This window comes from Dipodomys merriami, unplaced genomic scaffold, assembly GCF_024711535.1.
Source record: "Dipodomys merriami isolate MVZ:Mamm:240054 unplaced genomic scaffold, mDipMer1.0.p SCAF_44, whole genome shotgun sequence".
In the NCBI taxonomy this organism is placed as follows: Eukaryota; Metazoa; Chordata; class Mammalia; order Rodentia; family Heteromyidae; genus Dipodomys; species Dipodomys merriami.
The window spans coordinates 810,689-871,132 of NW_027206002.1; the positions used below are offsets into that span (position 1 = coordinate 810,689).

The 60,444-nt window shown below is 46.1% G+C and overlaps 1 protein-coding gene across 4 annotated transcripts; it reads right to left on the bottom strand.

The window, feature by feature from the left end:
- Positions 1-207: 207 nt before the first annotated feature.
- P4ha2 (prolyl 4-hydroxylase subunit alpha 2) lies at positions 208-35,488 on the bottom strand. 4 transcript variants are annotated; one of them, XM_069993693.1, is made up of 17 exons: positions 35,421-35,488; positions 34,732-34,855; positions 25,535-25,634; positions 24,831-24,927; positions 24,334-24,485; positions 20,066-20,203; positions 15,607-15,846; positions 14,276-14,469; positions 13,323-13,499; positions 8,367-8,437; positions 8,075-8,174; positions 5,116-5,169; positions 4,650-4,709; positions 4,536-4,601; positions 1,817-1,885; positions 1,342-1,438; positions 208-679 (listed from the first exon to the last, which is right to left on the bottom strand). In XM_069993693.1, exons 2-17 carry the CDS (start codon positions 34,732-34,734, stop codon positions 609-611), a joined length of 1,689 nt encoding a protein of 562 aa, XP_069849794.1. In that variant the 5' UTR covers positions 34,735-34,855; positions 35,421-35,488; the 3' UTR covers positions 208-608. The 4 variants fall into 4 exon arrangements, with proteins under 4 accessions (XP_069849794.1, XP_069849793.1, XP_069849791.1 ...); XM_069993692.1 differs by lacking the exon at positions 4,650-4,709 and adding an exon at positions 32,889-33,047; XM_069993690.1 differs by lacking the exon at positions 4,650-4,709.
- Between the last annotated feature and the right edge of the window lie 24,956 nt (positions 35,489-60,444).

Sequence of the window (60,444 nt, forward strand, 5' to 3'; positions counted from 1 at the left end):
AGCGTTGAAACCAGGCCTAGAACCCAATGCTACTGTGGCACTGCTAAAGAAATCACTATCCAGACTCTACCTGTACAGAGGGGATGCATATGAAATGGTGAATGTGGTTAAAAAAAAAAAAAAAAAAAAAAAGCAAACAAAAAGCCTCCTGGTCTTTAAAAAAAAAAAAAAAAAAACGCAAAAAAAAAAAACCCCAACAACTCCAAATAAGGCTTCTGACAGGGATATTTTATTTTTTTGGTTAAAGCCACAACTGATAGAAATTCCATAAAAACAAACATGTAAACAAGGTATCAAAACTTTGGTTCACTGAAACGTCTCACACCTAAAACATCTGAGGTACAAAGGCACCTATTAGTGCTAGATAGTCTGGCTCTGCTGCAATCGCTCTGATGTTATCCTTGGAATCAGAGACAGCATAGTATGATGGCAGAGACTGGGACCTAGGTCACCCAGGACCTGTCCCAGTACACTCTCCACTTCAGTCAAACATTGACTCCTCCAAAGACCTGCCTGATAGGAGCTGGAACATATAAAGGTGTCTGTCATGCTGAACTTGACAATGACTTGGGCTGTAGGGCCAGGAAGGGAAATGGCAGAAAAGGACATCAGTCAACTTCTGTTGATCCACAAGGCCTCAAGAATTCCTGTCCTCGTTCATGGAACCACTTATTGGAGACTGTGAAAAGAAAGAAAATATGTTACAATTCTATTGATTCACCAGCCAAAATCAATGCCTTCCCCATGTTTCCTATACTGTGCTCTGGAATGAGACCCAAATAAGCACTCTCCTGGGCTTTAAGTTGCTCATGAGCTCTTGAGAAAGCCAGATGAGCACACCAATAACTATGAAATTCTACCAGTTTCATAATGTATGTGGGCATGTTGTCATGGGAACAGAGCCCAAAGGTATCTGACAATGTAAGAGAAAAAAAGAGAGCTGGAATGTGAAGTAGAACAGCTGTTACCTTGGGAAGAAGACAAGCACAATTAATGATTCCCACATCAAGGGAGGTACAAGAAGTAGGAACCCTTCGTTGCTATAACCCACTCTTCTGGAAGAACATCTTGGACCTACCGTGTTTATACAGCTCAGGGCTTTCTCAGCTCTCTAGGCATTTGAGTGTTGCCAAGTAGCAATTTTGGAACTTAACCAGTTTAAGTAGACTGGTACATGACTGAATGGTACTACCGGTGAGCAGGAGAAAAAAACAACTTCAGATGGAAACATCTTTGACTGTGTCAAAATTTGGCAACAGTCGTCTCCCAGCTCTGAGTATAAAGCCAAGTATCAAATCCCAGGCTGAGCCTACCATAAGCACCGTCCCTCAAGCCACTCACCCCATTTGCAGCCCACAAGCACAGGGCAGGCTGCATGTCTTGTTCGGTAGTCACCTTCCCCACTCCGTAGAAGGTTATACCAGAATACAGCTGTGCCCTGGGAAAAAGGTGGCCTGTTAGAACACATTTTGAAAGAGATAAGGCATAGGGACCTGACTCTAAACACCACAGAACCCTTGTGCTGAGCAGAAACACCCTATTTTCTATGTATGGGGGTCAGGGCTCTGGGACTCCAACAATAGTTAAGTTTCCCAGAAAGCACCTTCCCTATATCATGGGGTCAAAGTTTAGAAACCTACTTGTCCCTGAAGGGACTTCCCTTCCTAAGTAGAAACTGGGACCACAAGTCTACAATATGGGTAGGAAGAGGCTAAGACATAATTACAGACATATTCAAATGGGCCAAGCAACAAGACTAGCAGTCATGAATATGCCTGAGCTCTGTTTCAACTTCTCACCCACAAAAAAGACTTACCTTCTTAGGCCAAATCGCAGCTCCCAGATCCGGGAAGACAGTGGCACCACCAGCTTCTACATCACTCATCTGGGAATATAAGGTACAGAGCTTGGCTCCTCTCTCCAAGAAGGGCAACTAAGCCACAAAGAGCATGCGGAGGTGTTCTGATCACCCTGCCCTGAGCATGTATGGGCCTACTTGGAGACTCTACTTCATGCCCAGTTTCCTACACCTGCTGAATCTGTGTGGACAATCTCCATATTCAAGAGCTGAGGACCTCAGGAGACCCACATCCAGGCTGTCCTTGAAAGTCAAAAAGTGCCCATCCTAGCACCGCACCCATGCCTTGAATCCTCATCTAGCCTGGACCTTGTCTCAGCTGCTGTGCGACCCTGAGCTCCCTACAGGCTCCAATCCCAAGTGTGTCCTCTTTGCCTGGTGGGGGCTCTAGCCACTTGTGGCTCTCTAGTTCAACCCACATGTTCCCAGAAGTTATGTTCTGGGTGAACAATTGGGATTCTATGTCTTAGAGGCTCTACAGAGGTACAGAGCTTGACTTCCCTACCTAAGTTGCTTAGAGCAACTATGCCACAAAGAACACGTACAGATGTACTGTACAGATCACCCTGCTCTGACCGTGTGTGGAGGCTCTCTCTGCTGCATGTCAGGTCTTTCAGTCCTCTCTCCCAGAGAGGCATGAAACTAAACTGAACACAAGATATGTAGCAGCCAGCCTGCACTCATGCCCTCAGGACACCTCCACAAATACCAAAGCACCACTTTTTTTTCCTTTGGCTTTTCTCTCAAGATTTTGGCCTATACTATAATGAAAATTGGAGCTAAAAAATATTTCCACAGGACACATAGCAGACTAACTAAAGGGTATTCGACAGACACAAGATAAATGAATAAGAGGAAAAACCCCTACAGCTTCCCCAGCCCTGGGAATCAAACCCAGGGAAACCCCCACTCCTGCCAGTCTCACCAGCCTCTCCCTCTGGAGACACTAGTCTTTTTCTCCTTTTCCAACATCTCAAGTCCCTTCTCTCTTCCAGGCTTACACATACTCTTTTCTCTGCCAGAAACACATCCCACCAGCTAATTTCCACTCAACCTCAAGTCTCAAACATGTTTCTTCTAAGGGAGGCCTTCTCTGAACCCATGCTTGGGCTACTTTTTCACAGTGTTTGTCTCCCTGGTAACTAAATAATAGTCTCCCCTGTGTTTATTAAAAAGTCTCTCATGTTAGACCTCAAGTATCCTGAAAGAGACAATGTATGTTCTGTTAACCAGCATATTGACAGCAATAACCACACAATTAAAACTGTAAAGGAAAAAATGAACTTCTGTCTTTAAGTTCCTTGACAGACTTTATGACTTTTTTTTTTTTTTTTGCCAGTCCTGGGGCTTGAACTCAGGGACTCAGCATTGTCCCTGAGCTTATTTTGTTCAAGGATAGCACTCTACCACTTGGGCCACAGCGCCTCTTCCAGCTTTTTCTGTGTATGTGGCACTGAGGAATGGAGCCCAGGGCTTCATGCATGCTAGGCAAGCACTCTATCACTGAACCACATTCCCAGTACCACTTTACAACTCTAGAGCAGGCCCTCACCTTTCAGAAAAGGCAAACTGTTTCTCTGTGAAGGAAAAGTTCTATGGACAGAGCAAAGGCAGCAAGTGGGAAGCAGGCTATCTAGTCTCTTGGGAAACAAAGGCAGCTCCCATCTAAGAGCATCTCATAACTTCCCCCTCACTCTGCTGCTAGAAGAGAACCCCCGGGGCATTCTTCCCAAAAGCCCAAGTAGTACTGTGCCCACCAACAAGCAGGCAGAGTAAGCTTACAACAGAAAATCTTGAAGACATTGCATTAGGTGAAATAAGCCAGCCAACAAAAGGAAAATACTCAGTGATTCCATTTACATGTGGTTACGTGATCAAACTCATAGTGACAAAAAGTAGGATGGTGGCTGCCACAGACCAGCAAAGGGGAATCTGGGATTTTTTTGTTGTTGTTGTTGGTCATGGAGCTTAAACTCTAGGCCTGGGCGCTGTCCCTCAGCTCTTCAGCTCAAGGCGAGCGCTCTACCACTTGAGCTACAGCACCACTTCCAGTTTTCTGGTGGTTTATTGGAGATAGGAATCTCATGGTCTTTCCTGCCCAGGCTGTCTTTGAACCATGATCCTCAGATCTCAGCCTCCTGAGTAGCTAGGATTACAGGCGTGAGCCACCAGTGCCCGGCTTGATCTGAGATTTTTTTTAAACAGGGTTTAATTTTACAAGAAGAGTTATGGTAATGGACAGTGGTGATACCACATTAGGAATGTAATTAATATCACTGAAGTACAGTTAAAAATGGTTAAGGTTGTAAATTTAATTATGTATATTTTACTACATTAAAAAAAGAAAACTTTGAGGGTGCTGAGAAGTATGCAGCTCAAGTGGTAAATCATCAACTTCATAAACATGAAGCCCTGGGTTTAAACTCCAGACACACACACATACACACACACAAATGTTTGGGGGGGGGGGAAGGAGCCAGGGATAATAATATCTCTAGCAGAGGGAGAGACTAGATAAGAACAAAAGTAAGCCCTCTCTAGTCTAGCCAAGAAAGGCACTTATGAACAGAAGGATCATTATTCAACTGGTAGTACCAGCCTTGATGGGAATGGGATAGGAGAGCCCTCTGGACCCACAGCCCCCTTAGGGCCCATAAACTGCATACATCATACTCACGTAGTTTAAGAATGTGGCCACACGATTCCCAGTCCCTAACTGCTTGAAAACATCTTGCTCATCGCTCTACAAAATTAATGAGAGTAAAGGAGTGGGCCTGGACCCAATACTTACATAGTTAAGAAACGTCGCTAACCTATTTCCCTCCGTTTTGAGGCCGCTGTCAAAAGGTCGCTGCAATAGACAACAACTTTCACCCAAGTTTGCAACCAACTTACCCACCACCCAAAGGACTGGGGTCAAAATGGTCAAGGGAAGGCAATAAACATTCCATTAAATAGCCTGGAAAATGGGCCATAGCCACAGAGGAAACACTGGTCCCAGCATGGCATAGGGGAAAAGAAATATGAACAAGACCTAGTGAAGTTTAGGGCTAGGGTAACACTCCCTATATCTACAGGGAACAGCTAGGCTCCATTAGACTCAGCAAATCCTGTGATTCCAGATACAGGCTTCATTAGTAACAGAGTTTTCCTGGTGAGGTGGGAGATGGGAACAAGGTAATGCAGAGGCTGAAGTGCTCCTTCTCAAATCAGCCAAAGTGGGACCCATTGGAAGTTATCTGTGATTTAGGCCTTACCCGAGAGAAGTCAAAGTGTGGTTCATATTGTCCTCCCATTCCGTAATTTGCAACCTGGTGAAAAAATAAAAGCACTGGGTCTTGTAAGCAGTACCAATAGCCCTAGAGTAGCCTATCTTTCCAGGAATGTCATCTCTCTAGGCCTAAAAACTACCAGAAACTCCAAAAGCAGCCTCCCTAACATGTCCTGCCAGCACAGGTAGAACAAGTATGAATATGCTCATCGTTGGGTCTAGGACTAACACAATCATGGTTTCCCAAAAAGAGGATACCCAGATGGTCACTGTAGAGGAGCTCTGGCCCTGTAAGGAAAGGCATACGGCAGCAGAGAAGACCCTTCCTGAAGCAGGCCCTGGCCTTGGCCTTGTGTGGGAGACAATGAGAATGTATGTGATCCAGAAGAAAGCCAACAACCAACTCAGGACAGATTTGTTCTTGGTTTTTTGATGGTCTGTTTGGTTAGTTTTTATGTGTTTTCGTTTTGTCAGTCGGGGTTTTAACTCAGGGTCTGAGCACTGTCCCTGGGCTTCTTTTTGCTCAAGGCTAGCACTCTGCCACTTGAGCCACAGTGCCACTTCTGGCATTTTCTCTTTATTTGGTACTGAGGAATGGAACCAAGGGCTTCTGCATGCTAGGCAAATACTCTACCATTAAGCCACATGCCCATCCCCTTGTTCTTGTTTTTTTGTTTGTTTTTTTAAAGAGACAGCATTGTTATGTCCCTAGCCTACAATTCCTAAATTCAAGCAATCCTAGTAGTAGTGGAACTACAGTTCATGCCACCATACCTGGCTTGAGGTTTCTCCTCTTTAACACTAGATTTAGACCTGCAAAGCAGCAGGCACTGCTCTTGTTCTTTCCCAGTGGCTATTCTAAGTCAGACTGAGTAAGGCAAACATTCCATAATAGTCTGTTGCATGGAATACTTTAGTAGCCACATGAGGCAGGAACACAGGGGACAGGTTGTAGGTAGCTAAGAACTGGAACGTCAGCCCAGAGTAAACCGGGTCATGCAGTAAGACTTGAGCCACAGCAAATACTAAGTATCATTAACTCAACTGAAAACTGAATGTATGGGTGTATGGATGTAAATGTCACAGTGAAATGCTCCCCTTGTATGACCAATACATGCTAATAATAAAACCTTTAAAAATGTAAATGCCAGGTGGGGCACCGGTTGACTCATGTCTATAATCCTAGCTACTCAGGAGGCTGTTATCTGAAGATATCAGTTCAAAGCCAGCGTAGGCAAGAAAGTCCTCGAGACTCTTACCTCCAATTAACCACCTGAAAACTGGAGGTTGTACTGTGGATCAAGTGGTAGAGCCCTAGTCTTGAGCAAAAAGGAGCCCAGGGGCAGCATCCAGGCCTAGTTCAAGCCCCATGACCAGCAAAGAAAAAGTAAATGCCTACACAATGTATCATCCTAAAACGACACATCTGATAAGCAGATACAATTTGAGATAGAGTTTAAGACAAAATACAAAATCTGACATGGAAGCTGATAGACCAAGTGGCACCATCAGTGTCTATCCAGAAAGAACTGGCTTCTGTGTTTTACTAGAACCCTGAAAACTTTTTGGATTCAGTACTGGTTCTCAGAAAGCTATATTCATATATTCTTTTTCATAACTCAAACAGGTACAAAAAGACATTGCAAAACTGCCAAAAGTGGAGACTTTTAAACATGGCAGTAAAAGAGACAGTGGACTTCAGAGGAGAGGAAAGTCTCTTGTTAGAACTCAAACAGTATTGGCTGAATACAACAAAATGCAAAATTTAGACAGTATACTTTTCAGTGTCTACAAATAAATATTTTGATATGAAGAATTAGTGAATAAAAATATGCTATTATCTGCAGCTTTAGTCTTCCTGCACCAGAAACATCTGAAATCCAGTCAACAGCCCAAGGAGGACTGGTATAGCAGGTGATCCTGAGGTCTGAGATGCAGCTAAGGAGAGAATGGCCAGATCAAGTAGCTGATCAAGTGCTGTCACAAATGCTTTCATGGATATTTCTTTGGATATTTCATGGATATTTCTTTGGTTCTAGACTAGTCAAGAACTTGAAGTAAAATTCTAGACATGAATGTGTCTACTGTGTCAAGGTACTCCAGAAAGTCTAATCACTGTGGCTTGTGTCCAGACTGGCACTCTCCAACACTTCCATTCTTTGGACGGAGTCAAAGAAGGTGCACCATTATAGCTGGCTCATCGTTTAATAGCTTGGAGAATTAGTCATATATGATCTTAACTTCTACATTCTTTCGCTGTCTCAAATAAACACAAAAATCATGGAAGCTTTTGCAGCGATCAGATCTACCACCCTAGCATAATCAAGTCATAAACTTAATAACAAGCAATTGTACCTAAAACTGTCCTAAAAAGAGATATTCATTAGAATCTTCAGGCTTGTTGCTGTTAAAAAAAAAAAAAAAAAAAAAGAAGACAGGAGTATATATGATGCTGAGGCCAGAGTGAAGGTAAAACAAAAACAAACGACTAGGAAACACTCTTCTATTTTTTTTTTAACCAGTCCTGGGGCTTGCACTCAAGGCCTGGGCACTGTCCTTGAGATTCTTTTTGCTCAGGGATAGCACTCTATACCACTTGAGCCATAGCATCACTTCTGGCTTTTTCTGTGTATGTGATACTGAGGAATCGAACTGGGCTTCACACATGCTAGGCAAGCACTCTACCACTAAGCCACATTGCCAGTCCTGGAAATCACTATTCTAGAAGGCTGAAGTTCAAGCCAGAAGTCTTGAATCTTAGAGGATTTGGGGAGGTACAGCATCTCCTCTTCTATCAAAAAGGCCCTTATTCAATTCGTAACTGCCTTTTTTCTTCCCAAAGGTCTATAGAAAACATAACAGGAGTTCGAAGAGTAAACCCAGTCTGAGCACCATGGGAAGACAGACTCTTTCCTAGTTCCTATGTTCCCAAGGATCAGTTGTACCTGCAGTAGTTCTGCAGTCTTTACTGTTAGCCCTGTGATGTGCTGCATCCGACGATTTAATCGAGCCACAACAGGATCATCGTCCTCCTCCAGCCAGGAGCTGGGGAATAAAAAAAGAGCAAAGATAATGGGAGCAGGGGCAGGTTTAGGTCACAGCTGTGCTCCCTGGGAGCCAATACTAGCATTCATAGGAGGTGCTAGCAGGCAGGAGAAGCCATGCCACCCTACTTTACCAGAGGAGCTCTAGAGTTGGGAGTTGGGCGGCTAGTCTACCTCCACTATCTCTGCTTACCTTTTGGAAACTCTGTAGCTGGCGACAGTGAGGACACCTGTCTTGGGATCACGAACAGTGGCTCGTGCAAGCTGGAAATCAGAAAGAAGGGAAGATTTATTCTTTGGGGCCTTTTGTGTTTTCCCAGAAAGCACTTGAGCAAGACATGCTGTTGCATTAGTAGAGGAAGCAGTTTTGTGGGCAGTGGCTCTAGTCAAGGGTCCATGATTCTGAAGGCAAAGCCAAAAGAAGAGTCCAAGGCTCCCAACATTACCTCTGTGATTTCAGAACCTGGCCATTTCTCTGCTTGAACACTATCATTCTGCTTGGTCTGTCCCTGAATCTGTCTGAACTGCCTGCTTCCTTACCAGACCCATACCCCACTCCTGTCTAAGCACAACATGACTTCCTACCACATTCAAACCGTGATACCATCTCTGAGCTATAACTTGTAGAGTTCTCTTGACTTGGTCAAATTCTGCTATTATAAATGGTCTCTTTTGCCAAGTAACCCATTCAAACACTGATTTGCTGAACTGTCTCACACTGGGCTCCCAGGGCTTTTTGAGAGCAGGAAAGATAGATGGTATAGTTTCTCCCTTGGGAGTCTCACAAAGTCAGATGATAAAACCAGAACTCTACCTGAAAACCAACCATGCCCCCCATGTACACACTTACACATAATACATGCCCCCTCCTCTGCTTCATCTCACCTACTACTTGGGGCCAGCTACCATAACCAAAGTGCATTGTGCTACAGCTATGAGTAGAGTCACAGGCCTGGATACCCTTACTTCAATGGCACTTCCCCTTAATTTTAATAAGTAATTGGTAAGTGCTTAGAACTATGTTGGGTGGCTAAGGTATGTCTCATACCCTCATACAACTCAGTCCAATGGAGAAGGCATAAAACCAGCCAGGGGACTACAACAGAACATGAATAAGTTTAATGTTCTGTGGGAGCTCAGCCAAAAGGTCAAAAATGGTTTCCTAAAGACTACCTAGCTGAAATCTCAATATCACAGGAATAGGCAAGGAATCACAATAGAGAGGCCCAGGAAGGAAGAAGAGTACAGCCCTGACTGTGGATTATGGGTTTATGTGAAGCAGTTAGGTGAGACTAGGCTGTAGAGGCCAGTAAGGGTTACATACTGACCAAAAGCATGGAAGGCATTGTGCAGGGCAGAGACACAATTAGATGTGGAAAACATCTCTGTGAGGAGCTAAGTAAGAAAGAAGATTAGCAAGAATGCCACAATAGAAGTCAGGGCAAGAGAAAAGATAGTGACCTGGGCCAGAAGATGGCAGAAGAGATGGAGAGAAACAGACAAACCAGAAATCTGACCAGGTGGTAAAATAGACTGTCTAGACTCTGAACAGCGCTAACATGTTCTAAAGTGGTCAGCATGCCCGGGGCAGGTGTCTTCCTATCTGTGGCCTTTCCTGAGCTCAGCTGAAGTCAGTCCCTCCTGATGACAACTGCGGCCACAACCAGACTGTCAAATATCTGAGACACAGAGCTGGCTTGGTGCCCCTAAGAAACTCCATGCAGCTGAGCTTTGCTCCTGAGTCAGACAGGACTAGTTTGAAAACAGGTTTCAGGCTGAGGACCTACAGGCAGCTGCCAGGCATTCCCCAGAGGCCAAGTTAAGCTCATTGGCCCCACTTCAAAGCCAAAATAGCATCTGTCTCTCAGAGCCTCCGGAAAGGAGAGGTCAGCTTCTGATGGTGAACATGTTTGGCTTGTCACATGGCTCCTGTTCAAAGATAAGTTTTCTCAAAGCTCGCCTCCCCACCCCAGCTACACATGTGCACGCATGCGTACACACACATATAGAGGAAGAGAGATGGGGGAGGGAGACGGAGACACAGAGATGATGTTCTCAGTGTCTAGGACTGAAGGACAGGTGTGGAATCTCTCAGGAAATTTGTTTTTCCTGGAAGACTCTGGAGTTGACCCAGGAGTTGAAAGGTGGGTTCTAGTTGCAATTCGCTACACCCATTGTCTAGACTCATACAAGTACTTCTGTGATACCAACATGCTAGATATTCTGGGGCCTGAAGCCAACATCTTAGCTTCTAAGATGAGGTCCAGTGACCAGGCTAGAAACCTGTTTCAGGTTCCTCCATGAGATGGTTAATCTTGATTGTCAATTTCACTGAGAGATTTTTTTTTTTTTTGATAGGTCATGGGACTTAAACTCAAGGCCTGAGTGAGCTCTTTTGCTCAAGGCTAGAACTCTACCACTTTGAGCCACAGCTCTACTTTCAGTGATTTGGGGGTGATTAATTGGAAAGTCTCATAGACTTTCCTTCCTGGTCTGGCTTTGAACCATGATGCTCAGGTCGCAGATTCCTGAATAGCTAGGGTTATAGACATGAACCACCAGTGCCCAGCTTCACTGGGAGATTAAGAAATCATTTCTCAGCCAGGTGCCGGTAGCTCAAACCTGCTATCCTATCTACTCAGAAGGCTGAGAGCTGAGGATACTGGTTCAAAACCAGTCCAGGGAAGGAAAGTCCATGAGAGTCTTATCTCCAATTAACTACCAAGAAAGCCAGAATACTGGCCTTGAGCACAAAGGCTCAGATCTTGAGTTCAAGCCTCAAGACAGGAAATTTTTTTTCTCTCAGTGTGTCTATGAGGACATTTCCAAAGAGGATTAACCAAGGGAGGAAAGTTGGCCCTGAATCTGGGCAGTACTATCCCATAGTCTGGGAGCCTGAATGGAAATAAAAAGGGAAAAAGAATAAAGCCCATAATATAGGCTCAAGGGTCCTCTCTCCCCTCCTCCTTCCTTCCCTTTCCCTCTCCTTTTCTCCCTCTCCTTTCCTCCCCAGCTTTCCCTCTCCTCCTTTCTCCCTTTCCTTTTCTCCTCCTCTTGCTCTCCCTCTCTCCTTCTCCCTCTCCTTTTTATCCACTCTCTGTCTCCCTTTCTCCCCCTCTCTTCCACTTCCTCTCTCCCTTTCTGTACCTTGGCTGCCATGAGTTGCTCTGCTGCCTCCCTGCCATGATGGACTGAACTCTCTGAAACTATGAGCCAAAATAAACCTTTCCTCCTTTCTGCCAGGCATTTTGTCACAGCAATGAAAAGTCTGACTAACACTCTCCAGCGTCAGCCTCCTCACCACCTCAGCTGCTACAATTCTATGAGGAACAAAGCAATAACCAATCCAACTAAATCCTCCTCGTAATTATCAGTGTTGGAGAAAGCTGGGTTAATGGAGGCAAGCAGTTCTCTTTGAAAGAAGTGAAGTGGACTCAAACCTTTCATGAACTAGAAATAAAAGAATAAATTTAGAACATGACATAATTAAAACTAATAGCCAAGTATACTTAGTAGCAAAATACCAGAAGAATTTCCAGGAAATTCAGAAGACGAAGGTAACCATTGTATTGATGCTCTAGACGTTCCATACAATCCAATAAGACAATAAAAACAAAAGAACTCTTAAGTACTAGGAAGGATATTCTCCTTATTTGCAGGTGGTAGTACTATCTGGACAACCCAAGAAAATCAGCTAACAGTCAAAAAGGAGGGCTGGAAAAATGGTTCCAGCATATGCCTACCAAATGTAAGGCCCTGAGTTCAAACCCTGTGCTGCCAAAAAGAAAACAGAAGTAGTAAGTAACTTCAACCACTATCTGTGACCGCACAAGTCAATATTTTTCAAAGGAAAAGCAAAAACAGAGACACAGTCTGCTTAATAAACACACGCATTAATATTTGTTTAAACTACAGGACAGAACCTGTCACATTTAACTCAATAAACACTAGCTATTATTGTATGATATTTTCTTTTTCTTGTTTGTTTGTGCCTATAAAGGGGTTTGAATTCAGAGCCTTGCATTTGCGTGGCTTTTTCCATTCATAACCTGGTACTGTACAACTTGAGCCATGTCTCCACTTCTAGTTTTTTGCTATGTAATTAGAAATAAGCATCTTGAAGGTTTGCCAGAACTGACTCTAAGCCACAATTCTCTCTTAGCTACTGAGTAGCTAAGATTATAGGCATAAGATATGTTTTTTTAAATCATGTTCAGCATGTAAACAAATACTATAGAATGTTAAGTTACATAATAATGGAACCAGTTCAAATATAGTGAAAAGGACTGGACCTCATGATTCATGTCTGTAATCCAATCCTCAGGAGATAGAGAAGATCACACTGGAAAGATCACAATACAAAACCAGACCAGAAAAAAAAGGTTAGTAGACTCCATCTCAACCAGCTGTTATCTCAGATGCCTGGAAGGCAAAAATAGAAAAGTGGTGGTCCAGGCCAGCCTGAACAAAAACATGAAGACTCACGAAATAAGTAATGCCTGGGTGCCAGTGACTTACATCTGTAATCCTAGCTACTCAGGAGGCTAAGATCTGAGGATTGTGGTTCAAAGCCAGCCCAGGCAGGAAAGTCCATGAGACTCTTATCTCCAATGAACCACTAGAAAACAGGAAGTGGCGTTGTGGCTCAAGTGGTAGAGCGCTAGCCTTGAGCTGAAGAGCTAAGGGACAGTGCCCAGGTCCAGAATTCAAGCCCCATGACTGTATGAGAAAACTCAATGTCATACAAATGTACACCTGCCTCAAGCTGACAATTTCCAAGTCAACTCTATCACTGGAGTCCTACTCAGGAGCACCCCCAAGACCCCTCTTCCCAGCACTCTATGGCACATTTCCTCAGGTCCACCCACACCCACACATCCACCCCCAAGCAGGTGATCTGACACATCTTGCTGTGAGCGGCACACTGCCCAGTACTACCTTCTATCACAGCACTTGACCATCCATACCCATTCCATCAGTTTTCTTCTCTGGATCATGAATCCACAAATTCAGGCTGAGTTGTCTGTGTATCAGTAGACTCATGCTACAAACTGCTAAGACAAACTAGGTAAGCAAACTGCCCCACCATGCCAGAGATGGGAGAATATGCCCCCTTCAGTGCCCAAGAAGGACCTACAGAGACACGTACTTTAGGTTTTGCGAGCTCCTTGATTCTCTCAATTTCCTCGTCAGACATCACATCGTAGTACCTGACGATGTGTGGGCTGTCCCACTCGTCTTCCTCTTTGAAAGGAGCGATGAGCAGCTGTGGCACCCTGTTGCCATGATGGTACCTACAGAAGAGCCTCTTCTGCCTCCTGGGTGTCTGGGAAGCACAGAGCAAGAGGCCTTGAGCTGAGTGAGTTGTAACCCTTAGTCCCAGTCCAGCTGTCTGCGGACACAGCTCTTACACTCCAGAGCCAGCAGCTGCCCCCTCCCTCCCTGCCACAGAACAAAACAAAGCCCCTGAGCTTGACTAGCATAAAGTGACACCCTACATGTCAGACAACTTTTCCTTCTCTTCCGAGGTCATCTCATATGCACAAATCCTATGGCAGATGGCAACTTCTGACCTCTTTGATGGAGATTTAAACAGGTCTGAAGGGGACAAGAGAGAAGCCTTTCTAGAGGTAGAACATGTGGGCGTGAAAAAGACAATTACATCCCTCACAAGGGAGTCCTCAAGAGCAGGTGATAGGATTTCAGAGCTTTCAAAATCCAGGGACACCAACACCAAGCTCCAAGCTTCACAGAGACTTACTCTCCCCATACATTGTACTTTCCCTTGGGACCTGAGGCATCCACACCCATCTTCTTGCTCATACCAGTGAGTCAAACCAAAGCTCAGTACATGGGGGTAAGGAGGGGAGAACACTAATAACTTGGAGGATAGAAATGCTACCTGGCCATTAGGGGAAAGAGTGTTCCACCCTACACCTCCAAGAATACCTATGTCAGCCTCAGGGATGTCACCAAGAATTAAGAAGATGCCAAGAAAAAAAAAAAGAATCCACAGAGGGAGGAACTTCCTCCCTGCACTGCCTGTCCAGAGCCAGTGTCCAGATCCACAGCCTAAGTGGGCTGCTCCTTCCCAGGTCTCACCAATTTGACACCTTCCCCACGACAGAGGCTCTCATACACGTCCCTCTCAGGCAGGTAGTCCACAGGCCTCTCATAGACACCTTCCTGAGTTGCTAGAGAAGATGCTGTCTGATTTGATGGTGGTTTTTGTCTTTCTTCCTCTAGCAGCCGCTCAAAGTACCGCAAATTCCCTCCAGCACGCTCATGGCTCGGATCTAGAAAAAGCAAAGAACAAGAAGGAAAAGGAAACCACAAACATCTGTAAAGTCATTTAGGGAAATTATTCTGTAAGCAGTTTCTCTCCTAGTAGCTCATTTGTATGTTGCATTCTGTATTCCACAGCACCTAACCTTGAATGTGGAGGCCAAAGTCAAAAAAAGACACCATCTTGGTTAGAGATAAGAAAGGAGCATCAAAGCAAGAGAAACTTGGCCTCTGAGAAGGCTTCCAACTCAGGCCTCTTTTCAAGTTCTAAGGTTCCAGTCCAAAGAAGCAGTCATGAATCTTGCTTCCACTTTGCTACTTAAAACCATTCCCCATGGGCTGAGAAGGTGGCTTAGTAGTAGAGTGCTTGCCTCACATGCATGAGGCCCTGGGTTCAATTCCTCAGCACCACATAAACAAAGAAAGCTGGAAGTGGCACTGTGGCTCAAGTGGTAGAGTGCTTGCCTTGAGCTGAAGAGCTGAGGGACAGCGCCCAGGCCCAGAGTTCAAGCCCCTCAACCAACAACAACAACAACAACAACAACAAAAACAATTCCCAGAGTGTAGCCATTACTTGTGACCATATCACAAATGGCCACATACCTAGAAGATTAGATGAATGCTAGGAGAAATAACCATAGCATGCAAAGAGGCAGGCATGGTGAGATTTTTGTGCTACTCCTCAGATAAGGAAACTGAGGCCCAAATGTTAAGTGACTTAAGTTGAGGTATATAGCCACTGCTTCCCATGGGGCCCTGCATCTGAAGTCAGCTAGCATATGATGTGTCCTGCAAGTTTAGTAAACCTTGGAGATTTTGCCAAGTGAGCCAATAAGAACCTTGGACAGGGATTCATGGGAAGCAGTAGCAAAATAAAATCTGCCAGTTTGTGAAACTCCAGATGATAACAGCATCTGTAGAAGGTAGAACAGACAGGTTGTAAAAGCTTGGTACTTTTGGCCTCCTTCAGTCCTATATCACAAGACAGACAAAGCACCAATGCCATGGGCAAATCATGCTGTTAGATGCCAGGACACTAACACCTGGGGTCACTGTTTGTCACTGATGCAACCCTGAAATTCAGATATCCTCTGGAACTGTTCCTGACACAGGTTTCCAGCCCTACTAACCTTCCCTAACCTCCTTACCAAGGGAGAGCAGGCGGCGCGTGAGCTCCAAGGCACGGTGCAGGTCACCCAACTGGAAGACAGCATAGCTAAGGTAGTCCAGCACCTGGGACTTGGCTATGGTAGCCTCCTCTCCAGCATCAAGTTGCTTTAGCACCTGTTCCATCCACAATACTGTATGATAATAGTCCCCTTCATTGTAGGCTGAGCGGCCCATCCCAAAGCAGTCATCCACACTGAGTACTGCCTGGTATTTAGTTCCTGCAGAAGGAGAAGCAAATCATCAAGCTCCAAAGAGCCTCTGGGTTATTGAGGGGGGGAAAAATCACACTTTAAGAAAAAGCCAGCCGGGTGCCGGTGGCTCATGCCTGTAATCCTAGCTACTCAGGAGGCTGAGATCTGAGGATCACAGTTCAAAGCCAGCCCAGGAAGGAAACTCCATGAGACTTTTATCTCCAATAAAGCACTAGAAAACTGGAAGTGGCACTGTGGCTCAAGCAGTACAGTGCTCGCCTTTAGCTGAAGAGCGCAAGGACAGCGCCCAAGCCCAGAATTCAAGCCCCATGACCAACAAAAGAGAGAGAGAGGGGGGGGGGGGAAGAAAAAGCCAAAGCTATTTCAAGGAAAGCATAACCCAATAAGAACCCTTCAAGGGCTTATATACAACACATCATGAAGTGTCATTAATACAGTAAACACAGATAAATAGGTCAGTCTTGCCCAGGGACAGGGTTAGAGCTTATCTCCTAATAGCAGATTCCCCTTCTTCCAAGTGGTAAAGGGGTTTGGGATGAGGAAGCCCAGAAAGACCACCAATCATTATTTAGGATACCACCAACTATTATTTGGGCTCATAGGACCACACAGAAGATGCTTAATGGGTTGCTGCTCATATGAGCCTAAAGGGCAGAAACATTTAGTGAATTTAAGAATTAAGGTGGCAGTAAAGGCTATGGATGAGGATAGTCACTTGCAGGAAACATCTGACGAAAGAATGAAGAACATGCTTGAGACTGGAGCCATAGGAAACATATACCTAGGACAGAGAGGAACACTGAAAAGGAACTAAAAGGGAGAAGCAGAGAGAGCAGGCACAGTGTGACAGACACCAAGGGAGGTCACGAGCCAAGGCTGCAGTGCCAACTTTGGCCGCTAGGTAGCAGGGCCCTTGGTGAGACCCAGCTCAGCAGGCCTTGTGAACATGGGTCATTTGTGAGAGCTGAGTGAGCACTACAAAGTGACTATGAGGACAATTTCAGGCCTAGAGGCAGCAGCAGCTACAGAGCCACAGGGATTAGGAGGGACTCAAGATGGGAAGGATTGCGTGTTCCTCAGAGAATAATGAGATCCCATGAAAAGCAAGGAAGGTTGAGACCCTGACTGGAAAGCACTGGTATCTCCCAGACCCCACTAATAGCCGTGGGCATGGCTAGCACATGAGCAATGCCTGAGATCATCTGTCCAGGAGGAAAACCCTACTTCAGGAGGGTAGCTGCTGCACACTTCAGGGTCTTCTTCCCTGTACATGGATGTATACCTTGAGACAGTATCTCAAGGTGGTCCAGGAATCAACATGGGATAGAAAGTTGAACAGCAAACACAAGATGGAATCCTAAGTAGGCCAAGAACTAAGGGGTTCATGGAGTTCCTTTCTCCACTCACATGAATCTCCACAGATCTCTTCTGACTCTGTAGGCATTTGAACCTGCCCTGATGGAGGCAGTGAGCCCTTAGGCTCTGCAGCAGGACAAAGCTGGATCTGTGTGGGCCTCAATATAACTCTAAATGCCACCTAAGTCTCAGTCCCTAGCCTACCTAGAGGTTATTCATTATCTATCTAAATAGAAATAAAACCTTCAGTTTTAAAGGGCTGGGGGCAAGAATTCTAAGAGATGAAACGTAAAGATATCTCCTTGGAATGCTAATAAATGGTAGCTATTAATCAACATATCTCACAGATGCCAAGAATGTTAAGAATGGCTTTCAGACACTCAGCATGCATCCTCCCCAGAAGCCAACTCAAAATGTCTCCTCCCCAGAGGATAACAGCTGAGCTTCCTGCTGAAGGGTAATCAGACATGGATCAGCCCAGCTGACATGGATAAAGCCATTCCTGCAGAACGAGTAGGATGAACAAAGGAGCTAAGCAATTCAGAAGGTGAGAACAATGGGCAAGAAAGCCAGGGAGGCAACAGGACCTCAAAGATTACATATAGGAGGAGTTTAGGGCTATCCCTGAAAGTTAAACATTGCAATCAAGAAGGGGATAGAAGGCTGGGAATGTGGCTTAGTGGCAGAGTGCTTGCCTAGCATGCATGAAGCCTGGGTTCAATTCCTCAGAACCACATAACCAGAACAGAGGCAGGGAGTAGTGCTGTAGCTCAAGTGGTAGAGTCTAACCTTGAGCAAAAGAAGCTCAGGGACAGTGTCCATGCCCTGAGGACTGGCAAAAAAAAGGAAGGAAGGAAGGAAGGAAGGAAGGGAAGAAGGAAGGAAGGAAGGGAGGAAGGGAGGGAGGGAGGGAGGGAGGGAGGGAGGGAGGGAGGGAGGGAGGGAGGGAGGGAGGGGACAGACGTGTGTTCAAGATCACGTGGAAAAGGAGGGTCTTACTAAGTGAGCTAGAGATATGAGACAAGTCAGAACGGTATTCTAATAATCAAGAAGTGGGAGGGGGAAGTGTATAGCAGAGAAGTGCAAAAGACACCAAGGAGGTAGCCTTGGTGTCTTAAAATGCTGGCTGATGGGGCTGGGAAGGTGGCTCAGTGGTAGAGCTCTTGCCTTGCATGCCTGAGGCCCTGGGTTCGATTCCTCAGCACCACATAAGCAAAAAAGAAAAAAGCCAGAAGTGGTGCTGTGGCTCAAGTGGTAGAATGCTAGCCTTGAGTGAAGAGCTGAGGGACAGTGCCTAGGCCCAGAGTTCAGGCCCCACAACTGGACCCAAAAAAAAAAAAAGATGCTGGCTGACACTGCCAATAGATAGAAGTGCTTTTGGCTGGTGGGGGCAAGTGAGGAAGGTAAAGAGTTCAAATGAAGGGTGAGAATTTCAATTTGGAATGCATGAAATTTGAGACGTCCATGGAAAGATGCAAGTAGAGATGTCCCACAGGCATTTGCCTACACTGGAGGAACTTGGGAGGTATGCTCTGACAAGACAGCCACAAGAGTTCATCCGTGTACAGGCAATGCTCTGGGAGATTAAAATGATTCGGTCTACCTGGAAAAGGTGTTCAGATGGAGTCCAAAAGAGAATCTCCCTTCTGCCCTTTTGTCCCCATTCAAGACAATCAAGGAACTGTTAATCAGTGTGAAAGATCAATGTCAAGATTAGCTCCTCCCTCCTCCCAACCAAAGGTACAGGTTGAATAGATAGATGTTGCAGGTACCCTGACTTCATGGTCAGACTTGGTGCAAGACCTGACTTAGGCAAGAACAAGGGTAAGTCCACCTCCCTTCCTATTGGCTCATCAGACTCTTCCATGCCAAGGTCTAAGGCCTTGACAAGCCAGTAACAGAATACCTAAACATGAAGAAAGCATTCATGCACTATAGATCCCTCTAGACTCCCCAGAGATGAGATGACATTGAAAGTTTAATGGGGTACAACTGAGTCCCTGGTTTATTAGTCCTGAATAGCCTTTGGAAAGCACCAGTTTCCCCTAAACTCCACTAACAGCTATTGGGCTAATACTGGAACTATTAGTGGTAAAGGAGGGAGAAAAAGAAAAAAAATGAAGGAGCAGAGAAGTCAAAAAGTAGCAGAGAATGACAGCGCAGAACTCAAAGGAGAGGAGGATATTAGGCAAAACGGAGAGATCGATGTGTGAACATTATGTCTGAAATCTACCCACTGGTGACCTTGTCAGAATAGAATTGGTAGATAGTAGAGACAAAGGCACTGTGGTTTCAGGAGTATATGGGAACCAGGAAAGTAGAGTGTCAATCACTCTACCCAGTGGCCTAACTAGGACAGAAAGAAGAGATTGACTTCAGCAGCAGAGTTGCAGAAGAACCTTGGATCTGGGGGAGTAGCTTGAGAAATGAGCAAGAACAGAGCCTACACATGACTCAAAGAGAAAGCTCAGAGAAGTGGGCATCAAGTGAAAAGGGGTGTAAACTGATAGAGACTGAATGAAGGACAAGAAATAGTGAGTTTGCACATCATCCTTAGATAGAAACAGAAGGGTGGGCTGCAGAAGCCTTTGTCTGGCCACGGATCTCTGATGTTCTAGGAGTAGCAACAAGGGGGCTCCACAGTAGCAGCCTTGGCTTTCCCTGACACACAAGAAGATAGGACCTTGGCTAATACCTGGGTAAGGAAGCAGGACAGGAGATAAGAGGGGGTGGCCTTTATGGTAATGAGACTGGCACCAAAGGGGGATCTAAGCAAGGATTACCATAGAAGTAATAGTGCAACAGAAACGGTGGCACGCTGGTACAGCTAATGGAAAAGACACCTACAAAGCCTGGAGTGGGGAGTTACCTGGAAATTCCCCTCTGGAAATCATGGCTGGGTCTAGCTTGTATGTGTCTTGAAGTCTCATCAGGGCTTTGGCGGCTCCCGACTCATCCTCATCAGTGGGGAAGAACTGCCGCTGCACCGACAGGTTGGCAATGAAACCTTCCAAACAACAGTGAGAATAAAGGTCACCCTCAATCTAGAGACGGAATTCTACCTGAGACCAGAGAGGCAGTCACTAAAGGACCATTGGCTTCTGGAATCTTCCTGCCTCTTCCTTCAAATGCTGGGAAGAGGGTCTGTCCCTAATCATGGGTCAGGGATGTAGCTCAGTGGTAGAGCACTTGTCTGGCATGCATGTGAGGTCCTGGGTTCAATCCTCAGCACTGGGGTGATAGGGGAAAGCTGTTTTTCCCTTCCATTAAGAAATCCTCCCTGAGGAATTGTTGGAAGAACTTCTCCTTTCTTATTCCTTCCTGTATTCCTGCCTATGTTACTCATTTGGAACTGAACAAAGCCTGCACATTGGTTAATACATGTGAGTCTAACAGTCAGGGCATGAGCTTCCTTATTATAGTGTCTAAGACCACAATTTGGAACCCCAGTTAGCTTCCAACCACCGAGTGTTTGCTGGGATACCAAGCACCGGTCATAAAGTAAAAGATACATCTCTCCCTCTACCAAGGCTCTAGGAGGAAGCCAGACCCTCTTGTGCCGATTTAGGCCTTCCACTGCACCTGTGAGTTGAGAACTGGGAGAACATGAAGGCATTCCTTCCTTGGCTCCTTTCCAAGAGCAGCAGCACCTGCTGGCACCTACTCTCACCACATCAAGCCTAAACATCCATTTCCAGCCAAGCTTGGGGCCCCAGGAACCAAGATGCTGCTTTCTTGTTTTCCTCATGATTGTAGGGGCAGAGAGACACTAAAGAAATTAGCATCTGATGCTGGAGGGGATGTGGACAGAAGGGAACCTTACTGCATTGTTGGTGGGAGTGTAAACTTGTTCAACCACTTTGGAAAGTAGTATGGAGGTTCCTCAGAAGACTCCACATAGAGCTCCCCTATGACCCAGCAATCCCACTTTTGGGCATTTACCCAAATGTTCACAAACGAGACCACACTAAAGCTACCAGCACAACTATGTTTACTGCAGCACTATTTACTATAGCTAAGATATGCAACCAACCCAGATGCCCCTCAGTAGATGAATGGACCAAGAAAATGTGGTATATATACACAATGGAATTCTATGCCTCCATCAGAAAGAATGACATTGCCTCATTTGTTAGGAAATGGAAAGGCTTGGAAAAAATTATATTAAGTGAAGTAAGCCAGGCCCAAAGAAACATAGGTCCCATGGTTTCTCTTATTAGAAATATCTAGTATATGTCTGAGTCAAGCGGAAAAGGTCAGATAAGGTGATGTTGAACCCTAAGATATGTATTCAAATTTATTTTTCTTTCATGCAATTATTTCTATCTCATTTACAAGATTATTTCTTTGTTGCTTTGTATGGCCCTCACCCACAGTATACCCCTGCTTTCACTGTATTTGATGTTGGTATAATTTGTGGAGGGGAAGGGGAAAAACAAATCATTTAAATAGGGATACAGGTGGACCCATTGCAACAATGAGATGTACAAGTCGTTATGTTGAAAATGAACTTTACAACTTTGGTGCGGGGGACGGGGGGAGAGCAGGGAGGATTGAGGGGTCAGTGGGGGGAGGATGGGAAGGGATGGGAAGGGGAAACAAAGGAGGAGGCTACAATGCTTGATAAGAAATGTACTCATAAAAAAAAAAAGAAATGTACTCATTATTATGTTGCCCATGTAATTGTAACTCCTCTGTACAGTATTTTCACAATAAAAAAAATTTTTTTAATTAAAAAAAAGAATTTAGCATGTGAGAAAAAGAAAAGGTGTCCCTCCAATAGAAGCTGTCAGTGTGCCCCCTCATTTCAGACACAAGCACAAAGCCAGAAATGAATACAGCCCAGTGCTTTCTGGTCCTGCCCAATCTCCTTCCAGGTGATTATAAGGTTTTCCAGATGTTAATATGAAAGGGAGAAAGCAGAGAACAAGATCAAAAAGCGGAGATCATGTGTGCAGGCTTAGTCTCCTGCAGGGCAGGCAGAACAGCCTGTGCTGAGATACAGGCCCAGCCCAGGGAAGGGAAGGGGGGAAGGGCGGGAGGGTCTGGGAAAGGCAGCCCTGGTTCTAGAGGCAATGAGCTCACAGGGCACAGCTCCAGCTCCGCTGAGCTCACCAATCCCTCCCAGGAGGCCACCCTGCCTCTAGCCAAGCCCAACCCTGTCTGGTCACATGGGCTGAAACATGTCTCAGCCAGAAAGACTGCTTAGTCTGAAGTTAATCAGCAATCTCAACTCAAAAAAGAGACAGGGGCCGAGCCCAAGGCTGAGAGTCCATGGGGGCCACCTCCAGGTCTGCTTACCATCACTTCTTGTTGACAGGAAAAGTAGTAAATCACGGAAAGCACTACCACAGAAAAAGGTTAAAAAAAAATCAAATCATACTTTGACCTGTAAATGCCATTTCTAGGAATTTACCCTAGAAAAATAACCAGAGATAGACAAGAGATACATAAAAGATCGCTGAAATTTTGGAAATAACCCCATGTGTAGTGACTTGACCAATATAGCAGATTACAATCTAACCATTAAAATCACATTGAAGAACATCTAAGAGCATACAGAGAAATGGGAAAATCAGGAAAACAGTACATATTTACATCACAAATCCCTCCAACATGTATGTTTTGTTTGTAAAAGACAAAAAAGAATTCAGATGAGGCCTATGTTACCCTGCCTGCCTTGGCCCTAACACCCTGACTCCTTCTCAATTTGCTTGTTCCTCAAAGCAAATGAGTTTTCATTCCTGATATAAGTAGGGTTCTATTTTCTAATGCATATCTCTGGTAAAGAAGATCATAATTTTAGCAGTGCTTATCACTAGGCAATTGGATTAAGAATTATAATTATTGAATATACAGGTACCAAGGTTTGAAATCAGGGCCTTGCACTTTCACTTGGTTTTCTTGTTAACAGACAGCAATCTATCATTTGAGTTAGGTGTCCAAGTCCAAAATTTTGCTGGTTAACTGGAGACAAAGTCTTGCAGACTTTTATGCCCTGGCTGGTTCCAAACTGCCATCTTCTAGGTTTCAGTCTCCTTAGTAGCTAGGATTACAGGTATGAGCCACCAGTTCCCAGCTATAATTTTATGTGGTCATGTTTGTGTTTCCAAACTTTACTGCTAAAACATGTATTACTACAGTATAATACGAAAACAAATGTCATTACCAAAACTAGGGGAGATAGATAGCTAGGCACTGGTGGCTCATGCCTTTAATCTTAGCTACTTGGGAAGCTGGGAATGGGAGGACAGAAATTTAAGGCCAGCTGGGCAGAAATGCTCATGAGACCCCCTTCTCAACCAACAGCTGGGCAGTGACACACCTGTGTCAGGTTGTGGGAGGCTGAGGTTGAAAGATACTAATTCCAGATTAGTCCTGGCAGAAAAAGTCCAAGGGATTTCAACTCCATGGAAGGAAGGCTGACATGGTAACACACACTGTGATTCCAGTTATGACAGGAAGACTAAAGTAGGTAGACTGAAACTCAGGCCTCCACCTGGGCATGAATCAAGACCCTATCCTAAAGATTACCAGTGCAAAACAGGACTAGAGGCTTGGCTCAACAGTATGGCAGCAGTCCAGTAACATGTAAGGTCTTGAGTTCAAACCAAAAAGAGAGAGAAAGGGGCTGGGAAGGTGGCTCAGTGGTAGAGCGCTTGTCTTGCATGCATGAGGCCCTGGGTTCGATTCCTCAGCCCCACATAAGCAAAAAGGAAAAAAAAGCCGGAAGTAGCCCACTACCGGACCAAAAAAATAAAATAAAATAAAAAAACAAAACACTAATTAAAAAAAAAAGAAGAGAGAGAAAGATAGGTGATAAAAGCACTACAAAAGTCAACAGTTGTTTATTACATGTTAAAACATACATACACACACACACACAGAAATAACCAACCCTTGGGTTAGAGGCCTGGTACTGTTGACAGAGCACCACCCAATGAGTGAAAGGGTTAAGTACTCAATTTGAGTCCTAGTCTCAGGCAAAAAATAAAAAGACAACTCATTTCCAGCATTCACAGAGATGAGATTCATGATATTGACAGAACCATGTTTACATATTACATTTGTCTATCAGACCTAAGATGGCCTCAGACAGACACTAAGACCCCTAAGTACCTACTCACTGTCCCTTACCTGCGGCAGAGTCTTGCAAGACGAGGTCTTCCAGTGCAAGCCAGTCTGTGTTTAGCCGCTTCACTAGTTTATAGGCATTCACAGGGTGAGCCAGGTAGCCCTCAGGGTCAGCAGCTGACTTGCTTGTCAAGGCATCCATTTTGCTGGCCCAGCTATAAATCCAAAGAAAAAGACTATCACACCCACCCACATAGGCCTTGACCTGTAATAACTTCCCTGTAAGATCCAGGACCCCTTCTGTCAAGAGATAACAAAAATGAATATAGTAACTCCTACAGAGACATCTAGCCCTTTAATCTAGGTAAAAGCTGGGAATCCCGATGTAAATTAAAAGGTAGAAAGAAAAAAACTGTAATTTTTAATTTGCCCATGTACTTAGCTACTCCAAAGGATTAGCATGAAGCAACCTCCAGGCCTGTCCCACATCATATCTCAAAGACTTGAGGGAAGATGATCTGACTCCAGTTGAGTGTGGGGTTTAGGACACTGGTACACACCTCTTAATCTTGGAGAGCTTGGCTTCCTCCACAAGGATATACTCCTTCAGAGACTGCACCAGGTCTTTCTCTGCATAAATCAGGTCTGTCATGTGCCCTACAGGAGAGAAGTAAGGGCAAGTGAGAAATGAGTAAGGGAATATACAGATCCCTTCCTAGAAGTCAAAACATTTAACACAGCAGTGAGTCCCCTAGGATAAAGGCATTTCAGCTCTCTGATAATGACAAGGACAACTTGGAGTTACGCAGGGGGGGGGGGGGGGCGTGGAGCGCTAGATATCCACATGGCCCCACCCCCATTTCAGGAAGAAAAGAGGTAGAGGTGCCAAGTGGATGTGTAGGATAAGTGCACTGGGGGCTATTCAAGGAAGAAACCCCAAATTTCATCCTGCCCCTGGGGCATGTATATCCATCCTAAGGGCTCAACAGGTGAAAACAAGTTCTGAAACTTCAGGTGAGAAAGAGAGGAGGGAACTGGATCTTCAGAGCACAGAGTGCTTACTGCTCAGAAGTACTCTCTGGACCAGGATCAAAAAGAGCACATGTAGCCTATAATTTTCAGAGATGAGGACCTAATCCTAAACTGGTCAAAACCAGTGGGTGAGGCCATCCCACTCTGAATGAGAATGAGCCTCAGGAAGTGGCATTCCCTAGCATTTGAGCCAAGAGCTGCTTGGGCAGACAATAATCCTGTTAACACATACCAATAGAAGTGAAGAATTCAGCTTGCACATAGCTCAAGACTCCAAGCCAGGCCATCAGCAATACAGACACTTGAAGTTTCATGGTCGGAAAGGGCAGTGTCTGCAAAGCATTCAGAAATATTCATTAGATGATCATAGTAAAAACAGTCACCTGGGTGAGAAGACACACACACATGCACACATATACACACTCAATGCATATACATATACAAGTACATATACATATTTAAATATGTCCAAAACTAAGAAAGATATTTAGGATCACCCAGGGGGAAAAAGCACAGGGTATGGAGCCAGTGATATACATTCAATCCTGGCCCCTGCCCTGGGAAGCCACATGCCCTTGAGAGAGGCCTCATCCTCTCAATTCCTGGCAACCACTAACAATATGAGAAGGCTGAATCACAATAGGGTATATTCACCTCTGGTTCTAACATCTGGTATCCAAGATTCTGGCCCATCCCTTCACATTTCACAGACTGTTTATCTGTTATTATCTTATCTTTCCATACATGTGGCTAGGATAGTGCCAGATGCTGGGACCTTCCCCCGACCCATAAGAAAAGGCAGGGGAAAGAAAAGGCAGTGACAGAAAGAAAACTCATATAGAATGCTCTGAGGGGCCCATACAAACTGAGGTGTACAGCAGATGGTTAGGCAGAAGAGAAATGAAGCTGACCTCTGCCAGTCTGCACCTGCCAAAAAAGAAAGCAGTCAAGAGAGTTGTACTTCTGGGCAGACATTGTCCTATTCTCACTGGCAAGTCACCATTCATTCACAAATATTTACTGACAACTCAGCCAGGCACTAAGCTAGGCACTCAGGATACAAAAGTGAATCCAGCCACCCATAGCCAAAACCTTGGGCTGAGTTTGCTGACATGGGAAAGAAGCCAGCCACTGCCTTCTCATCAATCTAGAAATAGTCAGACACAGCTCTGAGGGAGGCTGGTGCAACCAGGGGCAAGCCTCGCTGGCAGTGGACCTAAGTATACAATGGAAGCTTCAGACATTGTCTGCCCACTCAGCAGGCAGCCTGCAACGTGCGGGAGGACCAGTACCCGTCTGAGCCCCTGTTCTCCCCATCCTTCCTCTTGCTCCACTTTAGCCGAGTCACACTAGGGTGCTTGAGTGGAAATTTCCAAGGAGAAAATAAAGGAAATAGAAATGCTGTTCCCCAGAATGTAAGCCTTATCTAACAGAATTCCAGGTCTCAGCTGACTCATGCCAGCTTGTCAGTTTTTGCCTTCCATAGTCAATGACTCACCATTCTTCACTCACCCTTTCAGGAAAAGTCCCTCTTGGCTGTGGCTCCAGCTTAAGCTCAAAGAAGACAGGCCCTCCCAAGACCCCCTCCCAAACAGGCTCTTCTACCAGAAGAGGAAAGTGTAAGTGGCTAGTTCCATATGTTCATGTTAAGCCTAATATCTACAGAGGTAACAGCTTGTCTGTCACAGTCCAGGTGTGCAATACAGGACAATTATCTTCTAAGCTAGTACCTGCTGCAAGGCAGGGACTATTGGCCTAAGGGAGTGAGGTCAGCAAAAGAAAGCAAGTCACGCTGGGCACTGGTGGCTCACATCTGTAATCCTAGCTACTCAGGAGGCTGAGATTTGAGGATCGTGGTTCAAAGCCAGCATGGGCAGGAAAATCCATGAGACTCTTATCTCCAATTAACCACTAGAAAACTAGAAGTGGCACTGTGGCTCAAGTGATAGAGTGCTAGTCTTGAGCTGAAGAGCTCAGGGTCAGCGCCCAGGCCAAGTTCAAGCTCCATAACAGACCACCCCGCCCCCCCCCCAAAAAAAGAAGGTAAGTTGGCCTGGGCTAGCTCTGAGGCAGAGCCCAGGTCCTCCAGACTCCAGCCCAGTCAGCTCTCAGGCCTCACCACACTGTCTTCTCCACTCCAGAATTCTTGGCCTGTCCTCTTGCTTCCACAGGAAGCAAGCACCCCTTCAGAATTGGTGTATCTGTTCATCAAGAGCTCTGAAGAGAACCTTCTGTAAGGAGAAGACAAGAAAAACTCAGAGCCATGAGGATCTGTGGACATTGTGGGACTAGCCAATGTTCCTCAGAGGTGGGGTGCTTGGGAGAACAGATGAAGAGAACAGGCTAGAGAAACAGACAGCCTCTCCCCCCCCTCTCCTTTTCTCTCTCTCTTTCTCTCTCTCTTCCCCCCTCTCTCATATACCGTGATCAAATTTATCTTATCCATATTATTTTTAAGCCTCCTTACTCCTCTATTCTCCTTTTTAACAATTTTCATTATGCTATTTTCGTACATGTATATAATATACTTCTATCATATTTACCAACCTCCAACACCCTCTTCTCCCTCCTTATCCATTCTTTTCAAGTCACCCTGCCAATACCAACCATGCTTTATACATTATAGCACTTAGAAGAAAAGCAGCCAGGTTTATTACATGAATACCATCTGTCATTTCTCTGGAATGTGCTGCCTGGCTTAGATGCCCATCCACGAATCCCAGCCTGCGGGCAGAGCCTCAAAGAAATGACTTATCAAGAGCCTACAAAACCCTATTCTGGCAGAAGAGGGGGAGGCTGACCCAGAGGGCTGGGTACCCTTAAGTAGCTTCAAGATTGCCACATCAACTCTGCCATCCTAAGCAGGTACAATGTTGAAACCCCAGCTTCAACATTTAGTCCCTAAACTCAGAAGGTTTTGTACAAAATGTCATCTAACTAGGGTCAAGTTGGGAGGAGGAGACATTTAAGAGGAACTGTGCTCTGCAATGTGGGAAAGGTCAACCTCCATCTCATATCTACACCTTCACCTACACCTATACCTCTACCCAGAGCTTGCTCTAAACAGAGGAGGTAGAAGTACAGAGAGATGCCTGACTTATGTTCTACAAAGTGTTAATTTTTGCCAAAAGTCCTCCTAGAAACCCTAAGATATCCATGAACAATAAGCCTGGAGATGGTCAATTTCAAACTCCCTTTTAGAAAAAAATAAAGCAGCACCAAACCTAAGCAGAAAAATAACACCGAGTTTTACCTGCACTGCATTCCCAGGGTTTAGAATATCTGTCCTGTATCAGGTAACTCTCCCCACCCCACACTCACCAAAAAATAATAACTTGTTTAAGAAACTACACAAAAAAAATTCAATTTCTTCCATATAGTGGATTGTTTTGGAGTATATGAGAATGGAGACACTATGTAAATCAACATGGAGAGATGAAGCAGAATGAGAAGAGCAGGCCCCAAACAATCGATATATACTGTATGACTCCATTTTTTGTAAGGAAAAAAATGCACATATGTACATATGTAAGTGTATATATGTAAATAGGTGAGGAATCATAATTAACTGTATCTTGATAAAAGAATCTAATTTTTCTTTTTATGCTTGTTTTCCTAATCTTTCTATAAGGAATTTTTTAAAAGTATTTTTATAATATGGTTAAAATGTAAAGAAAACAAAGCATACCCTTCTCAAATGAACTTGAAAAGAGTCTTGGCAGCCCCAGAGTTTGGATCCCCACAGGGAGGTCCTGAAAAACCTGCCAACATCCCAGTGACAGTAATTCACCCACCAGGAAACTGGCACTGTTTCTAAGCACAGTGATTCCAAGACATACAACCAGAGATCCTACACCAAGTATGCTCTTTGGAAGGGACATTTACAAGCTGGCCAAATGGCCATGGAAAGATGTTTCCAGATGCAAACCAGCAGCAGCCTCAGCTTCTCCCCTTACCTCATCAGGCAGGACACTCTGCCAAGCTCCCAGCTGCAACCCAAATACGACAGCTTGAGTTTTAACAATGTATTTAACAGCCTAGAGATAGAACATGGGTTTGCTGAGAACAAACAGGTCTCTCTTGGCACTGGACAAAATACTGCCTGTCATCCACCAAGGGGCAAAAACTCCCTAAATAGGGGTCCAGACCTCCCCTGCCCCCTCACTCCCTCACCGTGACCCTGCTGCTCAGTGCTTTAGCCAACTCCATTCATTTACATGAATGCCCAGAAGTAGCTGGCACTGGCACCCCAGCAAAAGATGTAAAGTACCCAACTCCTACCTTATGCCTCAGCCATTACCTTGGTCTGAGCCATCTCTAGCAGCCTCCTCTGCCATGCAAGTCCTCACTCATTCTCCACATTTCTGGCTCCACTCCCAACTCTTTTCTACCAGGATTAAGTCCAAACTCCTCAGCCCAGAGGGCCCTTGTACCTGTGTGACCTGCCCTGCTGCCCTCTCCAGCTCCATCTCAGCTCTTGGAGCCCCATACCTTCAACAAGGACTTGATGTGAAAAATATTCTCCTTCACCAAGAACTTAATGAAGCCTAGACTGGTGCTCAATACAATGTGTTCTCCTCATCCAAGTGTCCTCTTGAATCTCAGCCCTCACTCGACACTTAAGAAGACAAATTGTCAGTAAAGAAGCCTGATTGGTTGCATCAGAAGAAGTGGGGACTCAGGAGGCCCTGGAATGGATAAGGATATGTGTGTCAGATAATGTATATCTCTACCTACACTTTCTCTATCTAGTTACTAGATTCTAGAACATGAACAAATTGATTTCCAAGTCCCCACTTGAGGGAACGAAAAAAAAACTACAGGCCTCTACTTCAGTAACAAGACAATAAAGTATCAGAGAAGGTTGATAAAAACACTAAGCAGGAGGTTGAATACTATCAAAGTAGATTATTCACAGCTATGAAAAGGGAACAAAATGCCAGCACCTATGAAAAGGGAACAAAATGCCGGCACCAGAGGCTCACCTCTGTTAATCCTAGGTACTCAGGAGGCTGAGACCTGAGGATCGTGGTGCAAAGCCAGCCAGGGCAGAAAAGTCCATGAAACTCTTATCTCCAATAAATCACTCAGAAAAAGCCAGAAGTGGTGCTGTGGTTCAAGTGGTAAGAGTGCTAGCCTTGAGCACAAAGAGGCTTGAGAACTGCCTGAGTTCAAGCCCAAGGCAAAAGTAAAAGCAGAAAAGCGGGGAGGAGGAAGGGGCACAAGAAATCTGTTGGGGATACTGTTTTGTGGGGGGAGAGAGACAGGGAAGGGGTGAGATTGATAGGAATGCAGTGTAAACATGTGTGGAATTATAAAAATGAAATTCCCTCACCCCTGTATAAGCTAATTTTAAGAATTAAAAATAAGGGGGCTGGGAAGGTGGCTCAGTGGGTAGAGCGCTTGCCTTGCATGTATGAGGCCCTGGGTTCGATTCCTCAGCACCACATAAGCAAAAAGAAAAAAGCCGGAAGTGGCACTGTGGCTCAAGAGTTCTTAAGGGCTAGCCTTAAGCTGAAGAGCTGAGGGGCAGCGCCCAGGCCCAGAGTTCAGGCCCCATGACCGGACCCTAAAAAAAAAAAGAATTAAAAATAAAAACAAAAGCCAAAAACAGGCAAATTCCAAGCTAGGTGTTCAGTCAGGGTCTTGGCAGAGATTTGGCAGTCTGGATATACCTAACTAATGAGAAGGAAATGTACCTGAAGACAAAATCCACACACTAACATATTGGAAGCATCTTACATACAGTCTCATACTCTCTGGTCTCATCCATATCCTAGGCCCTAGGCCATTTGCTGTGTCTCAGCCCAGTAAAAGAGACTGTAGGCTCAAACCAGAACCTCTGGCTCCTCCCACCACCTCTACTCCAGCCTCTCCAATGGCTATGGAAGGGGCCCTACTGAGGAGTGAGGGTAAGTTAACTTCCCAGGAGGCAACTCTGACCAATAAAAGCAGGAAAAGGTATGGAGTTTCTACAGGGCTTGCATAGAGAGGTCCTGAATGGATGAACAACTAAGACACTAGGTGTGGTGCAAAATACTTTCCAATAAAGCATTAAGCACTTAAGCCCTGCCTCAGGCTCTATTTTCTGGAATAACCACAATTTATGTTTCTACAAATCTTTCATTTCTGCCATCTAATTCTCCCTAAAACCCTTGTAAGCTAGATAATCATCTTCACTTCAGATACAGTAGTCTCCCCTTGTCTAAGACCTCAGTGGATGAACCACAGACAATATCAAACCCTGGAAGACGATATTGGTTTTGTTTTCTCTAATACATACATACCTGGGATAAAGTTTAATTTATAAATTAGGCACAGTAAAAGATTAGCAATATTAATATCAAAACAGTAGCTATAACAATGAGCAGAAATAAAATTGCCATCATCACTACTCTTGCACTTTGGAGGCTTTTTTGGGGGAAAGAGGGGTCCGGTCGTGGGCCTGAACTCTGGACCTGGGCGCTGTCCCTCAGCTCTTCAGCTCAAGGCTAGCGCTCTACCACTTGAGCCACAGCACCACTTCCGGCTTTTTTTTTCTGCTTATGTGGTGCTGAGGAATCGAACCTGGGGCCTCATGCATGCAAAGCAAGCGCTCCACCACTGAGCCACCTTCCCAGTCCCTTTGGAGGCTTTATTACATGAAAAGTTACTCGCTCACAAACATTACAATGTCACTATAGCAGTCAACCTGATAACCCAAATGGCTACAGAGTAAGGAAGTGACTAACAAGTGGGATGCACACACAGCTTGGATTCACTATACAAAGGGATGATTCATAGCCCCCGCAGCACAGTGCAGAATGGCACAAGATTTCATCATGCTATTCAGATAGGCCCACAATGTAAATCTCACAAATTCATTTGATAGGACCAAGCATTATCAGGAAAGCCAGTGGATCTGAAGCAGTCTACTGAGCAGTGGGTCTCTGAGTGAAGACTAGTAGACAATGAAGATGCAAATCTAGGTACCAGTGGCTCTCAGGAGGTTCAGAGATCTGAGGGTGGTGGTTTGACGGCAGCCCAGGCAGGAAAATCTATAAGACTCATCTCTAATTAACCACCAAAAAGTGGAGCTGTGGCTCAATGGTAGAGTGCCAGCCTTGAGTACTTTCATGTAACACCTAGACCATCATGGAATAACCTTGGAAATAGCCCATCCCTGTCCTAGAGCCACCAAGAAAATGTCCCTGGCAAAAGACAGGGGACTAGACCAACACTCCAGAGGCTCATGTACTTCTGTGCTTCTGACCTGCTCATTCCAGGTTCCTACAAGTACCAGACCTCAGGATCTCCAGCACACCCTGGCCCTCAGGAGTGCTAGGCACAGAGCAGGCTAGGCTTTAGCAAGTACTTCTCGAGAAGCCTAAAGCAGAAGCTGGCCTGTCACCAGACTCAGACAGATCCTATCTGAGTTGGAGAACATTCACCAAACATTTAATCCCCTGCCCTGCGATGACACCAACTGAACAAAAACTCTCTTCTGGGACTCCAAGAAGTCCAGTCCAATTTTCATTCCTCTTTGCTCTGAGAATAAGAAATTGTCTATCCCTCAATCCACATCACCCACAGACCACAGGACTCACCAGCTCCCTTTGCTGTATAACAGACTGATGTTCCACCCTCGGGCACTTCAGTGATTCAAACCATCAGACTTGAGCAGCTTTTTCAAAGTTTAACTGTCACTCCAGTACTCTGCTGGGCCTGCACGTGCCTGCATTACAGTATTTGCTGCCAAGCTCCATCTGCATAAAATTAAACTCTTAACAGATCCTCAGAGCCAGGGACACACCTACTAGCCCTCTGCACACTATCAGCCAGCGTGGCCACAATTCAGCCAAGACCTCGAGTCCAGCCTCAGACCCTCCCAAGGATGTGAGAGGGCACAGTCAATAAGGGAGGCTTAACCCTAGAATCCCTCACCCCACTCTTCCTCAGAGTGGCATGTAGCCAGTTGTACCCTTTGATAAGCACCCACATACCCAGCTTCTCCTGTGGCACATGGCCATCTGCCAGAGGGAAACAGCCATCTGAGAGATCATAATCTAGGCAAGAATAGTGTCTCTATCACCTCCTCTCTCTTCCCTCCCAGCCCCAGGCACATTCTAGGCAGAAGCTACACATGCAGGAGGTACTCCAGGAATGAACAGAGATCAGCTGTAGCCAGTCCAAAGCAGCAACACCTCATTGCACGGTCTGTGGCTGGGCAAGGGGGAGGAGGGGGGAGAGACTACATAAGCAACACAAGATGCTACAGTTTAGCTGTCACCATGTGTGCTTGCTGAGCTCCCCTCTCAATAACCAGGGTATTTTAGTATGACAACATCTTTGGAATAAGGCCCTCAGCCAACTTGACTCCATCCATGCTACGTGGCTTCACTGACAGGGACAAATAGTGGACATGCGTAACCATATGAGAACAAGGAGGCCCTAGGAGAAAAGAATTTGAAGGCCAAACATCCTGTGAGTGGGGAGAAATAGAGGCACAGAACCACAGCGAGAGACTGCACCCTAGATAGTTCAGGGGTTGTTGAAGCAAAGCCAAAGGAAATGCTGTGGTCTATTTAACAGAGAACTCTCTCATGGAACCTGTTGTGTTGTCTCAGACATGAAGCAGGCTGAGAACAAGCAGTGGCTGGCAATAACTTCCTACAAACTCTTAGGCAGATGACAAATATCTGTGAAGTCTGGGAGCCCTTGTTCATAGGGCTAGGTGCTACCTAGCCCCTGAAGATGTAAAGCAGGAAGTAAACGCCTGTAATCCTAGCTGCTTAGGAGGCTGCAATCTGAGGATCGCAGTTTGAAGCCAGCCCAGATAGTAAGGTCCCTAAGACTCTTGGATTCAATTAACCACCAAAAGGCCAGAAGTGGAGGTGTGGGCTCACGCGGTACAGCATCAGCCTTGAGCAGCAAAAGTTAAGGGCCAGCTCCCAGGTCCTGAGTTCAAGCCCCCAGTACCAGCACAAAGCACAAGTCTTACATGTCACTCTTCAGAAAAATAAATCAAGTCTGTCTTGGGAGCAACCCCAATGTTTCCCTGTAACCTCTTATATGTGTCAAATTACAACACAGAGGCCAGGGGCCTCCATCTGTGCTATACAGTAACAACACCTGAGGTACGAAGTGCTCTGATTCAAGCTCATACTGCAACGATTGCCTGGGTACCTTCCACACGCTATAGGCCCCAGCACTGTCCATCCAGGCTCTTGTGGTTTATACCCCATCATCTTGCTACCTTTAACCAGAGTCCTGCAAAGCATGATGCTCTCACCCCCATCAGCAGCTCCCCTGTGCAGATTATGGTCGCAGTTCACCAAGTCACCACCACCACCACCTCCAGGAAACCCTGAACCCTGGAACATCCAAGATGCCACAACCCGTGACCATCCCCCCCCCCCCACGCCCAGCCCCAGCCTGCACAGCACTCACCATGATACAAGGCCTGAATTTTCAGACTTTGCCACTCTGCCTGCCTGCTCCGGTGGCTAGCAACTCCTTGCAGGACTCGTGGGCTGAATTACTTCACTGATGACTACTGGGCTCCTTGTAAGTGCTGAGAGGGAAAGAAAAAAGAAGAAGAACTTGGGGGGCAGGTTGAGAGGCAGGACTGGAGGGGCAGCCTTTCGGAGCTAACACCCCATCTAATTAACTGGCACTGGGCTGGCTCCCAGCCCGGCTCAGGATTGAGGGGCGCGGCCTCCCGAACACGAACAGCCCTTGCCTGGGGGCCAGGCCGACGCTTCCCGCCACGGGGTCAGGCCCCGCCGCTTCCCGGGAGCCTAACCAGGGGCAAGGGAGGCCAAGTCCCCGCCCGGCCTCGCCAGGGACCGGCAGGAAGGGCGCCGCCGACCTTCCGCGCCCCGAGCTCGGGAAGGGGAACGCGGGCCGGGACAGGAACCCGCGAGCGCTGAGGGACGCCGGGGGCTGGCGGGCCAGCCAGCCGGCAGGGGTGCGCGACGCGACCCTCCCGGGTCCCAGCCGCCGCCGCCGCCCCTACCCTCCCTCACTTCCCGCTCGCCCGTGGACAGAACACCCCCCCACACACACACACACCCGGCGACGCCCCCCCCCGCCCAGTTCCTGAGACCCAATGCTGAGGCGACCCACGGGGCGCTCACCTGGACACGCGCCGCGCCCGGCGTTTCCAGAACCTCCCGTGGCGTCGCCCAACCCGCTCCGGCCCCGCCTCCCTCGCGGCTCCGCCCCCTGGTGGGCGCCGGGCCACGCCCACTCGCCGCGGCAGGCTCCGCCCCCTTGAGCTTATGCCACATCCCCACCTCCCGCCCCTCCCAGGCCCGCGGGGTGGGGGAGCTTTGGCTCTCCACTTCCCTCCCGGGGAGCCTCTGCTGGGATGGGAAGGCTGGGGCCTCCCGACCTCACGGGCTGCCCCGGGCGCGTGGGCATCGTGCCAGGCTGGGGGGGGCGGCCCGCCAGCGCCCGTCATGCCGCCCGCCGCGCGCTGCACGTAGGCGGCGCCTGCCTCCTCTCTGCACGCTCTTCCGACACCTGTGGGACTCGGCCTGCCCGGGTCTCCAATCGCGGGCCGCCGAACCCCTTCCTCCCCCGCCCCCCTCTCCACGTGGATGTGCAGAATTAGGGGAGGGGGTGAGGCCTGGGGAGGAGCTCATGCCCATTTCCTTAATGGTCCTGCGGAACACTTGGTCCTTTCTGCCCTGCTCCATCCATCACTATCCCACAAGGATGGGGGTCACCAGGGATGGGACTTGGGGGGGGCTCGCAAGAAGGGACCAGGCAGGAAATAGAGGGACTGGGGTTCATCCTCTGGGAGACTCACCTCCAGGGCCAAGTTTCCAGAGGGGTTTAGATCCCCACTACTCACAGCCAGGCACCCACTAGAGCCAAGCCAGGGTTTGCCCACCATCTTCCTTATCACACAGATCAAAAAAATACTGGACAATTCCTTCAGCCAGTCCAGCCTAGGACACCCGAAGACAGAGATGCAAGCAGTCCACAGCCTGAGCTGAAAGTGGGCCCTAGTGGCCAAGCGAGTTCCCACGCCTGCTCATGAATGAGGGGAAGGTGTCTGAGAATCTCATCAGGGAGCAGAGCCCAGAACCAAGATGCCCGGACTCCGTCCCAGCCCAGCGTGGACATTCTCTAGGTTCACAGTGGCCAGGTGGACAGCCTAGACCTGGAACAGAGAGAAGCATAGAAATAGGACATATAAAATACCAAAGGGGGGAGGCTGGGAAGGTGGCTCAGTGGTAGAGCGCTTGCCTTGCATGCATGAGGCCCTGGGTTCGATTCCCCAGCACCACATAAGAAAAAAAGCCAGAAGTGGTGCTATAGCTCAAGTGGTAGAGCGCTAGCCTTGAGCTGAAGAGCTGAGGGACAGCGCCCCGGCCCAGAGTTCAGGCCCCACGACCGGACCCAAAAAAAAAAAAAAAATACCAAAGGGTGCTGGATGCCAGTGGCTCACACCTGTAATCCTAGCTAACTCACGAGGCTGAGATCTGAGGATTGCAGTTCAAAGCCAGCCCAGGCAGAAAAGTCCCTGAGACTTTTATCTCCAGTGAACCACCAAAAAGCCAGAAGTGGAGGTGTGGCTCAAGTGGTAGAATGCTGCTATCCTTCTCCCCCCTGCTCCCCCCCAAAAAAAGATAAAAAGCTCAGGGGCAGTCCCCAGGCCCTGAGTTCAAACCCCAGCACCAATAACAAAAACAAAAACAGACACCAAAGAGACCCTGTCTTGCCTGTGTCCATCACCAGCCAGAAGTAGACTGAAACTAAACAGAAACAACAGAAAATTTCTTGACTCTGCCATATCCTGTTATGCCACAAAAATCTCTGCCCAGAACTCCCCTCAAAAGCTTGCTCTGAAATGCCCCCCCCCCTTCTCTCTCCTAAATAATCAACCTCTTCCTCTCAACTAGATCTTTTTTTGGCCTTACAAATATGTTCAAACCTATGCTTGGGAACAAAACCCTCCTCCTACCCCACCAAGTACTTACTGGGGGTGGCATGGGGGGGTCTCTGTCTTTCTTTTTTGGGGGGGTGGGGGTCCGGTCATGGGGCCTGAACTCTGGGCCTGGGTGCTGTCCCTCAGCTCTTCAGCTCAAGGCTAGCACCCTACCACTTGAGCCACAGTGCCACTTCCGGCTTTTTTCTTATGTGGTGCTGAGGAATCGAACCCAGGGCCTCGAGCATGCAAGGCAAGTGCTCTACCACTGAGTCACCTTCCCAGCCCCGGGTCTCTGTCTTTAGCCACAGCAAGCAAGCACGAAAAAGCTGTCTCCTTGCATTCAACTCTCTTTGACCTCCTCTCAGACCTTGTAGTGAATTTTTCTAGCTTCCAATAACCCCCAGCCAGGTCTCAGCAAATTCTTCCTAACCTCCAAATCTCAAACGTTAATGACTGCTATTCAGAGTTCATCTTCCAAGGCCATCAACAGCAAATCATCCCTGGTATTGACCACTGCCTTGTTGGAATGCTCATGTCCCTTCGTTTCTCTACATCTTCTCTTGCTACCCAGACTTCTTCCCAGCATTCTTCTCTCACTCTGTCCTTATTCAGTAAATGCTTAGGCCTTAGAGTTAACTCACAAATTACCCTCTTTTTTTTTTTTTTCCAATACCTGTGTTTGCACTCAGGGCCTTGTGTATCTGCTTGCTTTCTTTGCCTTGCTTACTTAGTTGGTGCTTTACCACTTAAGCCACCTCTCCAGCCCAGCTTTTTATGGATTATTTTTGAAATGGAGTCTCTTAGACTTTTCTGTCTTGACTGGCTTTGAAGTACAATCCTCCAGATCTCAACCTCGAGTAGATAGGATTATTATTGACATGGGCTACCTCTCCAGTTACAAATTACACTCCCTCAGCCTCATTCTTCCTCAGAAGCTTCAGAGCCAGAAAACTGACTGCTCAAGTCTACATCTCCACTTGAGTGCCAATGTTCTTGTCTACCCTCCACTCTACACAAGCCCATACCCCCTGCTGCGCCAGAGGAGACATTCCCCATCAGCTACCTAACCAAAATCCTGAGAGTTAGACTTGGCACCAACCTGCCCCTTGCGCCAAAGCCTATTTACTTATATCCCAAGTCTGTTCATTTCTACCACTTAAATCTCTCTATCTACCATTTCTCTGCAACCTCTCTGACTTGAGTGATTGCAACACTTGGCTTGCTGGCTGCCCCTTCCCTTTCATTCTCTCTCATCTCTCTTCCATATATCAGCCTCAATGACTTCTTCCCTTGCACTAAAAGCGAGCTATAAGACCCCGAGAATCATTTGGCCCCTTGCTTAATCCTTCTTGCCTCTTCTGTCTCTTATAAGGATACTGGTCATTGAATAGTCTATATAGATAATCTAGGGTTTATCTCATCTTATGACTTATATCTTGAATACAAAGTCCCTTTTGACCAGCACCAGTGGCTCACACTTATAATCCTAGCTACTCAGGAGGCTGACATCTGCAGTTCGATACCAGCCCAGGTAGAAAAGTCCCTGTGAGACTCTTATCTCCAGTTAACCACTCAAAAACCGGAAGTAGAGCCGCAGTCCAGGTGGCCCATGTAAATCTATGACTTCCAGTTCTAGTTTTCTGTTTGTTTATTTTGTTTGTTGTTCAAGATGCTGAGGATCAAACATCCAGGGTCGGGACTGGGAAGGTGGCTCAGTGGTAGAGCTTGCCTTGCATGCATGAGGCCCTGGGTTCAATTCCTCAGCACCACGTAAGCAAAAAGAAAAAAAGTCGGAAGTGGTGCTATGGCTCAAGTGGTAGAGCACTAGCCTTGAGCTGTAGATCTAAGGGAGAGTGCCCAGGCCCAGAGTTCAGGCCCCATAACTGGACCCCCCCCCCCATAAAAAACAAACATCCAGAGTCTTATGAATACTGGACAACTACTATACTGTATCTCCAAATCGATGACTCTTAGTCCTGAATCTCTAAACTAGGCCAACTCTAGACCCACGTAGTCATAAGCTTCTCGTTTCCTTTTTATTTTTTGTCAGTCATGGGTCTTGTACTTTGGGCCTGGGCACTGTCCCTCAGCTCTTCAGCTCATGACTAGCGCTCTACCACTTGAGTCACTGTGCCACTTCCAGTGTACTGGTGGTTGACAGAAGATAAGAGTCTCATGGACCTTCCTGCCTGGGCTGGTTTTGAACTGTGATCCTCAGATATCAGCCTCCTGAGTAGTTAGGATTATAGACCTGAGCTACCAATGACAGGCTAGGTTTCTTTTTTAAAGACCTGCTGAATGTTACATATCATATACATGTGTGAAAAGTCCACACTCCACTCCAGAAATACATAGAGTTACCATGTATCAGTTAAAAAAAAAAAAAAGCAAAACAAAACAAAAGTCTGGGAATAATGGTAGAATGCTTGCCTAGCATACATGAAGCCCTGGGTTTGATTCCTCAGTACCATATAAACAGAAACAGCCAGAAATGGCGCTGTGGCTCAAGTAGTAGAGTGCTAGTCTTGAGCAAAAAGAAGCTCAGTGACAGTACCCAGGCCCTGAATTCAAGCCCCAGGACTGGCACTGGCACCTGGCTCTCTTTTCCTTTTATAATTTTAATTTTTTGGTGTTTTTAATTCTTACCAGTGGATATTAGTTATACAAAATCATAGATTTCATTCTGACATTTTCATACATGTATGGAATATACTTTGATCATGTGATCACCAGCACCCAGCTACTTGATATGTTTGTGTGTATGTGTGTGTGTGTGTGTGTGTGTGTGTGTGTGTGTGTGCATTTTTTGTGTATGTGCCAGTCCTGGGGCTTGAACTCAGAAGCTAGACACTGCCCCTGAGCTTCTTTTGTTCAAAGTAGTGCTCTACCACTTGAGCAACTGTTCCAGCTTCCACTTTTGGGTAGTTTATTAGAGATAAGAGTTTCGTAGCTGGGTACCCATGCCTCGTGCCTGTAATCCTAGCTACTCAGGAGGCTGGGATCTGAGGATTGCAGTTTGAAGCCGGCCTGGGCAGGAAAGTCTGTGAGGCTCTTTGCTCCAATTAACCACCAGAAAACCAGAAGTGGTGCTATGGCCTTGAGCTGAAGAATGCAGGGGACATCACCCAGGCCCAGAGTTCAAGCGCCATGATCACCACCCAACAAAAAAAAGTCTCATATACTTTACTATCCAGGCTGACTTCAAACTGTGATCCTCATATCTCAGCCTCCAGAGTAGCCAGGATTACAGGCCTGAGTCACTGGTATCTGGCATACTTGACATCGTTTAATCTTAACTTCCTTCTCCATTTGGCCTTCCCAGGGACTGCCCCTGTCCTGTTCACCATGTTTCTAAAGCTAGCATAGTGTCTCGTACCAAGGTCTACACAGGACATAGTGAACAAAAGATACATGAATGAACCAGGTGCCAGTGGCTTACACCTTTAAATCCTAGCTACTCAGGAGACTGAGATTCTGAGGATCATGAGTCAAAGTCAGCCCAGACAGAAAAGTCTATAAGGTTCTTGTTTGCTTGCTTTTTTCTATCAGTCATGGGGCTTGAACTCTGGGACTGGAAGCTGTCCCTCAGCTTTTCAGCTCAAGGCTAGTGCTCTACCACTTGAGCCACAGCTCCACTTCTGGCTTTTATTTTTTAGTACTTATTTGGAGATAAGAGTCTCATGGACTTTCCTGCCCAGGCTGGCCTTGAACTTCAATCCTCAGATCTCAGCCTTCTGAGTAGCTAGAATTATAGATGTGAGCCACTGGCAACCAGCTATAAGTTTCTTACCTTCAGTTACCCACCAAAAGGCCACCAAAAAGTAGAGCTGTGGCTCAAGTGTTAGAGCACTAGCCTTGAGTGAAAACATAGGGTCCAGGCCCTGAATTCAGACCCTGGTACCAGCATGAATAAGTACTCCACCTCTAATATGGCTTCCAGGCGACTTCACTTTTAGCACACTGGTATGTATAATTTCACGAATCCAAAAGCATCATGAACAGCCACAAATCACTGCTTGAGACAAATGCACAACTTTGCTCCCCAGACTCCTGGTTTGAACAAAGCCATACTTTCCCTCCATTGACAGCTCTATGGTGCTCACTCATGTTCTGTGTGTTTTGAAAACCATCTCTATCTTCAGCACATTCAGCACACAGTTGCCTACTGGACCCTTGGGACTAACCTTCCACACCCCCCCCCCCGCCCCGTTCTTCCCTTAGGGACTAAAGAAAGACAAGGTTGAGCCCTAGTTGGCCAGCACTTTGACTCAAGACACAAAGGCAGAGAGGGCAGGAGATGTAGCTGAAATGAGGCCACCTAGTGGTGGTTCTTCCGCATGAAAGCAGAGCCTATTTGCTCCCCAGGCCTTCAAAAGGCCCTCAGCCCTGGGTTAGTGTCAGGGAAATCCTTAGAGAAAGCCCTGCCCCTGTCCTAAGTCTCTGAACCATTTGGTGAGTGCAAAAGCCAAGTCCTACCTCCTTGAATGCTGCAAATCCCTCTCGCCTGCCTCTCACGTGGACCACTGCCACTGAAGACAGCAGAGCCAGCACAAACTGAGCTATCATTAAAGACGTCCTTGGACCTCAAGGAATTATAATTAACCCTAGAGCAGAACCAAACACACACGAGGTATGGATGGTTGGTTGACTTCAGCTTCCTCCTCACCTACATCTCCACTTGGGCTCTGGACAATGAAAAGGTGTAGAGGATCAGGAGTCAGCTCAGTGGTGTGCTTACAAATACAGGTGTGTGTGGGTGTGGGTGTGTGTGCACACACGCGCACGCACATATCTGAACTCAGGGGTCTTGTACTTGCTAAGCAAGCATTTTACCACTTAAGTTATGCCCCTAGTCCTAAATACAGATATTTTGATGCATGTAATATAATGCACACTTTTAAATGTATTATTACAATACAACAGCTGTTCTGTCCATAGCCCTGAGCCCATATCAGGGCTGGGTGGAGATTAGGTATGGGTGAGAATGTGGTGAGGGTTTCAGAATAGCTACTGAACATCTGACTTAGCTACTATTTAAAAGTCTGAATGTTCAGTGGTTTCTATTTTTTCTAGTTTTTTTTTTTTTTTTTTTTTTTGCCCAAATGCCAGAAAGCAGCAGAGCGGAGAGTGAAAGAATAAGAAGAGATAAAGTAGCTGGGCCCCAGTGGCTCACACCTGTAATCCTAGCTTACTCACGAGGCTGAGATCTAAGGATTTGCAGTTTGAAGCCAGCCTGGCCAGGAAAGTCCATGAGACCCTTATCTCCAATAAACTACTCAGAGAAAGCCAGAAGTGGTGCTGTGGCACAAATGGAATGCTAGCTTTGAGCATTAAGAGGCTCAGGGTAGTTCCCAGGCCCTGAGTTCAAGCCCCAGGACTGGCAGGGGGGTGGGGGTCTAGGGGTAGATCACCTGGGACTTTATGGGACACACATACAGGACACACACAGAGGTTGGATGGTGAAGACACAGGCAACATCTATTTCCGAGAGAAGGCAGGATGGAAAGAATCTGATTTGGGATTTCCCAAGGGCACCCTGTCTTCTGTGGGGAGCAGAGGGAGGAGGAGCAGAGCTTGGAAGTGACCAGGGTGGGGTTGATACAGTTTGAGTAACTGCTGATGGTGACTTGAATTAGAGAATATTGCTTAGAGGGAGAAGTGGCTAGCTTCAAGAACTCATGAATAGGGTCTGGGAAGTTGGTTCAGTGATAGAGTGCTTGCCTTGCATGCATGAGGCCCTGGGTTCAATTCCTCAGGACCACATAAGCAGAAAAAGCTGGAAGTGGCCCTGTGGCTCCAGTGGTAGAGCGCTAGCCTTGAGCTGAAGGCTGAAGGACAGCGTTCAGGCCCCATGACTGACAAAAAAAAAAAAAAAAAAAAAAAAAAGGAACTCATGAAGAACTAAAATAGAAGGACCTACGTTTCTTCATTGACTCGTTTGTTCAACAACTTTTCCTTGAATGCATCCCATTTCCCACCCCTATTCTAAACTCCCCTTGGGAAACAAAGCCTTGCTTCTTATCCAGGACTCCTGAACTCTGCCACCTAGAGTAGACTATGCAAAAGAAAAGTGGTGCTAGCATCCAGACAGAATAAGAATGAGGAATGAAAAATCAACTCCCCCTTAGAAAACATGCCAGCGCCCTTCTGAGGACAGGGAATCCTAATTACAACGTCTGGTTTCCTCAATTGCAAGACGCTATTGAGAGGGAAATACCTGCTTAATGACAGGCTCCGCATGAACTTTCCCGGCCCTGCCCTTCCTTTCCTGTGTTGCATTTCCCATTCCTATTTTTAAATGAAGGTACCTCATCTAGCTGTAGGGAGATGGTATGTCTGAGAGTCACCCTTACTTCCTTTTCAATGTCAGTGACTTGGGTTTTGATTTGATTTGATTTGATTTGATTTTTTGCCAGTCCTGGGGCTTGAACTCAGGGCCTGGGCACTGTCTCTGGGCTTCTTTTGCTCAAGGCTAGCACTACCACTTGAGCCACAGTGCTGCTTCTGGCTTATTGTGTATGTGGTACTGAGGAATCAAACCAGGGCTTCATGCATGCTAGGCAAGCACTCTACTGCTAAGCCACGTTCCCAGCCCAGTGACTGTTTTTAAATAACTGGTTGTTCAAGTCATGCAAATGGCCTACTGTGCAGAGGGTTCTATTGCTACCAGACATAATGGATATGAATTTTTTTTTTTTTTGTCAATCGTAAGGCCTGAACTCTGGGCCTGGGCACTGTCCCTCAGCTCTTCAGCTCAAGGCGAATGCTCTACCACGTGAGCCACAGCACCACTTCTGGCTTTTTCTGCTTATGTGGTGCTGAGGAATCAAACCCAAGGCCTCACGCATGCAAGGCAAGCACTCTACCACTGAGCTGCCTTCCCAGCCCAAGGATTTGCATATCTCTTACAGCAGCTTTCCAGGTGATTGGGGGAATTAGAAAAGGAGTCTCTTGGGCTGGGCCCAGGCCCAGGCCCTGAGTTCAAGCCCCAGGACTGGCAAAAAATCAAATCAAATCAAATAAAAACCAAGTCACTGACATTGAAAAGGAAATAAGGGTGACTCTCAGACATACCTCTCACTACAGCTAGATGAGGTACTTTCATTTAAAAATAAGAGTGGAGCCGGACGCTGGTGGCTCACGCCTATAATCCTAGCTACTCAGGAGGCTGAGATCTGAGGATTGCGGTTCAAAGCCAGCCCGGGCAGGAAAGACCGTGAGACTCCTATCTCCAATAAACCACCAGAAAACCGGAAGTGGCGCTGTAGCTCAAGTGGTAGAGTGCCCAGGCCCAGAGTTCAAACCCCACGACCAACAAAATAAAATAAAATAAAATAAAATAAAAATAAAAATAGGAGTGGGAAATGCAACACAGGAAAGGAAGGGTAGGGCCGGGGAAGTGCTAACCTTGAGCAAAAAGAAGCTCAAGGACTGTGCCCAGGCCCCAAGTTCAAGCCCCAAGATGGCAAATTAAAAAAAGAAAAGAAAAGGAAAAAAACAAACAAACAAAGAAAAGGAGTCTCTGTTAATTTGTGCAAAATCACATGGCCTATCAATGGCAAACCGTAACCCTAATATACTGCTATATAATCACAGGATCCTGGGTCACTCGTATGACTAAAACCTGCCCACCCCCTGCCTCAGGCACCCCAAACCCTATGGCTTTTCTCCTGCCTCCACTGCCCTGCTTAGTTCAGCTCCATTTGGAGTCCTGACATTCCTTCTATTTCTTGACTAGATGCCATCATCTGAACTTTGCTGCTTTGCTCAGGTGTCCTAGCCAACAGAAGGAAGCTAGGACACTGTTTCTACTGGAGGTCCTGACTACCTCACACCACATCAAACATAGTCCAGGACGCGTACATTTTGTGTGTAAATTCTTAAGAATATGGCTGAGCTGGGTACCAGTGGCCATACCTATAATCCTGTCTACTCTAGCAGCTGAGGTCTGAGAGTCATGATTCGAAGTCAGACAAATCTGAAAGATTCTCTTGGTTATTTGTTTATTATTGTCAGTCCTGGGGCACGAACTCAGCGCCTGGGTGCTGTCCCTGAGCATTTCCGCTCAAGGCTATCACTTTGAGCCACAGCCCCACTTCCAGTTTTCTGGTGGGTCATTGGAGATGAGTCTCACCGACTTTCTTGCCCAGGCTGGCTTCTACCCAGATCCTCAGGTCTCAGCCTCCTGAGTAGCTAAGATTACAGGTATAAGACATGGGCAACAAGCGGTAGAGCACTTGCCTTTAGCTGAAGAGCGCAGGGACAGCGCCCAAGCCCAGAGTTCAAGCCCCATGACCGACCAAAAATTAAATTAAAATTTTTAAAAATTAAATGAAAAGACATGGGCACCAAATAATCAGCAAAAAGCTGGAAGTGGAGGTGTGGCAGAGTACCAGCCAAGAGTGAGAAAACTGATCAAGAGCATACAAACACACACACACACACACACACACACACACACACACACACACGAATGTGGTTGAGATTGAACACACTAGTATCTCATCACAAGATGCTATATTTTCTGTGTTTTTGTTTTGTTTTATTTTGATTGGTCAAAGGGCTTGAACTCTGGGCCTGGGCGCTGTCCCTGAGCTCTTCAGCTCAAGGCAAGCACTCTACCACTTGATCCACAGTGGCCACATCTGGTTTTCTGGTGATTAATTGGAAATAAGAGTCTTACAGACTTTCTGTGTGAACTGGCTTTGAACTGCAATCCTCAGATCTCAGTCTCCTGAGTAGCTAGGATGACAGGCATGAGCCAGCAGCAACTGGCTATTTGCTAGTATTCATATTTTCTCTTTTTGTGATTTTCTACATTCCCTTGCATCTCAGACATTTGCAGCAAGCTGTGAAGAGTTTGATGATTCCTGTCCTTCTTCTAGAGTCTGCAAACAGAATAACTTGGAGAGAGAGCCCTTAGCCATCTACTACATAGACTCAGATATGCACATATGAGTACCTACACACACGTGTGTACACACAGAGATTCCTTTACATGTGCAAGTTTATGCATTTGTCCTCTTACAAGTTGAGGAGGTGGTTCTTTTTCTTTACTCTGCATTTCAGCTTGATCCTGCCCCAGTACCTGACTTTGCCTTTAAACCAGAATATGATCTTAATTCTCACCCTCACCAAGCCATCTGAGAGCCTAAAATCGGGAAGCCGTCTACCTCCATCATTTGTAGAAACAAAAGCCCCAAAGGAGTAGAGGCAGGGGAACAATATGTCCTCCTGGATGAAGAATGAGTGATTCATGCAGTCAAGGCAGAAAGGTAGCTTTCTTTTTTTTTTTTTTTTTTTGTCGGTCATGGGGCTTGAACTCTGGGTCTGGGCCCTGTCCCTCAGCTCTTCAGCTCAAGGCGAGCGCTCTACCACTTGAGCTACAGCGCCACTTCCGGTTTTCTGGTGGTTTATTGGAGATAGGAGTCTCACGGTCTCTCCTGCCTGGGCTGGCTTTGAACCACGATCCTCAGATCTCAGCCTCCTGAGTAGCTAGGATTACAGGCGTGAGCCACCAGCGCCCCGCAAGGTAGCTTTCTTAAAGTGACTGGGTTATCAGAATTATGGTCAGGGTTGACCAGGGCAAGCAGTGCTCTCCCCCAACAGCAGCCTGACAGCTACAGGCCAGGCTATAACCTTCTGCCCTCATCCAAACCAAACATTTCTCTGCACTCCATCTTAAGGTAGAAGTAGCTGCTTGTGCCCTAGGACAGAGTCTTATGAAGCCTTTGGGGTGGGTTCTTTGGGCCGCCTCTCCTGCTACTCCCTCCTCCTCCTTTCTTCCTCCTCCTCCTCCTCCTCCTCCCCCCGCTCCTCCTCTTCCTCCTCCTCCTCCTCTTCCTCCTCCTCCTCCTCCTCTTCCTCCTCCTCCTCCTCCTCCTCCTCCTCCTCTTCCTCCTCTTCTTCTTCCTCCTCCTCCTCCTCCTCCTCCTCCTCCTCCTGCTCTGCCCAGCCTGGCTTTGAACTGTGATCCTCAGATCTCAGCCTCCTGAGTAGCTAGGATTACAGACGTGAGCCACTGGTGCCCGGCTCTCTTTCTTCTTTCTTCTTCCTCCTCTTTCTCCTCCTCCTCCTCCTTCCTTCTTCTTCTCCCCCTCTTTCTTCTCTTCCTTCTCCTCCCCCGCCTCCTCTTCCTCTTCCCTCTCCCTCTCCCTCTCTCTCCTTCTCCCTCTCTTTCTCCCTCTCTCCCGCTTCCTTCTGGTGCTGCTGCTGCTAGACCTGGGGCTTGTATTCAAGACCTGGGTGCTATTCCTGAGCGTTTCTGCTCAAGGCTAGCACTCTACCACTTGAGCCACAGTTCCACTCCCAGATTTTAGATAGTTTATTGGAGATAAGAATCTCATGGGCTTTCCTGCTCTGAGTTGGTTTCAAACCATGATCCTCAGATCTCAACCTCCTGAATTGCTATGGTCACAGGCATGAGCTACCAGCATCCAACCCTTACTCCCTTTTTAAGAGGACGCTAGCTGCAGAAATGAAAGTGGCCACCAGAGGGTGCACGGAGCCCACAGTGGGATGTTCAGTTTAAACAGCACCCCCCACCTTGCTCAGGAAAGCCCTTTCTCTGATTTAGATGCCTGATTAGGTGCCCTATCCCTCCCAGAAGCTAAGAGGGGCTCTTGCTTATAGTTTTCATAAGCATGAGCCACTGGGCAGATAGATATATTTTTTCCAAAGCTCCTGTACTGGGACTTCTAGAGGCAGGAGACAGGGAAGAGGTTGGAAAGGCCCCCAAAATCCATTATGAAGATCAAGCAGGCCCTTCACAGCCTGCTAAGGTGAATAGTAGATTCTGTAGGAATCTACTATTAAGAGCTGGTAGTGCAGGGACGTTAGGAAAGGAGACAGGAAGGCCATTGGCAGGACAAACCCAGAATATCCTGGCTCCATGAGCTCACTGAGAACAAGGGACTGCCTGTCTTCATCCGGGTCCCTAGACAACTATGGGCTGCTTCTGTTATTGGCCAGCTCATCCCTGGAGCACTCTCCCTGCACCAAGGGTAACTAACACTTGACACATTATTTATTTCAGGCAGTTTCTGCTTACAGCTCCACTTCCCTCTCTTCTTCCTGTTCTGTGCCCTAGCTTCTGACCTATATAGACAAACATCAACAGGTCCCTGATTCCAGGGATTGAGGGATCCTGGAGAAGAACCATCTCAGCAGCTAAGATTGGGTAGAGGGATACAATATGGCCACCCTGCATAGCTAGCCAGAGGAAGGGTTTGGTATTAGGGAGTCCAAGATGTAGACTAAGCAAAGGCCAGGTGAAAGATGGCTGAATCACATGGACGTTCCAGTTCATTATGGAATGTCAATCACATATACAAAATCTTGTGTGTCTGTTATTCTCTTCTGTTGTTTATGTCTGTGTTCTTCAGTTTGGATCTTTCCTTTCCTTTTCTTTTCTTTTAACTGATCCTGGGGCTTGAATTCAGAACGTATCCCTGAGCATTTATGGTAAAGGCTAGCGCTTTACTCCTTGAGCCACATTTCCATTTCTAGCTTTTTGGTGATTAATGGGAGATAAGAGTTTCAGGGACTTTCTGCCCTGGCTGTCTTTGAACTTTGATCTTCAGAATTCAGCCTCCTGAGTAGCTAGGATTACAGGCATGAGCCACCAAATGCCTGGCTTGAGTTCAGGTATTTTCTAGCTCACTTAATCTTTCTTCTGCTATGTCTACTCTGTTGTTAAATCTAGTTTCTGAGTTCTTAAATTCATATGTTATATTTTCTATATGTACTTTTTTGTGTGTGTTTGTGGGCCAATCTAGGGGCTTGAACTCAGGACCTGGGTGCTGTCCCTTAGCTTTATTAGCTCATAACTAGCATTCTACCACTTGAGCCACACCTCTGCTTCTGCTTTTTTGCTGATTAATCAGAGATAAGAGTCTCACAGAGTTTGCTGTGCAGGCTGGCTTTGAACTGTGATTCTCAGATCTCAGCCTCCTGAGTAGCTAGGATTACAGGTATGAGCCACCAATGCCCAGCTCCTTTTGAACCATTAACGTATGCTGATAAAAATAGTAAGAATTGTACATGAAATAAAGGCAGGTCAGTAAATACCTACGAATTTTTATGTAATCGTTGAGATTCTTTCTCATTGCTTTCTCTCTGTTCCAGATCTTTGACATTCCCGAGTAAGATTACTGTTTTTCAGCTTGTGTAAAATGCATGTAGGGATGGTTAAGTAGATTTTTAAAATCATGATGTAGGGACTGGGAATGTGGTTAATGGTAGAGTGCTTACCTAGCATGCATTAAGCCCTAGGTTTGATTCCTCAGTTCTACAAAAACAGAAAAAGCCAGAAGTGGTGCTGCAGCTCAAGTGGTAGCGTGCTCGCCTTGAGCAAAAGAAGCTCAGGGACAGTGCCCAGGCCCCAAGTTCAAGCCCCAGGACAGGAATAAAAATCATGGTATATATGCAAAATGGGGTTTCACTCAGTCATTAAGAAGAATGAAATTATGTCATTTGCTGGAAAATGGATGGATTATCATGTTAAGTGAAATAAGCCAGTTCCACACAGAAGTGTCACACACTTCATCTCCATTGTGAAATCTGGGAGGAAACAAAACAGAAAGCCAAGGTCATGAAAGTTAAAGGAGGAACTCTTAAAAAGGGAGAAGGAGAAGAAAATGAGGGGGGACGAAAAGGAATAAGATATTAATAGAAAGGGATCAAATTACATTATATGAATGTATGGAAATGAATGACATGATGAAACAAACTCTTCACTTTGGGAATAATAGCTATGTACAACTTAATATATGCCAATAAAAAAAAATGAGAGAAGAGCACTAGGCACTTGTGGCCAATGCCTGTAATCCTAGCTCCTTAAAAGGCTGAGATCTGAGACTCAAAGTTTGAAGCCAGTCTGGACAGAAAAGTTCATGAGATTCTTAACTCCAATTAACCACCAAAACCTGAAAATGGAGCTGTGGCTCAATTGGTAGAGACTCAGACTTAAGCAGAAAAAGCCAAGTGAGAGCTGGGCACCAGTGGCTCATGTCTGTAATCCTAGCTACTCAGGAGGCTGAGATCTGAGGATCATGGTTCAAAACAAGCCCAGGCAGGAAAGTCCATGAGACTCTTATCTCCAATAAACCACTAGAAAACCAGAAGTGGTGCTGTGGCTCAAGAGGTAGAGCGCTTGCCTTGAGCTGATGGCTGAAGAGCTGAAGGACAGTGCCCAGGCCCAGAGTTCAAGCCCCACGACCAACAAAACCAAACCAAACAAGTCAAGTGAGCGTGAGAAGTCCTGAGTTCAATCCCCAACACTGACATGGGGGGGGAGGGTGGGGGAAGATGGGAGGCGTAGGGAGTAGATAGGTTGAGAAAAGAAAAACATCAACCAAAGCCTCAGTGATGTGAACCTTGAAACAATGTCAAATGATCTAATACACATAAACTTGAGGAGAGAAAGACTAAGGCCAAAAACTACCCCCCCCCAAAAGTTTGAAATCCTAAATTTAATTTTTAAATATCAATCCATCATCTCAACAAGTTTGGAGTTATAAGTCAAATATTCTATAAGGGCAACAAGAGTAAGAAGGATCAACTAGGTGCTGGTGACTCACATCTGTAATCCTAGCTACTTAGGAGGCTGAAATCTGAGGATCAAAGTTCAAACCCAGCCAGAGCAGGAAAGTCCATGAGACTCTTATCTCCAATTCACCACCAGAAAACTGAAGTGGCTCTGTGGCTCAAGTGGTAGAGCACTAGCCTTGAGCTGAAGAGCTGAGGGACAGCGCCCAGGCCAAGAGTTCAGGCCCCACGACCGACAAAAAAAAAAAAAAAAAAGAAAGAAAGAAAAAGAAAAAGAAAGAAAGAAAACCCATCACCTATTTACTTGTTATATTTTCTGGTAGTGTTTGTTCCCTTGTTGAGAGTGGAATTTCTATCACATATCATTTCCCTTTACCCTTAAGAACTTCCTTTGACATTTCCAGTTAAAGGAAATGATGAATTCTTGCAACTTTTAATTTGAAAACAACATTTGTTTCTCACTCTCTTTCTAAAGAGCATTTCTCTGGATATAGAATATATGGTTGGCTTTTTTTCCTCATAGCATACTTAATATTTAATATTTCACTCCATTGTGTTCTGATTTGCATTTCTCCTTGTGAGACATAATGGTCTTTTTTTTTTTTCTTTTTCAGTCGTGGGGCTTGAACTCTGGGCCTGGGAGCTGTCCCTCAGCTCTTCAGCTCAAGTCACTTCCAGCTTTTTCTGCGTATGTGGTACTGAGGAATCGAATCCAGGGCCTCATGCATGCAAGACAAGCACTCTCCCACTGAGCCACCTTCCCAGCCTGGATTTTCTTAAGTTATTTAAAAGACAACTGAGTCTTTAAAGCAAAAAAAAAAAAATGCTATTTGTCATTGAATTTGTAAAATATGCAGAGGGAAATGTATGACCTCCAGTAGGACAGAAGAAATAAAAGCATACAGTGTTGAAAGGGGGACATTAATCTAGATATATTGTATTCATAAACTGCTTTGTTTAATAGCACCTCCTTTGTACAACTGCCTAAAGATTAAAAAAAAAGAACAAATACTATTTAGGGCATACTTCTTAAATTATGGAAGAAGTAATATTTACCCTTTTGTCTTCATTTTCTCTTTTGTTGTCCAATTTTTCTAGGTACAAGCACAATACAACTTTGTTAATATGAAATTAGAACACGACAGAAACCATAACTTAGGAAAATTAAATATGCCAGTTATTATCCCCCAAAATAACTGTTGTTAGTGGTTTGCAACCTACTTCTATTTATTTATTTATTTAGTCATGGGGCATGAACTCTGGGCCTGCGCGCTGTCCTTCTTCAGCTCAAGGCGAGTGTTCTACCACTTGAGCCACAGTACTGATTCTGATTTTCTGGTGGTTTATTGGAGACTTTCCTGCTTAGGCTGGCTTAGAACCATGATCCTCAGATCTCAGTCTCCTAAGTAGCTAGGATTACAGGCATGAGCCACCGGCACCCAGTCCTACTTCTATTTTTTATCCACATATCACAGAAAAACAAATTTGAGTATCCTTAAAAAATGACAAAAGAGTGACATCCTTGAGCTGAATAGCTGAGGGACGGTGCCCAGGCCCAGAGTTCAAGCCCCATGACCAGCCATAAAGAAAAAAGAAAAAGAAAAAAAAAAGTCCCACCCCATGATTATAAAAATATTATGTCGGTACCATATTTTCTACCAATCATTTTTTCAGAGAAGATACGAGTAGCTTATGAAAAAAAATTATATTTTAAAAATGGAAGCTGGGTGCTGGTGGCTCACACCTGTCATCCTAGCTACTCAGGAGGCTGAGATCTGAGGATCATGGTTCAAAGCCAGCCCAGGCAGGAAAGTCCGTGAGACTCTTATCTCCAATTAACAACCAGAACTCAGGAAGTGGCCCTGTGGCTTAAGTAAGTGGTAGAGTGCTAGCCTTGAACTGAAGAGCTGAGGTATAGCACCCAGACCCAGAATTCAAGCCCCACAACTGACAAAAAAAGGAAATATACAGATTATGAATTCAAAATAGTGTGGAAAGTTATATGCAAATAGGAACGTATCTTTTTTTCCTATATAAATAATAAATGGTCTCAACATGATTTATTCAGTCAGCTTTACCTTTTATCTCCTTAATCAAGATATTCCCTTAATCACATGCTACAGACTCTGTGTGTGTGTGTGTGTGTGTGTGTGTGTGTGTATGTGTGTGTGTGTGTGTGTGTGTGTGTGTGTGTGTGTGTGTATACACTTATACACCAGTCCTGGGGTTTGAAATCAGTGGTTAGGTGCTGTCCCTGAGCTTCTTTTGCTCAAGTCTAGTGCTCTACTATTTAGTCCATAGCTCCACTTCTGGCCTTTTCATGCTTAATTGGAGATAAGAGTCTCATGGACTTTCCTGACTGGGTTGGCTTTGAACAGCCATCCTCAGATCTCAGTCTCCTGAGTAGCTAGGATTACAGGTGTGAGCCACCGATGCCTGGCTCAGATTGTTTTTTTTTTTCTTTCTTTTTTATTGATATCTTTCTTTGTCTTATGCTGCTACCAAAGGCTTAATAATTTTAGATTTATTATATATATATATATATACACATAGAACAAATATATTCATATAGAACAAATCTTATTTGTTTTTTTTCATGTTTTTTGTTTGTTTTTGTCAGTCGTGGGGGCTGAACTCTGGACCTGGGCGCTGTCCCTCAGCTCTTCAGTTCAAGGCTAGTGCTCTACCACTTGAGCCACAGCGCCACTTCTGGCTTTTTCTGCTCATGTGGTGCTGAGGAATTGAACCCAGGGCCTCATGCATGCAAGGCAAGTGCTCTACCACTGAGCCACCTTCCCAGCACCTCATTTGTTTTTGTTTTTGTTTTTCTTTCATTTTTTTTAGTTGATCTTTAGAATTATCTCTTAAGAAAGAGGGTGAGAAATTAAGTTATTTTTCAGTTCAAAAGAAAACTAGGGCTGGGTATGGGTGGCTCACGCCTGTAATCCTAGCTACTAAGGAGGCTGAGATCTGAGGATCACGGTTCAAAGCCAGCCGGCATGAAACTCCATGAGACTCTTACCTCTAATAAAAACACTTAGAAAACCGAAAGTGGCTCAAGTGGTAGAGCGCTCACCTTGAGCTGAAGAACTGAGGGACAGTACCCAGGCCCAGAGTTAAAAGCCCTATGATCCACACAAAAAAATAAAACTAGGAACTGGGGGCATGGCTCAAGTAGTAGAGTACCAGTCATAAGCAAGAAAGTCAAATAAGAACAGAAGCCTTGACTTCAAATCTCAGTACTGGTGCACACACACACACACACACACACACACACACACACACACACACACACACACACGAATGAATGAATGAATGAATGGAAAAGAAAACCCATCCAAACAATTGGAGTTACACTGAATTTATCAACTAATACATTAAATATTGAGTTTTCTAGGAACATGGCATATGCCTCTATTTAGTCTTCTTTTAAAGCTGTCCTAAATTGGCCTTTGATATTCCCTAAATTCAGTTCTGGATAGCTTTATGTTTCACTGTTGTAAGTAGTAAATTATTTGCATTATGTTTTTAAATTAGTTGTGGCTTCACATTTTGAAAACCTATTTAAACATACATCTCATATATGAATTTATCTTATTCATCTCCACCCAGTTGAATCTCCCCATTCTAAAAGGACAATCAGGCCAGGTACCAGGGCTCATGCCTGTAATCCTAGCTACTCAAGAGGCTGAGATCTGAGGGTCTGGGTTCAAAGCCAGCCTAGGTAGATAAGAGTCTATGTGACTCTTATTTCCAATTAACAACCAGAAAACCAGAAGTGGCGCTATGGCTCAAGTGGCCTTGAGCTGAAGAGCTCCGAACAGTGCCCAGGCCCAGAGGACTACAAAATAAATAAGTAAATAAATAAGTGGACAATCATTAACGTCTGGAAACAATGAGTCTTTTATCTCTATTCCTCATTATTTGTTTCCTTTATGTATCCCTTATTTCTTCTTTTCATCTTATTGTCTTAGTTGAGACCTCCAGAGTGACGCTGAACAATAGCACTGATTGAATTCCCACATTTATGAAAATATCCAGGCTATGAAGTCAAATACTGGCTCTTATTTTCTGATACACATTCTTCAAAAATGTTAAGAACAGGGGGCTGGGAAGTTGGCTCAGTGGTAGAGCGCTTGCCTTGCATGCCTGAGGCCCTGGGTTCGATTCCTCAGCACCACATAAGCAAAAAGGAAAAAGCCAGAAGTGGCGCTGTGGCTCAAGTGGTAGGGCACTAGCCTTGAGCTGAAGAGCTGAGGGACAGTGCTCAGGCCCAGAGTTCAGGCCCCACAACTGGACCAAAAAAAAAAATTAAAAAAAAAATGTTAAGAACATTTCCTTCTCTCCACGGCTTTCTCAATTTCTTGTGTGAATCGTTGATGAATTTTACCAAATGCCTTTTGAGATATCACAAGGTCTCTTTCTCCCTTATAATTTGGTAATAGGAATCATTCAATCTGAGAGTATTAAGATAAGTTGATAACTCCAGTGGGGGGAAAGTCCTTAAGTTGCCAACAGTGTTTTTTTTATTTTGCTTTATTTTTAGTTTTTAGTGTTTTATAAAGGTTGCTGTTACATGAGTTAGGTCATGAGTACATTTCTTTTTGGACAATGACACCCCTTCCCTTGCTCTCTCCCGATTTTTCCCTCCCACCCCCACCCACAAGTTGTATAGTTCATTTTCAACATAGTGTCTAGTGAGTATCTCTGCTGTATTTGTTCACCCTTTAGCCAATAGTGTTTTAACCTACTATGGAAACCAAATTTCTATACTCACCCATTAGTTACGTCTGCCATTTTCTTAAAGGACTATTATTCATATCAGGACAATAGATGTTTCCCAAGGCAGTATGGAGGCTCTCCCTGGCTCTGGAACACCATGGTTCTCTGAGGAAGAATGTTTGTGCTCCTTCTCTGGGCCAAGAATTCTTCACGCTTCAAAGTGTCATGCCACGGCTCTTTGTAGTCAACTTGTCCTAATCCTCTCCCCAGCTACTTCTCAGGGCCTGTTGGACCCCAGAGTACTGGGCACTTTCCAACATTCAGTGTGCCTCAAACCCAGACCTCCCCCACTTCTATTTTCTCTTGCTGTTTCCGAAGATAACAGCTGGTTGTCTAACTCTCAGCACATCCAAGTTCTCCTTTTCCATTCTCTTGGAGCAACCTGGCTTCTCAATGGGAGAGTCAAAACCCTACTATTCCTGAGACACATCTATCTTTCTCATGAATCTGGGGGTGATCTCCCAGGAAGCACCCGATCTGATCAGACACCCTTTAGGTTGGACACTCAAGCCTCATGCCTGCTCTTACTCTGGTGGTGGGTCGGTATGGGAAATGAAGAATCCCACCATCACTGAGAACTTGGCATCTCACGTTCTACCTCTGAGCTCAGATCTGCATAGCTATGGGCCTAGGTTTAAGGAGAGGAAGTGAGGAAAGATGTTGAAGGATTCTGGGGAGCCAAGAAATAACACCCTCCCCCAAGACACGAGACTGACTCATGGGTCCTATTCTCATTTATTCACACAATGGGGCTCCAGTAGCCTTAGCCCAACTTCACCCCTACAATGGTGTGTAACTCTCTCTTCCCGATTTAATCCCCATGGTCTCCTGCAGCTGGATTCCCAGACCTCTGGGCCAGCTGGAAGCTACTAGAATCTAGTAGCATGGCTCTGTCCCATTTTCCCCTCACCCTGGGCGGCCAGGCTCACATACTAGGTGGTCGGTCACAGTTGGGATAATTTAGGCAAAAGTCAGCCTAACCAGTCCTTGCCAGCTTGTGACTCAGTCACCTCTGGGCAGCAATGGGCACCACTAGGCAAAGCGCTTCACACAAAACTGAGAAGTGAAGAAAACATGGGCTAGGAGGGTGGACCATGGAGGAAGCCTTCACCTCCTCTTTCCACCAATACCATGGCACGCATGCGCCCTCAGGGGGCTCAGAGGGCTCATAGGCCTAGCCTAAATCAGGGAGAGAAATCCCGAGCAGTAGCTGAGGTCAAGGGGCTAGGCCCTGAGGAGAATAGCCAGGAGCCTGGAATTTAACCCTTTGCAGGTGTTTCCAAAATGAGTCAATACTTTTTTAGAAGTGTGCGCCAACATAATTGTGCAACAATTCAGGCCTGAAATAATACCTCACACTGGGGGGACCTCTCAAAAATATCTGTTGACTAAATGAGCAAAGCATCAAGAACACGTTTCATCATTAATTTATTTATTTTGTATGTGCCAGCCCTGGAGCTTGAACTCAGAGGCTGGATGCTGTCCCTGAGGATTTTTGTTTGTTTTTGTGGGTTTTTTTTCCCTCAAGGTTAGAGAGCTACCACTTGAGCCACAGATCCACTTACAGCTTTTTTTTTTTTTTCCTTTTTTCATTTTTTGGTGGTTAATTGGAAATAAGAGTCTCATGGACCTTCCTGCCTGGACTGACTTTGAATTGTGATCCTTAAAACTCAGCCTCCTAGCCAGGCACTAGTGGCTCACACCTGTAATCCTAGCTATTCAGGAGGCTGAGATCTTCGGATCACTGTTCAAAGCCAGCATGAAAGTCCATGAAACTCTTATCTCCAATGAACCATCAGAAAACCAGAAGTGGCACTGTGGCTCAAGTGGTAGAGTGCTAGCCTTGAACTGAAGAACTGAGGGACAGCACCCAGGCCCAGACTTCAAGCCCCACGACTGACCAAAAGCAAAACAAAACAAAACAAAACAAAACTCAGCCTCCTGAGTAACAAGGATTACAGGTGTGAGCCACCAGCACCTGGCCTGTTCCATAGTTCTTGAAATACTATATTTCCATTTGTTGCCATTTTTCCTTTTCTGGAAACTTAGAAATATAGCAGTAACCTGGATCTCTCCAGCCATCTGAGTAGCCCGGATGTTAGCTCTATTTACTGGCTGGGAAGAGGAGAAAGGACCTCAGTTCTGATGCTAGACCATCCTGGCTAGGCTGCTGCTGAGTGTGAGTGTCTGTGCATGCGTACACTGGGGTAGAGCTGTAGCAATACCAGGAGTCCATACACAGTCAAACCATGGGTGCTAACATGTGTCTGCCAAACCCAAGCACCTGATTGGATGGTTATGTTGTAGCCATGCTTTTTCATCCTGCTTTTGTTGTTGTTGTTGTTTTTTGGTCATGGGGCTTGAACTCTGGGCTTGGGCACTGTCCCTCAGCTCTTCAGCTCAAGGCAAGCGCTCTACCACTTGAGCCACAGCGCCATGTGGGGTTTTCTGTGGTTTATTAGAAATAAGAGTCTCACAGACTATCCTGCCTGGGCTGGCTTTGAGCCATGATCCTCAGATCTCAGTCTCCTGAGTAGCTAGGATTGCAGGTGTGAACCACTGGCACCTGGCTCCTGCTTTTCTTTTTATTATTAGTAGTAGTAATAATAGAACTTGCATTCGGGGCCTAGCTGCTATCACTGAGCTTTTAGCTCAAGGCTAGATCTCTAACACTTGAGCCACAGCTGCCCTTCTAGCTTTTTTTAGTAGTTAATTAGAGATAAAAAGTCTCATGGACTTTCCTGCCTTAGCTGGCTTTGAACTTCAATCCTCGCATCTCAGCTTTCTGAGTAGCTAGAACGACAGTCATGAGTCACCAGCTCCTGACTACATCCTGCATTTTTTGGGTAAATCCTTGCCTGTACATCAAGATAGTGTCTCTGTCCTGGGTCAGGAAAGAAAGGATCGTGAACACTGGCTTTCTTCTGGGCATGGCGATGGTCAGGCCATGGCCAAAACAAAACAAAAAAACATCCAGGGCATAAAATGAGCAAACATCCCAATTGCTCATCCCAGGGGCTATTTTGCAAAACGAAGCATCTTCTAGAAGCATGCAGGGGCTAGTGTGTGACTGGACTGGTTTAAAAAAAAAAAAGCCTCCAGTTGCCTGGGGAAACAGGAAACCTAAGACCTCCTGGGTTGGGCCTCTATTTGGGGGGCTATAGGTAGAATTGAAATACTAGAGGGGGGAAGCTAGTAATCTTGAACAGCCTGCCTGACCCCTTTGGCCTGAATAAAAAAGTGGGCGGGTAAAAGGATGAGGGGGCCCCTTAAGACAAGGGCAAGGCTGTGTGGTGCCTTTGAAGGCTGCCTTCCCAAGGCCCTGGTTGCACAACACCCCATAATATGGGCCTCAATGCCACCAGGGACAGACTATTCTGTCACCTTCCTGCTTGGGCTAGGCTAAGCCACTTCTCACACGTATCTGTGGCCACACACACACACACACACACACACACACACACACACACACACACACACACACACACACACACACACACACACACCACTCCCAGTACCCATCTACTCCCAGGCCTTAGGGCCAGGGCCTCTCTGGGCTCAGCTGAGAAACCTGTCCCTGCCCTCCTATCTGACAGCCTCTTTGTTGGAGCCCAGAGCAGACTGGTTTTCTGCATAAAAATACCCAGCGCAGGTCTGAGGGGCTGAAAAACATCAAGTTCCTGGTATAAGAGACAAAGCCCCTGCTACCCACCCAGGATCTAAACCCCAGGCAGATTGGCTGGAAATCGGGTGAGCTTAGGGTGATCCCTGCCACCCCCCTCCCCCAACCCCGCCAACTTTCTCCTAAAGAGAACTGGTTCTTGCTTTTTGTATCAGCCCTGGAATCTGGCTTGGGGCCAGTAATTAGGCCTTAGTTGGCAAAAATCAGCTTTGTTCCCATGTGCCACCCCTCCTCCCCCCCAGGAGAACTCCCTCCCCAGCTTTCACTATCTCAGGCCCCAGAAAGATGGTACCCACCATCCCCCCAACTCTCCGAAGTCAAGTTGATCAGGTCCAGGCTGGACACACAGCTGGAAACATTTTATGTGTTTGTTTGAGGGACTAAATGGCACAATGCAGGAGCTGGGAAACTCCCTTTGCCATAGACACGCCCTCCCCTGTGTGTTCTGCTGAAGCAAACACAGCTTCAAGGCCAGCTTTGTTACCTCCTCGATAGAGTCCTGTCCTCCCAGAATATGAGATCCATTAGTCACCAACTTGCCTCATGAGCTATCCCACTCCAGACCTCCCGATGGGGTGTGGCCTGCTGCCTCAGCCTCCACTCTTTGCAGAGTCACCAAATCCTGCCTGCCTAGCTCAGCTCCCTAGATCAATCAATACAAGGCCCAGTTGTAACCCAGCAGGTAGCCCCAAACAATCTCTCCCATACAAGCTGGGCCTTTCCACAGAGTGTTGACCTCTCGAATCCACAGATTTTCCCTTTGACCTGGACAAACAGGCCTCTGGAGAATGGATCCTTAGGTTTCCAGAGACCATGGCACTTGGAGCTTGGGCCAGATAGGACCTAGAATGGGGACTTTTTCCATGATCTCCTCTGGCTATTCTCTGGGACTCTGCAGGTGACAATCTATCCAGGATCAAGATGCCCTGGGATGCCAAGGGCATTCTTTGATGGGAAGGAGGGATGAAATCTGAGCCTGAGAAGGGTGATGAATTGATTCCAAGTTGTTGAGCCTGAGTAGAGCACATTCCACCCAGAGACTTGAGACCACGGGGCCAGAGTGGAGTAGGCCAACCTCTGAGTTCTCTATCTCTCGGGCAGGTACCTGGAGTGAGGGCCTGGCCCTCTACTTCCACCCAAGGGTGCATCAAACTATGGGCAATCTCCTGGATTGATTTGCCTGCTTCCTTCCTCCTCTCACCAGGCA

Bases quoted from the DNA above. Each gene is read 5' to 3' on its own strand.
- P4ha2 (XM_069993693.1), bottom strand. The intron at 8,175-8,366 runs GTAAGCAGAGAT...TTTATTCCCCAG, and splicing joins AGCTACAGAGTTTCCAAAAG to CTCCTGGCTGGAGGAGGACG. The intron at 4,602-4,649 runs GTAAGTATTGGG...TTAATTTTGTAG, and splicing joins TAGCGACGTTTCTTAACTAT to AGCGATGAGCAAGATGTTTT.